At 37.8% G+C, this 70,325-nt stretch overlaps 7 protein-coding genes across 9 annotated transcripts; 2 read left to right on the forward strand and 5 right to left on the reverse strand.

Moving 5' to 3' along the window:
• Positions 1–2,054: 2,054 nt before the first annotated feature.
• Positions 2,055–4,566, forward strand: LOC112179768 (annexin D1). The gene is made up of 5 exons (XM_024318247.2): positions 2,055–2,177; positions 2,498–2,643; positions 2,874–3,092; positions 3,649–3,861; positions 4,105–4,566. Exons 1-5 carry the CDS (start codon positions 2,102–2,104, stop codon positions 4,399–4,401), a joined length of 951 nt encoding a protein of 316 aa, XP_024174015.1. The 5' UTR covers positions 2,055–2,101; the 3' UTR covers positions 4,402–4,566.
• A 387-nt stretch (positions 4,567–4,953) lies between these two features.
• On the reverse strand, positions 4,954–9,874 carry LOC112180547 (putative pumilio homolog 7, chloroplastic). Its single transcript, XM_024319104.2, has 5 exons — positions 7,846–9,874; positions 7,594–7,756; positions 6,158–6,321; positions 5,495–5,750; positions 4,954–5,414 (listed from the first exon to the last, which is right to left on the reverse strand). The coding sequence occupies exons 1-5, from the start codon at positions 9,390–9,392 to the stop codon at positions 5,310–5,312; spliced, it is 2,235 nt and encodes a 744-aa protein (XP_024174872.1). The 5' UTR covers positions 9,393–9,874; the 3' UTR covers positions 4,954–5,309.
• A 1,979-nt stretch (positions 9,875–11,853) lies between these two features.
• On the reverse strand, positions 11,854–14,450 carry LOC112179459. The gene is made up of 5 exons (XM_024317877.2): positions 14,085–14,450; positions 13,914–13,987; positions 12,991–13,126; positions 12,522–12,839; positions 11,854–12,428 (listed from the first exon to the last, which is right to left on the reverse strand). The coding sequence occupies exons 1-5, from the start codon at positions 14,208–14,210 to the stop codon at positions 12,156–12,158; spliced, it is 927 nt and encodes a 308-aa protein (XP_024173645.1). The 5' UTR covers positions 14,211–14,450; the 3' UTR covers positions 11,854–12,155.
• Positions 14,451–22,299: 7,849 nt separating this feature from the next.
• Positions 22,300–25,253, reverse strand: LOC112180030 (G2/mitotic-specific cyclin S13-7). Its single transcript, XM_024318524.2, has 8 exons — positions 25,016–25,253; positions 24,323–24,435; positions 23,882–24,232; positions 23,654–23,782; positions 23,328–23,576; positions 23,074–23,235; positions 22,786–22,967; positions 22,300–22,676 (listed from the first exon to the last, which is right to left on the reverse strand). Exons 1-8 carry the CDS (start codon positions 25,026–25,028, stop codon positions 22,547–22,549), a joined length of 1,329 nt encoding a protein of 442 aa, XP_024174292.1. The 5' UTR covers positions 25,029–25,253; the 3' UTR covers positions 22,300–22,546.
• Positions 25,254–26,264: 1,011 nt separating this feature from the next.
• On the forward strand, positions 26,265–30,911 carry LOC112177234 (uncharacterized methyltransferase At1g78140, chloroplastic). Its single transcript, XM_024315523.2, has 8 exons — positions 26,265–26,481; positions 26,787–26,875; positions 27,008–27,148; positions 28,192–28,276; positions 28,854–29,047; positions 29,170–29,281; positions 30,041–30,148; positions 30,494–30,911. The coding sequence occupies exons 1-8, from the start codon at positions 26,317–26,319 to the stop codon at positions 30,632–30,634; spliced, it is 1,035 nt and encodes a 344-aa protein (XP_024171291.1). The 5' UTR covers positions 26,265–26,316; the 3' UTR covers positions 30,635–30,911.
• A 24-nt stretch (positions 30,912–30,935) lies between these two features.
• On the reverse strand, positions 30,936–34,161 carry LOC112177233. Of its 2 annotated transcripts, none has more exons than XM_024315520.2 (3): positions 33,736–34,161; positions 32,279–33,030; positions 30,936–31,938 (listed from the first exon to the last, which is right to left on the reverse strand). In XM_024315520.2, exons 1-3 carry the CDS (start codon positions 34,039–34,041, stop codon positions 31,404–31,406), a joined length of 1,593 nt encoding a protein of 530 aa, XP_024171288.1. In that variant the 5' UTR covers positions 34,042–34,161; the 3' UTR covers positions 30,936–31,403. The 2 variants fall into 2 exon arrangements, with proteins under 2 accessions (XP_024171288.1, XP_024171289.1); XM_024315521.2 differs by having other exon boundaries at positions 32,279–33,016; positions 33,736–33,868.
• Positions 34,162–57,332: 23,171 nt separating this feature from the next.
• On the reverse strand, positions 57,333–59,398 carry LOC112178539 (myb-like protein A). 2 transcript variants are annotated; one of them, XM_024316683.2, is made up of 2 exons: positions 58,207–59,398; positions 57,333–58,050 (listed from the first exon to the last, which is right to left on the reverse strand). In XM_024316683.2, the coding sequence occupies exons 1-2, from the start codon at positions 58,861–58,863 to the stop codon at positions 57,595–57,597; spliced, it is 1,113 nt and encodes a 370-aa protein (XP_024172451.1). In that variant the 5' UTR covers positions 58,864–59,398; the 3' UTR covers positions 57,333–57,594. The 2 variants fall into 2 exon arrangements, with proteins under 2 accessions (XP_024172451.1, XP_024172450.1); XM_024316682.2 differs by having other exon boundaries at positions 57,333–59,397.
• Between the last annotated feature and the right edge of the window lie 10,927 nt (positions 59,399–70,325).

Here is a 70,325-nt window from a genome sequence, read left to right on the forward strand (position 1 = left end):
CTGCCACCGCGAGGGCGTGCCATCGGACCAGGCATGCTCTCTTCGACGGAAGATGGCTTCTAGGGTTTTGAGAGAAAAGTTTTCGGGAAAAAGCGAATATTATGTCCTTTGATTGGTTATAGAAAATCGATAACCAAGAAGACTGAGCTCAACAAATAATATGAAATTTGAATACAATGAATTTTTTGCCTAGCTAATTCAATCACATCCATGGGCGAACGCTTCTGTAAATGGGAACAAATATCAAGTCAAACCGTCACCAATCAAATATTCTTCCTTCCTCTTCGCTGAGGCAATTGAATATTGGAGTTTGAACTGGGTTCACATTCGTTGAATGGGTTCACCTCGATGTGAAAAAGAAGAAACATAATTAGAAATTATCATATTAATATGCTGAAATTATAGATATTTATAATACATAGTCATTCTTTTCTTCATTTTTCCTCATTTATTTATTTAGAAAGCATGGGCATATATGAAAGTTTGATGAAAAGATTGAGACAAACAAATATAATATAGAAAATAGTGTCCTTGATCCAAAGCACCAAAATGAGGGAAAATTATCCCACTTACCCCAGCAAGAAATTTTCATTCCCTCTTACCCCATTTAAAGTCAAATGACAACTTTATCCTTGACTTAATTACTGAATTACTTCCATGCCATCAATCTCTCTCTCTCTCTCTCTCTCTCTCTCTCTCTCTCTCTCTCTCTCTCTCAACGCCGCCGTCAGATTCAGATTCCTCCGCCGCTCTCACCAAGCTCACCACGTCGCCAAAAGCTGTAGAAGTCCAAGTTCGGGTCATCGTGCAGAAGATGAAGAAATGGTGGAGGCCAAGAGGTTTTGTCAGAGCTGGTTTTAAACAGAAGTGACGCCGGTTATGGACATCGTCTCCGAGCGCCTCCGACGCTAAGGTTGAGTTTCAGGTTAAAGATAACGACCTCTTTGGCGTTGAGATTATCGGCATCGCCTCGATCCCCGCCGCCGAAATCATTTCTGAAAAATTCATTTAAGGCTGGTATGAGATTATTGGACCCACCAAAAAACCTCCGAATCCTAATTGAGCTACTAAGATCGAGTTGAAGTTCACGCCCTCCGAGAAAAACCAGGTCTACAAGCACGGCATCGTCGGCGATCCTCACCCGGTACAGAATTGAGAAATTTAGGCGTCCATCTCTTCAAGTTTCCCAGTCCAGGTCTGCAACCGGGGAAAAGGAGAAGAGGGAGAAGACTTGGGTGCCCAGAGCATTTTCTGGGTGCCCAAATCAATTTTTTTTTTTTAAATGGAAAGAAAAAAGGAAAAAAAATAAATTATCAGGGGCAATACAGGACTGTTAAAGGTCTATTAGGGGGCAATAAACTTATTGAATTGATGTAATCTCCTTGTTTTTTTTTTTCTTTAATCAAAGTTTTATTTGTCTAATTTTAGGAAGATTAGTTCCAATTTCGATGATCGAAACATCTATTGGGGTGCAATAGACTTCTATTGGGAGGCAATAAACCTTTCCAGCGACCTATGATATCTCTGACAACCTCTTTGGGGACATCCGACGAGGTTTTTAGAAAATTCAGGTGGGCGGCAGACGGTGACTGAAATCCTGCGAAAATTGGCCGAAATCCGACGACCGGTGACCAGGCTTCGGCAAAGTCTCCTATGATTTTTCTCTCTCCCTCTCTCTCTCTCTCTCTAAGTAACAAAGGGGTGAGGGTAAAATGGTCTAAAGACAAAAAACAAAGCAATAAAAAAAATTAAACAAAAACTTAATGGGGTATTAGAGAAAACTTCCTTAGAGTGTTTTGGGTAAGCGGAGATTAAAAAAAACTTAACGAGGTAAGTGAAAAAATAAAATCCCTAAATAAAATCCCTCAAAAATATGCATTAATTAATTAACTAATTAAGTAATTAGTGCGGTGTATATGAAATTTCTCCTCTATCAAAATTTAAATAATTCTTGACCTGAATAGAAACAAATGTAGGAATATTTGACGTGGCGATGGTATCAATGGCCCTATATAGGAAAGACCATATATAGAAACAAAGGGTCACAACGTCACACTTATATTAAGGACAAACATCGAGTTTCTTACACAGAATACTGAAGATGTCGACCCTTACAGTCCCAGCACAAGTTCCTTCTCCGGCCGAAGACTCCGAGCAGCTCAAAAAAGCCTTCAAAGGTTTCTCCTTTTTATTTTAAATATCTGACATATCAATTTCATTTCCTGTTAAACTCATGCTTATTGACCAAATCACCGATCCCGTTGTTAGTGATGAACATGACGCGAATGATCTGATAATGTTTTGTGAACGATCATATCTACATCGATCGCTGTATGATTTGATGAGGATGTTTCTGTGTGTCCTGTATGATGTGATGTGATGATAATAAGTCGTTATATATCTTGCTTTTTTCTGGTATTATCACATCGATCACTTCATGTTCTGGTTGTTTCATTTTATCTAGACTTTGAATGTTCGATCAATTTGATTTTTGAAGGATGGGGAACCAATGAGGACTTGATCATATCCATCTTGGGGCATAGAAATGCTGCTCAAAGAAAAGCTATCCGAAAAACTTATGCCGAAAGTTATGGAGAAGATCTCCTTAAGGAACTGGACAAAGAACTTACAAGGGACTTTGAGGTTTGTTCTGTTGTGTGCATAATTTCTTTTAGCAATGTGCAGACGATTTGACTGAATATTTTACACAAACCATACCAATGAGATTGTTTATTCTGAAAAGACAAGGCAGTACATTAAGCTCGTCATTTTAATCTTCTTTTCTTCATCATTGGATGAGAACTCACTAGCTTTTAGAAGCTGATTGTTTAGGATTGTAAGAGCTGACATATTTTTGTTTCTTAAATTCTCAGAGGATTGTTATGCTTTGGACGCTTGATCCTGCTGAGCGCGATGCATTTTTAGCCAATGAGGCGACAAAGAAGTGGACTTCAAGCAATCAGGTTCTTGCGGAAATAGCCTGCTCTAGGTCATCACATGGCCTACTTTTGGCAAGGCAGGAATATCATTCGCGCTACAAGAAGTCCCTTGAAGAGGATGTTGCACATCACACAACTGGGGACTTCCGCAAGGTGCATCTTCTGGAATAAATTTCTTTCAGCCTAGCTAGAAGTCAAATGGCTTATTTTTCAATTAACAAGACTCCCCTTGAGTTATTTAGTTATGAGTTGAATTGTAGCTTTTGCATTGTTTTGGCAAAAGATTACAGTCACGTCTGTCATTTGATGCATTATTTTCCTACTCTAGGAGGCTGACTTTCACTTTTCAATTCATGAAAATGCCTTCACAAAGTAATAGATTCCTTGACTGGTTGATTATAATAGGCTATAGTCTTCCCACTGACTTGTGACTGAAAATTATCACTGGCATAATGGCTGGTGGCAGCGGAGTAGAATTAGCGCAGCTTCAGGCAATAACTAAATTATATTCCTAGGAAACCATTGCCTGAAGTCATCCATTGTCCCCTGATATGCTTTTCTTCTACCTGTTTGTTCATGTTACTATGTATATTCGTGCTGCCTTGCTGGGCAAGTTAATATGAAGTTATCATATCAGAATTTTAGTTCTCTGAGATTTTAGTTTCTTTAAACCAACTATAGAAATACTGCCTACCTTTGCTCCTTTCAGCTTTTGGTGCCCCTTGTCAGCTCATATAGATATGAGGGAGATGAGGTGAACATGACTCTGGCAAAATCAGAGGCTAAGCTACTCCATGAAAAGATCTCCGACAAAGAATACAATCATGAGGAGATCATCAGGATTTTGGCTACACGTAGCAAAGCGCAGATCAATGCAACTCTCAATCACTACAAGAATGAATTTGGTAATGATATCAATAAGGTATGCAATTCAGTTTTATAACTATTTTCAGCCAGGTGCCATCAGATATCTTTTCCTGCGCTTTATATGGTTCCTACATCAGCTTAGCGAAATGCCTCTGATAGTATACATGAAAGGCTTTATATTTCTTCTCCAGAACTTTTAGTAGTGTGCTTCATATGATTGAGATCATAATGGTTAGCCAATATCATGACCTTTCTTATATTTTAGTGGATTGGATTTGATGAGTGTTCTGTTATGCAGGATTTGAAAGCTGACCCCAAGGACGAGTACCTCGCAATTCTAAGGTCCACAATCAAGTGCTTGATCTGCCCTGAGAAGTATTTCGAGAAGTCTCTTCGTCTGGCAATCAACAGACTAGGAACGGATGAAGGTGCTCTCACCAGAGTTGTTGCTACAAGGGCTGAGGTTGACCTGAAGATTATAAAGGAGGAGTACCACAAGAGGAATAGTGTCACTCTGGATCAGGCCATTAAGAAAGACACTCATGGGGATTATGAGTCAGTGCTACTGGCCCTGGTTGGACATGAGAATGCTTAAACCTATATGGTCTTTTGAGGACACATTATACTTGATGTGTTATGTGGTTTCTTACGTTTTGAGGTTATGCCTCTTTGAATAAAACTATCTGCGGCAATATGACATTACAGATTCATATTTGAAATAAATAGTTGCCTCAAGTAAAGTTGAAGTTGTTAAAGTTAAGGGAGTCTTTGGTTAGCCATCTATCTGACTATCTATGAAGTGTTATCGGAAAGTCAAAAGAAATATTGCAACTCATTCGCATTTCTACTAATATTAGAAGATCTTGTTTTCTTCTTACATTTGAAGAGCATCTTGTTTTCAGTCCTTCAGTGTATCTTTCTTGCAGCTCAAGTTAAGGACTTTTTTAATTTCATTTTTTGAGTGAAAGTTAAAGACTTTTAACCATCATTGAATTGATGCTGAAGATCTTTGCTACTCTTGCTTTAACTTTTCTAGGTGAATTTGGAGTCTTTCCTTTTCTTGGAAATCCATGGGTTATATGACATTCTCACAACAGAATGGAAAAAGGAAATGGAAAAAGGAAACTATATAATAACGCACTAGAGCTGATGCCTATAAACTATCTCAACTTCAGCAAAACAAATCCAGGCATCACATTTATACAACATCTACTCAGATATCCACAATTCTAGTAGTGGAATATCATACATCAAAAGTTGTGATTAAGATTAAGACACAAAACAACAGAATGATGTATTACATCATGAGTAACTGGAAGCAGAACTCTGTTTTAACTGCTTCAGACTTCTTAATGCCTTCCAGAAAGCCAAAAATTGCACCCTTCACCTGGTGATAATAAGACATGTAAACCAACATATCTCATATCTAAGCTAAAGAGCCAAGACAGAGGAGTTATTAGTAATTAACATAGAGAACAACAACACTTCTTTCACTAAAACACATCACTTCTTCAGGAGGTCCTTTGTGAAAATCCTCTTGCAGTATGGGCTGTGGCGCAAGATTGTATGAGGCTTGACAGCTTCAACCAGTGCAGAGTGAAGAGGGCCCTGGAAACGAAGCAAAAGTATTAGGACATATGAGAAAGAGTTCATTTATAAATCACTTGGAGAGATGTTAGTTTCTAAACCTTGGTAACTGAAAGAGCAGATTGAATGACATAGTTAGCATAAGGGTCTTGCAACAGCTGTTCAAAGTGAGAAACTGAGAGCAATTCCTGGATGACTTTTGCTCGGCTCTCTTCATAGTGCTTGAGGCATTTTTCAACAACATGACTACTGCATTTCTGCATGGAGAGGAGTACAAAGTGTCCCTTCAACTGAGAGATCAATCTGGCCATGACTGATGGGATTTTCAGCTCTATGACATACTGAACAACATAGTTTCTGTGGCAAATGGAACAAAATAAAACCATACTTCAGTCCGAGAAACAAACAAATTGTACCATAGAACAAAACAATCATGAACTAGAACAGGCATGTGTAGGATTATTTTATAAGAGGCATATCTAGGATTACTATCATGTCATAATAAGGAAAAAATAGAAGTAGCAGAGTGATTCGGGTTCTTACAAACTTTTAGAATCATGTCAGAATAAGCATGAAATATCAATTTATAAGAGATCAGCCTTGTTTGCTTCTGAACCAAAGAAATTGCTGGTAAACAAAACTTTAACTTCCTCAAGAAACAGAATAAAATACCAATGCAGCCAGTTTGGGTTATCATATCATATTAGGGGTTTACCAATGCAAAGTAAAGACTAGACAGTTTAGTGAAAACTCCAGATCAATACCCATACGGATCTTGGGAAAGGAGAAGCCCATTCCTAGAAACTTCAGTGACCAGCTTATCTCGATGTCTCCCACTGGCATGTGCAATGCATTTTTGTAGCACACAGCATCCATGACGCTGAGTTGCAATCTCAACACAGAATCTTGCAGCAGCATCAAATATAAACTGCAAGATATGATTAACAAACAAATGGACTTTAAGTTCCGATTCTTTTATACAAATCAAGTAGGTAGCAGAAAGTGCTCAATCAACGTTAAACACTGTTTGGACTTGAGTAATTTCGTCTTGGTTAAGTTCATGCTTGTTTATATTTGATCTGAACCCCAGGCATAAACTCACCTCCGGGTAAACTTTTCCACTTTCCTAATCTAAAACAAACACAACAGAGATGATCTATTTGAATTGATCAAGTATTTTTTATACTTGTTTCCTTTCCGTGCAATGTCTAGAGTTTTTATGTGTCAGTCAAGCTCTGTTCTGCTCTAAGCTAAAAAACTCTTCTGTGTATGCAGGCCTAAAAAGTATATTTACCAATCAGTTATTCATAAGGAACTGTACAAGTATATATGACTTTTCTTGAAAAAAAATAACTAGGAACTATCTATGACAAATCATGGCATTTAGTCTACCAACAAGAGATAAATTAGTTGAAGTGATCAACAACATCTAGGAACTAACAGAGAACTAAATGAATTGGAAGGAAAGATAAAAACTAAAATTATCCAACAATTAGACATGATAATGTGTCTAATGATTCCTGATAATCAAGTACTTGTGATTTAGTCCATAGATTGTTAAGCAGGGTTCACAGTTGGACCGAAACCTTCCCCCAACAGTTAAACAATCATCAGACTCAGTTTCAACTATCTAAATAGTTGGCAAAACAGTAAAAAACAAAATCAGATTTTCAAAAGTTGTGGGGTGAGGAAAATGAAATGCATTAATCAGGAAAGAGGTACTGAGATTGTTTATTAAATAGATTGGGTTTCTTCCAAGAAAATGATCGAAGATAGGTGAGAGCGCAAGGTTGACAAAGAACATAACTAGAGTAGCTGGCCCAAATTGCCAGGGGAGTGAGATCAAACCACCAATTATTTGGTTTAGCAATTTGATTTTTTTTTTTTTTTAGGCATGCCAAGCTTTTGAGTATGCATTGACGTTACTGGTTACATTTGCATTAGACAACATCATTAGCATTTGGAAAACATGCCAAGCTTGAGATTAACTTTGCACAGCACATCCACTGCCTAGAGCAAATAAATGACTTGACAGACTAGCATTTGCAAATCAATCATCCTCAAGAGAATTGTTGTTGAATAGAATCGACCTCAGAAAACACACTCACACAAGGTTAATTACCACATAAAAAATAATTATCACAGAAGCTATTCAACCTTAACTTTGATATTTGAACAATCAAGTAACAAGAAAACATACCCTGTTCTCTTCAGTGCTGAAGCAGTCCAAGCAACGCTGTACCACATGATTGCCATTTGGATCCTTAATAAGATCAAGAAAACCACATTCAAGGGATGATATGATCAAAGAGACCTGCTTCCCATTTTCCACAGTCTCGATCAACTTCTGCACCACACGAGTGCTGAAAACCACAACACCAATCATATTCAGGGACAAGGAAGCAGTAATAAGATATATTACAGATGAATAAGTAGAGTACAAAGTGTATACCCATGTGTGTCCAAGGAAACTCTCGCAAGCTGTCCCGGTTCTTTGGTCACCTTAAGTACAAACTGCATTCTTTGCTGTTCATTACACATGTCCAAGAACTTCTGCATTAGGTAATTGCCAAACGGGTCCGTCATAAGTTCAAGAACATGATTGATTATCCTATCAAATATTAATTGCACATCTTGACGGGTTCCTTCATCGAGCATTCTCTGTAAGAACCGGCAACCATGCTGATCCTTTGCTAGGAAGTATATGTATCCCTGGACCTCAGTCAATGAACCCAAAGTAAGCAGCGACTTCATTGAGTCATTACTGCTCTGACTACATTCATTTCCACTACTTCCTCCATTATATGAATCCAAATCTAATCTAGAGCTTTGCTCTCCTTCTGTCCTCATTGGCATCTTAGTGCAAGAGTTCTTCTTGTTAGCCTTTGAAGACTTGCTACCCCTAGTGACACCATGGTTCAAATGTTTTCCTTGTACATCAAGACTATCCTCACCTCTAAAACCCTCTAAGTGCCCTGCACATTTCCTAGTCGGATTTCCTCTAGTCCTTTGTTTTATCACTGGATGATTATGTGCACCATTGTCCACACACAGCTGAGCAACTGAGGGGAACTGAGGAGAGCTCATAGGATACATAAGACCCTTTCCGGCACTAGAATCTGTTCCACATAGCTGTGAATAAACAAATTCATCATCAAGGTAAGGTCTGGCAACATATGGGTTCTCTACTTGAACATTTCTGTAATACCAATCATCTCTCAGTTCCTTTCTTTGCTCTACCATGTAACCCATTTGGTTCTTAGCACCACTAGGACCACAACACAAAGCACTAGGCTGCTGCATATGATTTAGAACAGCCCCCATTGAATCACCAACAACATATTCTGGCCCCAACCCAAGAAACTCAGGCTCCACATAACCATTAAAACCACCTCTAACACCAAAATGAGAGGACTGAAAAGCTTCAACATCAGACATATTGTTCCTAGAAGTTTCAAACAAGCCATAGTTCTCAACATTCCAAGGAAAATTACCCCCTAAGAAACCACCACCAAGCCCAAACCCATCTGGGTCTCTCTCAAACCCCCTCCTTTTACCACCACCCTCATGTCCATCCCCAATATTCATTCTGTAAAAACTCTCAGCCAACCCCAGATCATCCCCCAAAATCTCATTATAATGAGACTCATGGTGTGGTGCTGGCTTGGAGTCCAACCACAACCCTCCTCCATTCATGTAATGCTTAAGAGGTGTTTGATACTTTGCCTCCTCAAATGGGGTTGGAGAATAAGGAGAGCTATCCTCAGAGGAATAAAACCCATTTGAGAAAGAACTCGAAGGAGAAAACTCAGACTGCAGAGAAGCTCTGCTAATAGGTGAACCACTCACATGGTGATGGTTGTTAGACTGAAGCAGAAGCTGAAAAAGATTGGAATCACAATAAGGTGGAGGGATTCTTGGGTTGTTGTTGTTGTTGTTGTTGTTATCATTCTTCATGTTCATCAAAACCCTCTGGTCTTGCTCAGCTATTCTCAACATCACAACACACACCACAACAACAACAACAAACACACACAACAATGTGACACAGTAATATACAAAACAATCAACTACGTGGCCCAAAAAAACAGAGGAACAAAGATCACATATTTATGGCAACCCAGATTCAGAATCCGAAAACCCACGTCAGGAAAACGATTCCACAACGACGGGTACTAGTATCAACCCCAAAAAAACACAAAAACCAAAGCACTGGTTTTTTAAGGTGATTTTCAATGCACACACACTATCAGTGTCCTTAGATGGATTTTGGCGATGGGGTTTTTGTGAGACGAAAGGAAAAGGAATCAAAACAGGGTTTTGAGGGCGTCTCAGAGTGAGTACAATGCTCTCTGTCACCGCTCACACGCCATTCAGATGAAGAGTCGCCACTACAGCACAGAACAAAAGCAGAGAGAAGAGAGAGAGAGAGAGAGGGGGAGGTATGACTTGGCCTATTTGGTACCAATTTCTTTATTTTTACTTTTGGAATTTTGTAATGGTAAATTTCCATAATTATATTAGTAAAAAAAAGTTTAGACGCTGAGGTTCAGAACTTTTTAGTTATGATAGTATCTACTTCGTAAACAGAGTTAACTAACCGGCTTGATTTTCTCTTCTCGCCTTGAATAACTCGGGTTGGTTATTTTACTATTTACAATTTACCTTTCTGACCCCGTGTGGACTATATACTATTCTTTGTTGATAAGTCTTTTACCGGAATTAGAGGGAGGTAAGTTTTGGGTCCAGACCCATTGGATTGAAGCTATTATTAGCAAGTGATATGGCTTCTTCTGGGGCGCTAACTAAAAAGAGGATCAAGAAGAAAAATTGATTTTTCTTTTCTCAGAAGTCTCGAGGAAAAATACCATCTGTGGGTGGGACCCGCTTTTGAAAATGAAGGCTTCTGATTGGGCTGAAGATTTTTTTTGGCTTCTAGCCCAACAATTTCTGTATGCCCTGGCCATTGGTAAGTAAGAATGTAAGATAGAATAGAAGGTTTGTCTCAAATGAAAAAGGTTCAAGAGGTTTTGAGTTTAACATTGGGGAAATTGGAATTTTGGCTATGATCAATTTAGGAGAGGCTACATTGATGGGGACTATAACTTATTAGCAACTTCGTAAGTAGAGTGATTCGATATAGTTGGCTTCACATATGAAAAAATTGTCCATGTAACTTTTGGGTTTGCTTTTAACCCAATTAACCAATTCGATTCATGGCTTTTTTGGTTACCTTTGTGTTCCTCTTTAGCTAATTTTCGCTCTTTCTTTTACTGTTTTATGTCATTATCCGATTTCCTCATGTGTTCTATTTAAAATATTGTTAGCCAATATCTCTATGTGTTTTGCTTTGAATTGATAGATGGGACTACACTAGTTAACAAAGGTAACTCTTGGAACGAAATGACTAAACTAAAACCACAAACCTAAGTAGCTACAAAAGTAAATAGACTGAAAGAGTATTTAATCCGAAATTAATCTGTAATGTATGCTGAAATCCGGAAATTTTTCTATCTGCCTAATCCTGAAGTGCCAATTTATATATAGTGAGGTTGCAACTTGCAAGTAGCTGATGTGTTCTTCTCCTTCTGAATTGGTCAGTCTTCAACAAGAACATTATCAGCAGCAGAGACTTAGCCTACCTTCCACTCTTGTTTTATGCCTACAAGTAGGTCATATCACTCCTCCAGCCAGAGTTTTCCACATAATGTCTTTTCCCTACCATTGAGCTTGACCCAACTCTGAGCATTTAGTTTTTTATGCCATTAGAGCTTTGAGATTTTTACCCGGTTCTAATTTCAACTGCAGAAGAACTTCTCTAAGGTAAATTTTATGATTGCATTTTGGGTAAAGAACTTGGGTTTGTCTCCATTTTTCTGCTCTGCCCTAGCATGGAATTAAGGCAACAAAAGAGTCAACCAGTCTGAGCTCTGACATTGCTTCTGTGACCATGTCCCCTACATAGCAGCCTATGTAGCAGATTGGCAGCCTCTACAACTCCATTTTTCTTTATTGGTTGTACAAATTCTTCAACTCTTGCATCAAGTAAATCCAAAACATTTTGAATCTCAAAGAAAGATTCTAGAGCATTCTTGGTGATGCTTGGTTGTCACAATTACTTCCTCTAACCCTTCTGTGAAAATGGATGTTATATGGTTGTAGAGCATGGCCTATGGCATTGGTGCTCTTCTATAATCTGCATTGGTACTCAATACTCTCTTGTGCAATCTACCCGTAAACCAGTTATACTGTTTTACCTCCCATCAAACGGTTATACTGTTTTACCTCCCATCAAACGGTTATACTGTTTTACCTCCCATCAAACGGTTATACTCTTTTACCCGTCAACCAGATCCAACGGTTGATTGTTTAAGAGCAACAATGCTCTTGAGCACTACAGAATTGTCTCCAAGGAGAGGGAGACTGTCCTTTAAGGATTGGAATGTGAAACACAAACAAATGGTGCAAATTTATGATCAAGGGCTGAACAAATGATGGTTTAAATTAAACCCAGGGAAACAGCCCAAGCACTTCATTAAGACAAGCACTGACAGAACACATAAATATGGACATACACAACCCAATTAGCAGAGATAGTCCATAGCTATGAGCAGACCCCATTATAACCTAAAACATGACTCCAAGAAAAACCCGCAATAAAAATGTCAAATTATATAATAACAATCCTCCACCACTAGAAGAGAACAAGAACAAAACCAGACACCATGTGATAAAAATAACCAAGTTAGACCGCCTAGCAAGTTATACCAAAGCAATGCTGCTCTCGCCGCCAGGGGGTTTGCGTACGCCACCCAAATATTCTCGAGGCTCTGCCTTCCCGTCGGCAAAGATGTTGCTGCCACTCATCTCCCGCAATTTTGCCACACTCAGTGGTTTCTCAGCAGAGGACGGAGGAACATCGCCCTTGAATATGTCATTTCCTGACAGCTCGGAAAATTTCTTGTCATAAATCTTCTTCGCCGTCTTGGACACAGGGTCCTCACCTGGTATAACATTGTTCTGACCTCCAGCAGTCTACATACAGAAACCAAATTAAGAATCAGTTAGATGCACACAGAAATTTGTAATGATATGCATTATGTGCAAGCAGTCATACAATACACTCACTTTAGACACCTTAACAGGTTCATGTACTGGTGAAGTAGGTTCCCCTATTTGAATGCTTCCTTTCAAAGCCAGCGCTCGTGGAGCAGTAGTTTCCCTAGGTAAAATTTCGGGAGGGGGTGCAAATATGTCATGCCCACTGAGCTCCTTAAATTTAGAGTCTGAAAGCTGCTTCTTCAGCCTTGCCTCTGCCTCTGCCTCAGTTTCCAAGGTTCCACTCAGCTCGCGCAGCTTTGCAACTTCAGCAATTGTAGTAGGCTTTTTGGGAGCAACACCCTCTTCCTCACCAAATGAGATATGACTGATTCCAGCAACCGCTTGCTGGCATTTCATACCATCAAAAGACAAAGTCACATAGGGGTTTTTGTGCCATAATTACATGCCATACTATAAGATCTCTGTACTTTCATTTATTCCTATATGACCTAAGATTTAGTAAAGAATCTTAAATGTAGCACATATCGATTGGTACCTGGTACAGTCGGATTCCGCTTTTGCTATTTGGGGTAGGATTAGCACTACCAGGTTCTGATGCTTCATCATCCGCTCCCCCGGTAAAAATGCCACTCCCAGTCATCTCCTTCATCTTGTACCCCGAACAAGGTTTTCTGGACATTGCAAAGTGAACACTATTAGAAATCTCTGATAATTTTATTCTGGATACTGATTATCCTGGTCAACAAGCCAATTCCACAAAAGACTTCTGCTTTGAAACAAAATGTGTTTTAAAATGTCAAAAACCCAATTCTTCATCTTATAACTGCTAATTTAAAATGTAAACACATTTATTAAAAGTCTAAAACATTAACAACAAAAAAATCTGATCAGAGTTGGAAAATCATTAATAGAAAATCTTAACGGAATCAGAATAATAAAAATCCATCAACTGACAAATACCCAATTCTTCAACGGTCAAAACATACAATTATATTTCCAATGCTAATTAAACTTGTCTAGAAGACCAAAAAATTTAAATTTAAATTGAAGCAAAATGACAAATTACCCAATTTACAAACCATAATTTGAAAACTCACTGATTCATTAACAAATTAAAATTCCTCGGAAAAAAAAATTACATCATGGATTAATAAGGCCAAATAAGTAGATCGATCACAGATCATTGAACCAAAAAAAAAAAAATCAATCTTCAAGTTCCAATCACAAATTTTACAGAACAAAAGAACACTATCCAACAAGGAAATGAAAAGATTGAAGAAGATGGAATTAATTTCTGATTCCAAAAGAAAAAGAAAAAATCAATCCCACTTTGTGGTCCAAAAGAAGAAGATTTCGTTAAATCAATAGCAGGTCCACTTATAAGTCTACTGATAATCCTAAAAGGCAAAATGTGATGAACAAGAGAAAAGAAGCCGAATCAGAAGAAGCAGATCTGACCGTTTGTTTAAGCTCTCGACCTCCTCATCCGTCACCTGACCTCCAAACACCACTTTTTTGATCCCATCCGACGGCTAACACCAACCAAACATTAAATCAATCAAACCCAATCATCATCAAAAACCAAAAACCCTAACTCTCCCCTAAAAAACCACCCCCCAATTTAAATACCTGGTGAGGCCGAGAACCGGAGCGGGCGGCGGAGGAGGAGAGCGCCGGAGAGTCGGCAATCGGAGTCTCGGACCAGGTGAGCAGATCCGCGGTGGATGTGTGGGGCTTCCTCACCGGAGTGCTCATTTCGGGCCGGGTCAGAAAGGTCTTCACCACCACCCACCACCAATAATGCGCCGGAGTTTTGAGTGAAATGACGGGACTGACCTCGGGCTCCGGGGGCGTTGATGGGGTGTAATGGTGGGTTTTGTGGGTATTTTAAAGCCTCCTGTTGAGGGGAAAGGGTGGAGTTGAAGGGAGGATAATAGTAGAGAAACTTGGAGTAGAGAGTAGAGTTGAGCCAAGTTTCTTTTTCTCCTCCTTTGGAGTTTTAAAACAAAAGGAAGAAGATTAGGGAAACGGGTCGGGTTCGGGTTTTATAGAGGAAAAAATAATTTAAAAAAAAAGGACCCTGTTGGAGATTTTTGAATCTTTGTACCGCGTACGAGATAGGCCGGGCATGTGAGAACGGAGGTACAGCCACGTGGAGGGTGGATTTACGGAAATGGGCCTGGTGAGAGGAGTGGGGTTGACTGTTTGACTTGGGTTGGGGGGGGTTACGTGTGGTCCTGGGATTGGGTGGGGGTTGGGAGAGAGAGTTAAGGGGCGGTTTTGAAATTTAAATTTGTGGAAGATTTATTGCGCGTGGGTTTAGGCGTTTAGCGACGATTTTAAGGAGATAATGTGTTTTTTTTCCAACGGCCTTTCGATCAATTTGTAATGTTTTGTTTTTGTTTTCATGTGAGAGGATGATGGTGGAGGGTTTTTTAATTTGTTCATTAGCTTGAAACAAAAATTTGGATTTTGAATTTTGTTTAGACCAATATAGAATTCAGTGAGTGGTTTTCAATATTAAGAAAATATGTATTAATTATAAAATCTAACAAGATCTATATTACCCTCTATACAAGTCGTGAGTTGTATATGGATGCCCTATTTAGCTAATTCAATGAATTTTTTCTTTTCTACGGCGTGAGTGTTCACATATTTTCTATGTAGATGGATTTTTTTTATTTTTAAGTTATATGTATTAAACATTAAAATACATGTCCACACTATCTTTTTGGATGCAAAATTTACATCGAATTTATGATAGCGGAGTGGGTCAATTTTATGAGTAGGACATATGCGGTGGAGAATTGGAGTTCCATATATGAGTATGCCGAAATTTGGTTTGGATGAAGCTGCACGTAGGTTGGTGGAGCACTTCTTTAAAATTGGGTCTTCCGTGTTCCAACTTTTCTATCTTTTCTTTCGTTTAGAACTTGGTGGCTATGGTCGGGTAGGGCTTGAAAAACTCAGTTTTTTGTTTGGTAAAAACTTTATAATCTCCGAAATTGTCTACGCTGACAAAAACAAATGACTTTTATACAGAAGTACCTATATGAAACAAGCCTCAAGTGGAGAAATTATTTAGTCTCAGTCTTTATTTTTGTATATATTTCGATCACTTGGTGATCACGTTATATATTGGAAACTAGAAGGCTCTAGTACGTACTAGGGCTGTCAATTCCGACACGACCCGATAACACGACTCGAAACCCGCACGAAATAAAGCGGGTTGAACCCGCACGATTAAAAAGCGGGTCAGCCATGGGTCAACCCGCCATGACCCATTTAATAAATGGGTCGGCCACGGGTCAACCCGCCAACATGAAGTGAACCCGTATAACCCGATTATGCTATACTTCATCCTGAAATTTTAGACGTTGGGAGTATTTGATCATAGGATTAGACAATTTGAAATATTTTGCTTTATAATTACTGGATTTAATTATTTATGAATAATATATAATTATTTACATTCTTCGTCTTATGGAGTTTTTAGTGAATTTAATCAATTTATGCATTTTTTTAGTTAAATGGGTCGCATTGTTGACCCTTAAATGAGTCATTTTATCAAAAACGACACAACCTATTTATTAAATGGGTTAAGCGGGTTGGAAACGGGTAACCCGTTTAATAAATAGGTTGGGTTTGGGTTTAAATTTTTGACACGATTATTAAATGGGTTGGGTTTGGGTTTGTATCTTGCGACACGACAAAAACCTTGACCCGACACGAACCCAACCCGACACGACCCATTGACAGCCCTAGTACGTACGCTTCTACATTTCGCTCATATTAGCAAAGATCCTCGTGATAGATCAAGCTCTTAAATACGCACGTAGCAAAGTCAAAAGGCTTGCCGGGCAAAGCTGCGACTTTGTTGCATAAGATCGTATCAGAGACCACATGCACCAACTCATTTTTTTCCCTCCACAGGATAACATATGCTCCCCCTTTAATCTTTATCCCCAGAAGAAATGAATCATAATTTTCAGGTCGATCTCCTCCATGTGAAAGAAAGTGAGACATCACTCTCTCTCTCTCTCTCTCTATCGTAGGTCGTACCCTTCATTCGTGGGGCACTTCCTGCCAGATTTTCACGTGTAAATCTTGCGTAAAGCTCTCTCTCTCTCTCTCTCTCTCTCTCATATTCTTACCACCCCCACCTCGTTGTGTTTCATGGCAGGGGTATATTCGTCATATTTTTTCGTGAGTGGATTATACGGTGTTTCAACGCAACGATAAAGTATCCGTTATATACCTTATACGGTACTCATTTTAAAATTTGAGTTTGGCGGAATTACTGAAATGGCCTTGCTCCATGACCTTACAAAGGAGAAAGTGCGATCATGAATTCATGATAAAGGGCAGCTCTTTGAAGTCATCACTCATAACCCACATGCCCAAAGCCCGGTTAACTTGATATACATTTTTCTCATCATCATCATATCTATGGTTCTCTTCTTTTCAAATTTTCATAACCAACTATGAGGTTAGAAGATGAGGTCGTAAAATCCCAATACGAAAGAAGACGCAAAATATTAAAATAGAATACCTTATTCAGTTTGGGTTTAGATCAAATCAATTTAGTTGCATTCAACTAATACAAAAAATGTTACATATTATCACTTTATATTATATATAAAAAACATGGCTCGCATGACCATGTAAGAATTCCTTTCTTGCGGTTGCATTATTCTCTAGTGGAGCTTTTTTTGTAAGAATTCCTTTTCTTAATGTTACATTATTCTCTTACCTAAGCAATATTTATAGTTCCTAGGTTTAGATGATAATGAGATTGCACTTCTAGACATGTTTAGATCCACTAGACATGTAACAAGTGGTATTTGATCATTTCTCAAAACATTATAACAAAGGCAAATACATGTTGCATAGCTTTGCTTCTTAGGTTGGTGACCCATGTATTGCATATTCATCATTACCAAGCTAGAAATTTAGGTGAACAAAAATTTTAAAATGGGAATGAAAGATATGGACCCAAACCCTAAATGACGAACATAATGATATGTCCCACAGTGCCATATCTATAACCTATTACTTGGAACATACCCAATGCGGTGCTTTAGGTATCTTTCCTAGGTTAAGACTTTTATAGATTATCTTATTTTCATTTAAATAATATTATGTGTGACTATCATCATGATTATTATTAGTAATAAGAAACAATGAAACATACAAAAAATGACAATTATTAGGGGTTGACAAATAGTACAAGGAGAAGGGGCAGGGCTCCGAGATTACAGGGAAGCATTTTAGGGTTTTGGTAATCGCAAAAAAAAAAAAAAAGAGAGCTTGCTGCCTGTCCGGCGGCGCCTCCACGTCGACTGTGGGTTCCGGCCTCATCGACGAATGGGTGTTGCCGGACGGGATCGTGGGGGATCGGGACTCCGTATCTGGTTTCGGCTTCATCCTTCTGGGTCGTATACTACGTTTCTTTCTTCTTGGATGGCAGCGCAGGCGTGCAGGATGGGTGGCTGGGTTTTGACGCAGGCTTGGAGCAGGTGGCCTGAGGCCAGATCGTGGCGGCGGTATGCCATGGATTGTATGGCGCTGGCTATCTCTCTGAGATGGGTTGATAGGCGGATCAAGCGGACGGACAAGGTCGTGCGGCAAGGCATGGCGAGTTTCGCACTGGATTTTGGTGTGGATTCGTCTGGATCTGGGATTAATTCTGGTTTCGACCGACAACAGTTGAGGTCGGCGTGGCTTGCTGTGTGGACTGTGTGTTTCCGGCGATGTGAGTTTGACGGGGCAGTGTTATGGAGGTGGATTGTCGGCGGGTCACCTAAGGCGAAGGAAGACGGTAGGTGGGGCTGTTTCATGTTTTTAATTAGAGTAATTGTTTTGGTTAGGTTTTTGATTAGGATTTTGGTTAGGTCTTTCTGGTCATTCGCATGTCCCTACTCTGATGAGCTAGGGTTGGGTCAATTTGAGGTGCCATGGATGTGGTGTCATTCCTGGGGACGAATTGGTTTAATTTCGATGTTATCTTATGTTCAATGTGCTGACGAGCGATCCTTGCACGTGGTCTGGTATGTTTGGGACACGGTGTGGAAGAGGGCGTTGGTTTTTCTGGCGATTGTCTATGAGGTGGTATCAGGATTCTCGGGATTTCTTGTAGCCCGAGTGGTTGGGCGGTATAGGTGGTTAGGGGTTGGGCCCTTTCGGCTCATGGAAGTCATTCTTGATGACGGACCCATAACTGGTTTAGGTTTTAGGGAAGAGAGTGGGGAGTTCATGTCCACCACCGGTCATTCCCGTATGGTGTAATTTGGTTATTATCAATAAAGGTTTCTTTTTCTCAAAAAAAAAAATGAAACATACAATATCCATCATAAGCACTTTTAGCAGTAGAGCTGTCGATCACTCGTAGGGGTACTACTTGATTCATTAATGCTATTAATTGCTAATGAAAAGAAACCCAGGTGAAATATATTTGCTTCACTAATATTTTTTAAGAGGTGAATATAGTTACAGATGTTTTTGCATCAAATCGGCTAAAAGATTGATTAAAATTATACTCTAATTTCAGAGCAAGGTCTCGTTTTGGATAAGATCTATATATATATATATATATATATATATATATACACACACACATATATACACCTTTAAAATTCGGTATGAATATTGTTTATGAAGCATTTCAGCATTCAAAAAAAAAAAAAACAGCTGACATAATATACACATGCTACTCGATTGTACGTGGTTTTTACCTCTATCTTTTGTTATGATTCTGATTTTGTTTGAGATGGTATTGCATAAAGTACTGATGACCCCCTCGTGCAATTTGTGTTTGGATCATGGGGTTGGAGAATCAGAAACCATAATTAGATTCCAGTGAAGAGTTTTGTAGGTGTGGCAAACAGTGGATTGGAAATATATCCCCCCTCTTAAACAATCTTATTGTTTTTTTTTTGTTTTTTTTATCAAATACAACAATGAGTCTAATGTGAGTTAAACTCCGAACCTCCCTTTTATAAAAGAGAGACTTATGTTACTAGACTAATTGATACTGGTCCCTTTTAAACAATTCTAATTTTATAGACTACTGCTAGGGACCATTTTTAATGGGTCAATTATGTTTCTTTGGAAATGAAATTCACATTTTCTAATTTGAAATCCACAATCCTTTTTTTTTATTATTCAAATTCTTATAAAAAGACAAAGTTTAAATTAAAAAAAGAAAATATAAGTTCCTACAGAAAGAATTATACGTTCCTAAAGAAAGAATTATGAGGTGTAGATTGTAAAACAAAGAGTGTGAATTTCACTCCTCTTTTTTAATAGACATGTCAATTTCATTAAACAACTGAGAAATTTAAAAATTAAAATAAAAAGTAAGAACGTACAACAATTAGTCTGTAAATCGAACTCAAAAGTTAAAACCTTACGCGAACTATGCACAGGTGAGGTAATGCACTTGCCTTACCTGGGTTTTTCAACTTGTTTTAGCACATATATGTAATATGTATATTACGTCCAAATCAAAGTTTGCCCATAAACATGTTTATTTAATTGCTTTGATAATTGAGCATGTTTATTTAATTGTCCTGACAATTGAGGAAAAATAACTTTGTTATTTTGTTTAATATTGATAATGTGTGTGATTCTTATGGAGAATATATGTTGACACAAAATAAACATAGAAACACATCATAGCATGAGATAAAAACAAATAATATGTTTGTAACAGGCTAAGTTAATTAGCATTTTTTATTATGCTTTATAATTACATTATGTCTTTGAGTTATCGTTAGAGAAAATTTTCGAAATTTACCATATCTGCTTAGAAATTCTAGTTCCGCCACTGCTTACATGTACAAAAGAACGACTACTATAACTAAACAAACCAGGACCGTACAAAAGAAGGCAAATGCAAAAGAAGGCGAACACACCATCTTCTATCTAATTTTCCTCGTAGTCTTATATCAATGGCCTAAATTGTCCTCCCAGAAAAGATGTTAATTAATTTTAATACTCAGGAAACTGAAGAAAATTAGCAAATAGTCATATTGTCATTGAGTTGTGGCTATGAAAAGGAAGCAATAGTTATCGTTAATCATTCGAAGAGAAGAAAATCAATTGATTCGATTATAATACTTTAATAACTAAACATCACTTGTCAATCAACTAACTCTGGGCCAAGTTAGATCTGTCGGCAGGGAATGAAGAGCGACACTTCACATGCATTTCAATTACTTAATTAGCGCCATTATCGTTTTGAATTTTACCAAGGGGAATAATTGACTTCATTAAGTCACGGCTAAGAAAATGATGTATATATAATATCCTAGATTTAGAAAGCAATACACTGCCATGTTTATTGGCCTAAACGGGGAGAAAATCTTTAATAAGATCGGAGTGCACTCGTTACAATGATCAAGAAGAAAAACATGAATACAAATCTAAGAAAACAAACCTCCTACAAGACACACAATTGTGGTATGAGATATTAAAGTAGAATCTAAGAATCATCGTACGATTTTCAGGTCACTTGATTGGTGAACTAGTACGTGACAACTTTTAATGTGAGATTGATCCAAAGTAATAAAAGTGAGTCAAAAGCCCCAAATTGAGTGACTAATGTGATATTTTTCAAAAGAAAGTGAGCTAAGTGTCGTATAAGTGAAAGTTCGATAATCATTTGTTATTTCCCCAAAAAGGATGTTTCCATCAGATGGTATATATTGACTCTCTTGATAAACTTTTGTGTCTTTGGCTCTCTATATGCGAGAATCACCAACAAATTTCGAGCTTCAATATTTTTTTGTTATGCTTAAATCATAAAATGGCACCACCAAAAGCTTCCAGGAGTCGATTCACTGTCATGAGTCATCCATTGGACAAAAGAGTCTAAAGGGACGTCGACTCTGTCAAGAAGAAGCTAAAAAGCTACTGCCACGACAAAGGTAGTCGTTGTTTCAGATAGATTGAGTGGTCCGGTGGTAACAATAGGCCGAAAATTACATTGCCAGTTTTCCCTTTAAAGTGACGGAAAGATGGACGAAAGCTCCTGTGTGGTCCAGAAGTATAGTTACAGGTACCTAAGTGTCCTCAAGTCTTCTTCAAGTACCAAATTATCCCAATCGTAGTACTAATCACATTCTCCTGCCAAACGTATACTGATCGCCGAACGCTTTTTCAGAGCAACTGATATCAAGCCAACTGTAAGTTACTTCAAATGCAAGGCATCTTTCGATTGAGCTCAAGCCGTCAGTTCTTGCTTCGTACTTGAATGCAATTGCTTGAATCAATCAAGACAAGAGAAGTTGGTGGTGTGGTGTTGAGTTCTACTTCTTATTGATTTTCAGCAATATAATGAAAAATTCTGTACTGACATTATCATGTTGTGGACTTGTGGGGTTGTAGCTTGTTGAAATAAACACAGGATTAATTGAAAACTAGTAACCAAACTGAAGGAACAATATGTAAAAAAACGGAGGTAGATGAGATTCTTCTTTAGCACGATTGAAACAATCTGTATTACTTAGAAATGAGGATAGAGTATAGACAGCTGAACAGTGCCAACCTCAATTTCCAAAAGAGTATTTAGAGACCACCCTAGACACCAATCTATAATTCCAGATAGAGACACTGAAAACCTTCTTGATTCTTGAACTAATCTATATTACAGAGAAACCACCACTAGCAGATATTGTGGGTATGTGTTGTCTACAAAAAGTAGATTTATACTCAGAATGACATCTTCATGAAGTGGACCACTTAAAAGCTTTTTGCCGGATTGAGATGAGCTACAGCACCAAATTCAGGTTTTGAGTATTTCCGGTAGACAGCTTTAAAATTACTTTCTGCAGCATTCGAATGAAAAACAACCAAGACCTTAGCACATTCCCTGTTGAATGACAAACAACACAACTGAAATTAAGTACAACTGTTTCCTCTATCACCCTAGACACCAATCTATAATTCCAGATAGAGACACTGAAAACCTTCTTGATTCTTGAACTAATCTATATTACAGAGAAACCACCACTAGCAGATATTGTGGGTGTGTATTGTCTACAAAAAGTAGATTTATACTCAGACTGTGACATCTTCATGAAGTGGACTTAAAAGCTTTTTGCCGGATTGAGATGAGCTACAGCTCCAAATTCAGGTTTTGAGTATTTCCGGTAGACAGCTTTAAGATTACTTTCTGCAGCATTCGAGTGAAAGCCAACCAAGACCTTAGCACATTCCCTGTTGAATGACAAACAACACAACTGAAAATAAGTACAACTGTTTCCTCTATCACAGCAAAGTATGCATAGACTGCAGACATAGTAGCCTAGTAGGAAGGCATTTTTACCTTAACTGTTCTTCCAAGTAGCCAGTGTGGTGCTTCAGAGTTGCAGTCCAGAAAGGGGTTTTGTTGAGGGTACAACGGGCAGCATAGACGGCTGCAGCAGCTATCATGGATGGAGAGTACGAGATGATTGTTTGATAATGCATGACTCCAAGCTCGGCTAGGAAGAAAACCATATTCTTCATCTGCATTTTGCAAGGGTAAGAAAAGCATATTGGTATTCATTGCTTCACCAAAAGAAGAGTTTAAAAGCATGCTTATACTTTCTCTAAAACCATAGAATATCGATACCTCATCATCAGGTGAAACAGAAGCTTTGATGTATCTAGCAAGAAACACATAAGGTGTTGGAACTGTCAAATACCACTCCAGCTTCCCCAAGATTTCTTTCTCCATTTTTCGAATCTCATCTTCCATATATGCATCGTCTGATATGCAAACAAAGTCATTGACCTGCATATTGAAACCCCATTTCAGTATAGGTAGTGTTTGATTTGAAATTAGTATGAACAGTGTTTACATTTTTTCAAGTGAAAAAGCACTACCTGTGGAGCCCAAACTTCCTCATATTTTGATGCTATCACCATAGAACTAATCCCAAGTAGCTGAAGTTCCCTCCTAGGAACAATCCTCACTGAAAGATATCTGTCAATTATATTCACAGTGAGGTAGAATGTTTCTGGCATCAGTTCAAATTTCCTGTGAACTTCTATAATCCAGTCTATGAGGATTGATCTCATCTTTGAATTGACTTCTGGCTGTGAGTCCAAGTAATCTCCGACTCGGTTCCCATCCTGCATTAGTAATATTCATGTGTAAGAGCGGGTAAAATAGGAGAAACCTAAAAGCCTAAAAGAGGAGAAAAGATTACCTCTTCAAGTTTGTAGAACTTGTACATATCATCAACATACTCAACAACTGCTAATTCATCATTAAAATCAGCTGAATCAAAGTCCACAACTTGTTCCTTTGGCTTGTTGGTGGCTCCACCAGCCATAGCCTGGAGTAAACAAAATTCAGTACCCCAACAACGAAAAAAACAAGCGATTCTCTGAAACATAATGTTTAAGATTAAATGCAAATGACCATCCAAACTGACCTCGCTTCGAGCAGTTAGAATCGAAGTGAGAGTCTTCACTTCCTTCCTTGAACCTTGTGATGGCTTGCTTCTATTACTGACAGGTTTCTCCTCTTCTTCATCAGAACTTACACCAACCACATCTTCATCTATGGGTTTCTTCTTGGTACCCTTCTTTTCAGGGGCATATTTTCTATTGAGAGCTACCTTGTCTTGAAGACAAGGAAGTAGCACAGGTTTCTCCTCTTCTTCATCAGAACTTATAACAACCACATCTTCATCTATGGGTTTCTTCTTGGTACCCTTATTTGCAGGGGCACATTTTCTATTAACAGCTACCTTGTCTTGAAGACTAGGCACTAGCACTGGGTTCTACAAAGTTACAAATTCCAAATGCATTTAATTCCAAGTTTCAAACACTAGAACTTCCCATTGAAAAAAGTAATGAAAAGAAGTTATTACCACATTGTTCTTCTGTGCATTTGCTAACAGCTGGGCTGCCTCGACATTGGTCCTATCTTGAAGAGCTACTCTTTGGTTCCTTCTTGGTACTTCTCCATTCACTTCACCATCACCTTCAAGATAAACAAGAATGTACAAATACATCAAAATACGAGTTTCTGTGAGAAACCAATTCATGAAACATAACAATATCCTGTGCCCCAAGAACAATAAGAAAAACCCAGTTAGCACTAAACCCACAAAGAATCGCAGAAGCAAGCATGATAGTCCTAGAAAAGGGTCAACTAAAAAGTAAAACCCAGAACCCCAAAAATCTAAATCTATGAAAAAAAAAAAAAGGCAGATCAACATGCACAAAAACTTGGAATGCTGATAAAGATTCTATCTTGTGCTAATATATCACCCTAACAATTCAATCATGACCCAATTCAAACTAAAATTAAAGTAGCAAGAAGTACCAACACCCAGAATCAAATTTAAATTGTTCTATTCAATAATCAGAGGTAGCTTATTTACATCATCCTAAAACCCCATTAGTCCAAAAAGATAAGAATACCCAATAGTCCAAAGATGATAAGGATGGAAAATACTTAAAAGAAATTCATACAGAACCCAAAATCACAAAATCCACAAAAAAATTATCAAACAGAAAAGAAAAACAGCTGCTTCAATGAGATTAAAATCAGTGACTACCTCTGGTGTCCATGACCAAAATCTTGACGATCAGGGCCTTCTGGGTTTGCCTTCAAGACCTTCCTCGATCAAAGTCTAGTTCTTTTTTCACTATTCTCTCTCTCTGATTTGTCTGTGCTTTGTTTTTACGAGGAACAACAATGAGCAGAGGGGGAGTGTATATTTGAAGCTGTGAACCGAAGTTAGTGCAACGGTCAAATTTTTTGAGTTGCAATGTGGACCGTTAGATTGTGGGGACGGCTGTGGTTCGTTGCTAATCGTGGTGTAATTGGCAAGTAATCCTACTTTTTTACGCTTTTCTTACCATGTATGCTTGATCATTAAATTGGTAATAAAGAAAAATGAATATCATTTGAAATTTGGAGTTCAAAGTTTAATTTACACAAAAATGAGTTTAAGTTTTGCTTGTTTATACATTGCATTTTGAATGTGTAAATTTTAGAGGAAATCAAAGGAAAATATTCTCCATAACCCTTTATTTGATCCTTGCTACTAAATACAAGTTTACGGAGGATCCACTGTGATGAATAATGCCAGTTTGGGAAACCAAATTTGTGTTTGGCCTTACCCACTAATGATTCCATGTCATAATTTGTCTACGATTCCCTCTAATTGACGACCAAATTCAAGTTCTACCGTACTCCCTATACCCAATTTTATGCAATTGAAGACCATGAAGAAATTCGAGAGTGAGTGAGTGCTAAAATAACACAACGCTCATTACCAAAGAGCTACATAGTGACCAATCTTGGAACCAATAATCCTAATATACCATCATCGAAGATCTAGATTATGACACCAAAGATTGTCTAGTTGTGCCGAAGCCCACATCCAACATGCTGATATTCCACCCACTTTAGCCATCCGAGTAGAAACAAGTATAAAATTTCTACATAAAAAAACATTTTCACTAGTGCGTGTGGTATCATTCCTCACAACAAAATATATAACTCTTCACATTTTTAACGTAAAAATCCAAAAACTCTAATCCAATCCGCAATTTTCCAATACATCATAAGAAAAACACAGAGTCAAACACACGTAAGGCGACACAGTTCATCGGTTTTCGATTCCAAAACACCCGTTTCCCAAGCCCCGTTACAAAATATTGAGTCCAAACAGATCCGTACCCATACTCTCGTCACTATGCAATATTCCAGTTGCATCGTCCACCATGTTAAACCCAAACCAAGTCACCCAATATGGACCGCAGGCCCTTCTTTTAAAATATCCCTCCTAATTTGTCGGAATACGCTAACCATCTTCTTCACTTAAACTCCATTAACAACTCCAGAGAGCTCATGGCGACGACGACCCTCGTCAGCAACCTCTCTCTCCCGAGTCAACTCGGCAACTCGAGGCCCGACTCGCTCAAGCCCAACCCTTTCGCCGTTAATTTCAAACGCTCTTTCGCGGCAATCACTGTTCGAGCTTCTTCCACCGCCTTCGTCGAGGCCACTCCAACTGTAAGTTTTGGCTTCTTTTCAAGCTTGGATTTCAATGCAATCAGTCGAAAACTGGAAAACCCAGTTTCAGTTTCTACTGGGAGTTCGAAAGTTTTGAGCTTTTTGGTTTTGGATATTGATAAGTTTCTTGGGTTTTTGTGGTTGTGTAAGTTTTGGCTTCTTTTCAAGCTTGGATTTCAATGCAGTCAGTCGAGATTGGAAATCCCAGTTTCAGTCAATGCCTCAGAAATTCGAAAGTTTTGAGCTTTTTTTATTTTGGATATTGATAAATTTCTTGGGTTTTTGTTGTTGTGTGTCAATGATAGGACCCAGTTGAGGTTCAGGATAATGAGGCCACCACCTGCAACGACTTGTTTGCTTGTCCTATATGCTTTGATCCATTTTCATCAAATGGGTATGAGTCACTTGAATCAAGTGTTTAATTCGAATTACCAGTGATTGGACTCTGTTAATTGCTGTTTGCATTTTGTTGTTTCCTTGTTTTCGTTTCGATAATGGTTGTGTTTGTTGTGGTTTGGATTTACAGTGAGTCTGGTTCTGGGTCAGGTTTTGAATGTAGCACTTGTAAGAAGACTTACTTTGGCAATGAGATACATTTGGACCTGACAGTGGCGAGCGGTGCCAAGAACTATGGTGAATCGATGCCGGCTGCCACAGAGATTTTCAGGTATTGAGTTTGTATAGGTTTGAATTTGGGAAGCTTATGTGTTATGCATGAACTTTCATAATGAAATTTTAAATGAGGATGGTGAAACAATAGGGTTGAAGCAGAGTTGGATGCAAATCCTTTTGGTTTATCCATCTCTTGCAGTGTATCTTTGCACAAGAATTAGAAAGTAGGCTCTATGCTAAGGGCTTATGATTGAGAATAGCGTCTGATGTTTGCTATATTGATTTTTAGTTGCCTGATTTGGTACATAGGTGACGCAGAACAGAGCAACAGTTGGTGAGAGTATGATTAGGGTGGGTTGGGGGATGTTGAGAGATTAAGAAAGCAGAATGGTTTTAGAAGAAACAGAGGGTTTTTAGTGGTAGAAGGGAAAGATAGAGCGAGGGAGGTTAGGGGAGAGAACTCAGGCACCAAGCCTTTCAATAAAACTTGAGTTTATTTCATTCTAATCTGATTTGGGTTTACAATTGGTAGCCATATTTATAGGCTTAAAATGCATAACCTTTAGACTCCTAGAACACCAGAAGACTCTTAAAAAACTTATTAGTAACAAGAACCTTGAGTACTCACCGTAAGACTTAAATAGACTCTTGAAAGCACTAGACTCATAATTACTCATCATAAATCTGAAAAATGACTCTTGCAAGACCCTTAAACCACCCCGGAGACTTTAGTTTGGACCAAAAAGGGCTGGGCTTAGTCTTAGGCTTCCAAAGAGGAAATTTCTTTTCCAACCAAGTTGTGGCTGCTGCATTAATAGGTCCTGTGGTCATGTATCATCCTCTAACGGCCATAGTATAATCAAACTGTGTAGCTTTTGATTGGAACTTTGGAAGAAAGTTGAAGATAACAAACTAATTTCTCATGAAGAATTTTGTAAAGGGTATTCATAATCTGAACAAAAAAGTTTTCCTGCGTACATAACCCCCTATGTTGGTCAACTTTGTTACTTTTGATCTGTATATCATGGACAGAGCATGCTTAATTCAATTGATTTCACCTGCCATGTTATAATGTCTAGAAACGTTTTGTTGGATCAGGACTCCGTTGGTATCTTTCCTCTATGAGAGGGGCTGGCGACAAAGCTTTTCGGTATGGGGCGGTTTTCCTGGCCCAGAGAAAGAGGTGAAGTGTTTTGTTTCTTTTTTCACAATTTTCCTTTTCAAAGACTTGTTATTTCTTTTCCAAACGTCAATCATGTATTTCATGGTTAGAATGTAACTCATACCATCTTTAGACAGTGGGAAGTGTGCAGACATATATATATTCATAGACACACACACACACACACACACACACACATATATATATTATCGAAAGGTTCATTGGATAACCCTTGTTAATTTTGTTTGTAGTTTATATCAAGTGAAGATCAGCCTTCTAGTATGATTTTTTTTTTCTGCTGTCAGTGTATTTATATGAATAAGAAATCCCACTACCAATAGGAGTTGGATGACTTATAAGAGAAAGGAAGGGGAAAAAAAAAACCGAAGAAGGGTAGCTATTTCTGATCAGTGCATGGAAAACAGATAGATTGATCCCGTTTCTGCCTAATTGTGACTGGCTTTTTATGGCCAATAATTTTGAGTTTGTGACTGATTGAACTTCTGAAAATATAAATCATCCCTTTTTCATTGTGTACTTGATTTGTCTTGCCAACCAAGTTGTTGAGTTGCTAACAGTGTTATGGTTTTGTCTGCAGTTTGAGTTGATTAAGGATTACTTAAAACCAGTCTTGGGTGGTAGCATCATTGATGCTAGTTGTGGGAGTGGGTTATTTTCTAGACTTTTCGCCAAGAGTGGATTGTTTTCTCATGTTGTTGCTCTTGACTACTCAGAAAATATGTTGAAGCAGTGCTATGAGTTCATTGAAAAGGAAGAGAACTTCCCCAAAGAGTATAGAATTTTAATTTTGCATTAAAATTAGATTCCTGAAATATCAAATGCTATTAATACTTCCAAACTTGTTGTTACTATTGTTGATAACTTATACATGATCATTTTATTGTTTCCCTCAGGAACATAACTTTGGTCAGAGCTGATATTTCTAGGCTTCCCTTTGCTACAAGTTCTGTTGATGCTGTGCATGCTGGTGCTGCGATACACTGTTGGCCTTCACCATCAGGAGCTGTAAGTATTTCTCTCTATATGGTTTTGGCCAATTGTTTCTGCTTACTGTTGCACTTGTAAGGCATACATCTGCATGAATCAGGCAGCAGTGAAGTAATCACATGTACTTGTTGATAATTGGTTTGTCTATCAAAGTTAATGGAACATTTTGAAAGAGGAGCACAATTAACAAGATAATTTATAGTATTTAAATGACCTTGTTTGTATAGATCCTTTTCGTAGTAGTTTAGCCTTGTCCTGAAGGGGGACAAAGCTTCCAATTCCTTTAAAGTTTTAATACTGTGATAAAGAAATTAATTTGTTAGTGATTTGACATTTCCTCCATCATTCCTGTTGTTTTTCTTACATATTCATATTTTTGTCTTTGAATAGAAATGCATGATCAATGTGTAAAATTGACGATGTAAAGATGGTGATGGAAACATGAGAGGAGATGAGCTCTAGTGCAAACAATTAGTGCAATTCTGAGTGCATATGTAACTTATAGTTACTTCTATCTCCAGATTAAGGTGCAAATTGCACAGATTTCATTTTAAGGGCGACTATGGATGTCCTGTGTGTTAGATATAGAAGTATTGTTTCCAGTATAATCTATGAGAAGGAAAGTTGGCTATATGGAATGATGGAATATCCATCTCGACCATCTAATTTCTCTTCATTCTTATTAATGTCAATGCGCCCCACCCCCTCTCTTTTCTTTTTTTGGTTCTTAGGTTAATCAGTACTTTCCCTGACTAATTGGCAGCTGTGGTTTTGAAGGTTGCTGAAATTAGCAGAATACTGCGACCTGGTGGGGTGTTTGTTGCGACAACTTACATACTTGATGGTCCTTTTTCCTTTGTCCCATTTTTGAGGGAAGGAACCAAGGTATATCCTTTAGACTCAGAACCTGTACTGTTCCATTGTTTGGGATTCTTCTCAGTTTGCCTCGTGGTTTGGGATTATATTTATAGTTGATACTGTTTTTTCTTTTATTCTTTTCCCTCACAAAATCATTGTTCTTTTATGAGTGTTGAACTTGTTCCAATGTCTATGGATTTAATATGTCTGAGACTATATAAGAAGAAGAATAACTTTCCAAACCTTGTAAGCCCTTCAGTTTATACACGATGTTCTGATGTATTGAATGTGATACATCATGATATATTTGTCTGAAAAGCATGTGATTAATCTTATCTTGATCTGCAGCTAATGATTTTGTTTTTGTTGCAGAGAACAAGGCAAATATCGGGCAGCCAAATCTTCCTATCTGAAGGTGAATTAGAAGACATCTGTACGGCATGTGGGCTAGTAGGTTTTACAGCCGTGAGGAATCGGTTATTTGTGATGATCTCTGCCACAAAACCAAGTTAAATAGCATTCTTTGCCACGAGGATCTCCCCAGTTTGTATAGGGTTGTATACGGAGTAGGCATTTGATGTGAGATGTGTTTCTCTGAAAGTTCTCTTGAATTGTAGTAAAGAAACAATAATCCTATAGTTACCAACTTACCATACCAGAAGGATGATATGACACCTCAAGTTGTTGCAAGTAAATGAGGTTTCCATGTGGAACCGTTTGTATAAATATACTCAAGTATATCAAGTTTTATACCAAGTCATAGTTACCTTGCCACAAGGCAGTAATGAAAGCAAGCATTTGTTCAACAATTTGTTCTGTAAAATTGTTTCTTTTCATAGAACATAATGAACCATCCCAGGGATGGGTCAGGCGCAAATTGTATTTTGAAGGTAACTATGACGAGAAAGCTCATTACACATTGGAACTGTGCAACTTGTAAGATGTTCCCGCATTAAAAGAAGAAAGAAAGAAAAGAAGTCACAAGCAAGCTCTTACGAAAAACCAAGACGTATTAAACTCTTAAAACGCTCGTTTCAAAAAAAAAAAAAAACTCTTAAAACGCTTGAAAAAACCATAAAAACGATGCCTTTGTGCAGGGTTACTTTTGGTAGAAGGTCAAAACAGGATGGACATTTTGCCTCTGTACATGTATGATCTCTGGATGTGCTTGAATGGAGTTGTATGTTCAGTCTATTGTTGAAGTGTGTTGTAATCGGTACCCATCAAAAGCTATGAGCTAGCTAATACTTCTGTGTATGAAAGCCATTGTCTGCTTGCTAGATTACTCCCGGCTCATATTGGCGAAGGTCAACTGGCGGTAAAGCAACACCTGTTCATCATCCTCAGCATCACCAACAAGGTCTTTCTCACCCTCATACTCCAAGTCAATGACAGTTCTATCATTCACAAATAATTCTTCCGACTCAGGAAAGTGCATCTCTGAATGTTCTCCTCCTCTAGGTGAATTTTCTAGTTCTATTTGTTGCATCTCTGACTCTATTAAAACCTCCATTCGAGCACGCTCCCTGTCTCTTGGGTAGGTGCAGTATAGGAACGAGTATATAACACAACACAGAGCCATTGGAATTCCGATTGCTGTGTACAGTGCTTTTGCCAAAGATGATGCATTCCCTCTATCTGTGGCGATCTCTTCAGATGTGCTGGACCCTGCAGCAACTGGTTTATAACCATAAACATGCTGTGCCAAAATCCCAACTATTGGAGGAGCAAATGACGAGAGTATGGACTCAAAAGATCTGTCCAGAGCATATACATTTGTTCGGGATCTCTCAGGAACTATCTCAGCAAAAATTGGACTGCACAGAAAATATCATCAAATGTAACATATCAGTAGTCTTTTGCTTTCCAGGAAAATGGAGGGGACATTAAACACCAGAAACCCCTCTTTTCCTGTATCTCAGAAAATAGGTGCCTTATTTTATTTTTCTTAAAATGGATATGCAAAATTATTCAGATTTCTAACAATAACTTCTTTTTTTAATTTCATTTTGGTTACTCGTGATAACAGTATTATATTTCAGTTATCATGTTTTTCAGATATTGATGTGATTGTATTTATTACGAAACTAAAAGCCTAACCATATTAGCGGACGATTCATGCATAATTTAGATGAAAAAGAGGTTTGAGAAACGTACTTGTTTGCAGCTGGAGCATTCCAAGATATTAAGAATCCCATGATGAACAAAACTAAACCATGGATGACAGCTGTGGATGGATCATCAGGCAAAACAAGCAGCAGAATTGCTGCAAGAGGTATTGCAGACGCTGAGCTTATCTGTGCTAGAATTATCCTTCCAGCATTTGGAAAACGCACCGATAAGATATCCCCCATTTTACCTCCAAATACACCCCCAAGAGAACTACCAATCACAAACAAGGCAATGAGGAAAGCGGATTTCCCATGAGAAAAGCCAGTAAGTTCCAGCCACATTGGCGCAAATGACAATGCTGACCAAGGAAACGAGCCGGTAACACCCTGTGCCACAACAATCTGGAAAGAAGGGATTTTAATAACCGACTTAGCTTCTTTAGCCAGCTCCTTAACTTCTGACAAAAACGATTTACTAGGAGTCTGACTGCTTTCTTTTGTTGCACCCTCTGGAAAATGTGGATCAGTGGCATATATACGGACTAAAATACCTACTACAACACTAATCAGTCCAACAAGATGAAAGGAAATCCTCCAACCAGGGATCCCCATGATCGTCAATGGAGCTATCAGTATTGAGCAAAGGCCACCAATTATCGAACCAATGTTGCCAGTTAGCTGAAGCCACCCAAAAGCCGTACCCCGGCTGCTATCATCAGTTGAGTCGGCCACAAGGGACTGCATAGCAGGAGCAACTAGAGCAAGACCAATCCCATTCAAAGCTCTGGATATAGCCACCTGATCAGTAAAAACTCAATAAACCAAGCCGCAATGCTAAACACAATGATAGTACATCAATGTAAATCAACTCTCTAACATCATAGACTAACTCAAGATCAGACTAAGCTAGTCTACCGATATATGAAGCCGGTTTACTTCATGTATTGATACATTAATATACCGCATAAGAAACCTTATAATAAATCAACTTCTCAAGACTCTATTGTACGAGGCTTGATAAACAAAATTAACTTATTCAGCATAAATACAATGATAGTACATCAATGTAAACCAACTCTCTATGATCAAAGACTAACTCGATATCAGACTAAACTAGCCTACCAATAAATAGAGTCTGTCTACTTGATGTATTGATATATTTATGCACAGCATAAATACAATGATAGTACATCAATGTAAACCAACTCTCTCCGATCATAGACTCACTCGAGATCAGACTAAACTAGCCTACCAATAAATAGAACGTGTCTACTTGATGTATTGATATATTAATGTACCACCCACGAACCCATACAATAAATCCACTTATCAATGCTAAATTGCACAAAGCTCGATAAACAACACAAATCATATCAAATTACTGTATTGGGCAACCCACAAAGTGAAATTACAATGAGGAATTTACCAAAGTCTAAGATCAATCAAGACAGTAAACCTTTGCTTTCTTATTGGGAAACCAAGGAAATGTGGTAACAATATTACCTGATAGAAAGTGGAGGAAAACGCGACGAGAAAAGTGGCGGCGGCCCAGAGAAAGGCGCCGAGGGCGATGACGTGGGCCCGGTTGTGACGCACGGCCAGGTAAGCCGCGATGGGGTAACAGAGGGACTGGACCATGGACCGGAAAAGAGTGAGCGACCCGAGCCCAGTCGGGTCGGTGTGAAGAGCCGCACCGACCTCCTTGTACACACCAGGAAGTAACGACTCGTCGGCTCGCTCCATGATCCCGGCGAGGTTGACCAGCACCAGGGTCAACGTCTCGGGCTCCATTCTGAATCTCAGTTTCATCTTCTTCTTCTTCTTCTGGGTCTGGGAAATGGGCGTCTGGGTTGGGCAAAGACTGGGTTTTTGGGGGAGGAGCGTGCGTGACACGCGGCTGGGTTTAAGGGGGTGGGCTTTGACAGATGGAAGGGTGTGCAGCGCTTTGGCGGGCTTGACCGTTATGTGCCCTATTATGCTTATCTTCTATTTGCTTTGCTTTGCTCTTTTGTCTTTGTGAAACTTTGGACCTGTGGTAACAAGGGGTTTTGGTTAACTTTCTCAAGGCACACCCTAATATTTGTTGACGGCACCCAACTCTTTAGGCCCCAGTTCATATATTTGATAGAATTTGAAACGAGTTACTTATTCAGTTATTTGAACGTAATAGTGTGTCGTAATTTGGTAATGGTGTTCAAGTTGGTGAGATTTATAAGAGATGATCGAGCATATACTAACACAAACTTTTTGTCAGACTTTAGATTCATTATCTTCCAATTTAAGGAGTTATGGCACTTAGACTTCAAATGGAGCGGGCCTAGTAGTTTAGGAAAAAAGTTTGAGTAAGTTTGGGTTCATTCCATTTCAATTCAAAGAGTCATGGCCCTTAATTTCAAGCAAAATGGATGTACTCTGGTGGCATAAAATTTTATATTTTTTCAATTGAGTTACATAACTTAGTTCATTTGTGCACCATAATAAATGTGATTCATACGTTGGACAAATTAAGGATGAAGTTTAATTCGCTTTAGATCCAAGTAATTTAGAAGAATAACTAGCGGGGTTAGCTTGTTTTTACGAGGTTCTCGGATTTAAAGATAAATATGTTATCATCATTGCATGCATCGAGGTTTTCAAATGATGAACACGTGAAAAAGTATTAAAACTTTACTTCATTTAAATTATCTTGTTTATTTATTTTTGTCCACTTACGCTAACGTGTTTTTTAATTTTTTTTCTCCTGGGCCCTTCAGTTTCAAAATGCCCAGTGTGCAGGCTAGATTAGTTGAGGTCAGGCGTACATGGAGTTGAGGCATAGTTATCACTGCTTCTGCATTGTAGGTTTTACCGATCTTTTACTTTTTTACTTTATATTCTTGTATACTTTTTTGTTTTAGAATTGCTCTGATAACTTGTGTGATTAATATTGTTAAGCTGAGACTTGTATAAGGTGAAATAGGAGATGTTGTGATTTAGGGAGCAAGGTGGCTCCAGGAGTTGAGGATGGTGTTTGATATTAGAAGTATAAATGTCTTTCTACAAGTTTTTGGTAATCCATCTTTAGGGGAAGTTTTGCCAAATTTTTAGTAGAATTTCTTCTAAAGTGGGCCCCGTAGGGCTATTTTGGATTTTAAGGTGAAATCCAGAGCAGGTCCTATCAAACTTCTTCTTCATCCTCTATGTCATTCTCATATTCTTTTGCCAGTTTTTGATTCGATTTTGCACTCAGGCATTTGTTAACCAAATAGCCACCCTCAAGTATAAGGGCCAAGTTATCGTGTAGGGGATATCGTACCCAAGGGATTGGACCCACTATAGCTAAGGAAAACCTAAAGTATGCTAGATGAATATGCAAATGTACAAGTCATAAACAAGGGCTCACAAGTGAACCAAAGTTCATGGTGAATATGTGCAAGATGGTGAATATATGGTTTGATTTTTTCGGCTTTGGAAATGGTTTCGAATCAAATTAACACACAATAAAAACTTGAAATGTAAACTAGGCTATGCTAAACTAGATGTGATAGATTGGATGGAAGTTAGAGCTTTAGATTGTTTACCATAGCCTCCCTTGCATGCATTGATGTTCAAATTATAAGTAAAACAATCCCAAGTATTCAATTACCCTCTTAGCATTCGGATAAGACTACTAAGACCTAAACTCCTTTGATTTTATCAATTCCCATCGGATAAGTGCGAAACTAACTACCCAAGAATAAGTTGTATTACCGGATAAGTATCAATTCCTTGCTCATAGATGCATAAAGGTTTGAGTTTAGATAATCAAGCAAGCAAACCAATCCTAGGTTTAGGTGATTTTAACTCACTACCCTCACATACACACCTAGTGTGCTATCATGCTATTAATGTTCAAAGCCAGCTACTCTATAAACATTGTTCATGTAATGACAAATGCAAAGTATTCAAATTAGCTAGATTCAAATACAAGCATTCACTTCTTGAATTAGCATGTGAAGATGATCATGGAAAATGCATCAAATAAGACTCAAACATCAATTCATTACAAGTTTGGCTAGGGCTTTCAACCCTAGCCCCAACAAATTAACTACTCACTCATAATCAAATACATAAGCTTCAACATGTTTATGAACATCAAACTAAAAAGTAGGGATAGAGAGAGTACTAGTGATAATCAAGTTGAGGATGGTGTAGATGAACTCATAAAGGCATTGACATGGTGAAAATGGTAATGGTGATGATAATTTCTCAAGTAATACTAGACTCCTCTCCTTCTTCTTCAAAAGTTGATGATGAAATATGAGATGTAGAGATGATCAAGTGGTGAAATGGTGAAGCTTTTTGTCTATGAAATGAAATGAGTAGATGGAAAAGATGATGAAGGTTGTGGTGGTGATAATGGAGGTTATGAATTGATGGTAGTGGTGATGGAGGTTTTGTGGAGGAGATGATAGTGGAAGAAGATCATATGGGGTGGAATGGGTGATGGTTTATATAGAGAAGAAAAAGAGGGAAGTAATGATGAATAAAAACAAAGCATGAAGGTGGAGTATGAGAGTAATGATGAATAAAAATAAAGCATGAAGGTGGAGTTTGAGAGTAATGATGATCTATTAAAGAGATTGGAGTAGAAAAATATATCCAAGGAAAAAGAGAAAAGCATCTAGCTTTCTTTATGTGGGTGGGAAACTTGAACATGATGAATGTTGAGCTGGTTTTAGGTCACTTTCTGCCCCTTAATTTCTTCAATTAATTCTCCACTAAGACTTCTGAATGGGCCTCTAACTTCTTCATATCAAATGTTCCTCCATCAGTGTAAATCATCCTGGTAAAATTTCAGAGTTAAATTCACTGTTGTTTGGCCTTAAATGTTTCTGAAATACATACAGGTCAGGTTTTCCAGTTTTCATCTATCAGAAAATTGGACTGACTGTTTGAAAGCTTTCCACTCAAAACTAGCTCTGGTACTCTTCATAACAAATGATCATTGGGATGTCTAGGATGAAACTACAAATTTTTAACTTATTCGGAGTTCGTTTGGTCAAGCGGCTACCCCTCCTTTCTTGTCTAGCTCACTTTCTCTTAGCCGGAGTAGGAAAATGTCTAACTCACTTTCTCTTCTCCATTATTTCCTAACATGATAAGGAAAATAAATATATATATATATATATATATATATATATAAATAAACATAAAGATTAAGTAAAGTACAAGATTAGAAAAATAATGAAATTGGATTAGTCAACATCAAATTGGACTTTAGAACAAGTAATTTTCATGTTTTATGGCACAAATATGTATATGAATTATGATCCAGCAGCACTTTCCAAAGCTGAAACAGGTATTTAAAGATTATGAATTTACAGTAGAAGGATCCAATTCAGATCAAATTGATGCTTGGTTAGTTTCAAAGAAGATAACATCAACAAAATGCCGCAAAGCAAAGGAAAAAAAAAACTCAAAACTTGGACCGTGAAACATGCAGATATGGGGACAATCTCTGTTTTGAAAGCAACATGTATACACTCGGTGCCATAGTTGCAATTCTGTAAAACATAGAAGGGTAAAAATGTATGGCCACTATTCATAAGGAAAACCTTCCTTTAGTATAGTTATAATTTAAGAAATAGCTAAATTGATAAAATAGAATTTTTTTATTTTATTTTTTATAACATAAATAGTACATGTTCAATATGAAAACTAAACTAAAGGAAAAAAAATTTGACACAATTATGAATAGATGGATATGTGATAATTAGACCATGCTTGAGAGTTGCACTTCATTAGTAGGCTTGTCATAAAGGTCTTCATCTTTTGGTGTAGTTTTGTAGTATATTGCATAGATTGAACTGCTCCAGCAATTGCACCAAGACCGTTGCTAACCAAAATAAAGTAATCCATTTTTCCAACAAGAGCATAGGAAGTACGACAACAACCATTCAGAAAGTTGGCAATTGAGAGCGTGAATGGCATATATTTCACACTTTTTGTTTTGATGACTTCACTCATGATGAACAGAGGAGAGCTATACATGAGGACATTGAAAAAAATCATAGATAGAACCAACTATGACAGCCCTCAAATGTCGATTTATCTTCATCTTATGCTTAGGTCTTGCCAACATAGTTGCAGCAACAATAACCCCAAAGAAAACAAACTCGCATACAAAGTATGTAGCAACCCTCTTTCAACCTTTTGATACGCATAATAGAAGAATATGCCAAGATATGATGTGGGGAAAAATTAGTCATCAATCCTATCAAAGGAGAACGCACCTAGGAAAAAAGAAAAAACCAGATGGTGTGTGTTCTCTCCCGGTTGAACACGGCCGGCGTTCCAGCCCGGGAGAGGATTGATGATTTGGAGATGTAGTGGGCTTTCAGGGCGGCGGTGTGGTCCAAGGAGGGTGGATATTTCTCCGATTTCAGGCAGCACAAATTGATCTCGATTTGTCCTTCTCATATCCGGGGCGGAGGCAGTGGTGCAGCAGCTACGAACTTTGGCTTTCCGGTGGTGGTTTCTGGCGTCATCGATCTTACGTGGGTTGTGGCTGTGGATATTCAGATTGGATCGAGGCAGTGGAGATCTAGAAAGGGATCTGTCTCCGTTTTGGTCTGGGATCGTTTTATGGTCGTTTGCCTGGCGTAGGGGCTGGCTCTGGCGTGACAAGGCGGTGCAGCGGTGGAGGGATTCGGCGGGACGACGTATTGTTACGGGGCAGCGACATGGTGGCGAAGGGGTTCGCTGGTGGCGGGAATGTTTGCCTGCTTCGCTTGCTTTTTGTTGGGGGGGGGGGGGTGGTGTTTAGGTCGGGCCTTTGTTCTTGGGTCTCTCTGGTGGTCTTTTGTTTCCGGTTGCTTAGTTTTTCTTTGTTTATTTTTAGTTGTTGTCTTGTTGAAAATAAGTCCCTCCTCTTGTGAGCGAGGGTTTGAGTTTGTGTGTTTCTGTGTAGTGTCGATGCCATTGTTATGGTGTCATGGTCGTTTTGCTGTGTCATGGTCTGGTCTTTTGTCGGTGCTTTCTGGTTATCAACGTGATGGTGAATCACCCTTACACGTGGTCTGGCTGTTTCGGGACGCGGTGTCCGAACGGGTGAAAACAGTTCATTTTAATGTTGGTGGCTGGGTTGTATCAGTACAGGTTTGGTTGTTAATCATTGTAGCTTGCAGGTATGAGCATAAAATTTGGTTAGGGGTTGGCTCCTTGTGGCTCATGGAAGTCATTCATGTTGACGGTCTCGTAACTATGGATCCAATGTTTTGTAATCTATTTGGTTATTAATAGAATTTTCATGTTCTAAAAAAAAAAAAAAAAGATATGCCAAGATATATGAGCTCTATAATTAGCCCAATTCCATTAATGGTGACAACTAAAATGTTGTTAGGATTAACAAATGGCAACCCGTAGTAACACCATAACAAATAGTTCAACAGTGTCGTAAGGTAAGGTTTTGCATCAAAAGATTCCACATCTCTTTTTCTCCATATTTCTACGAATGTAGGAATTGGAGAGAGGAAAAGTCCTACAGAGATGATATTCCCAACAACACCAACCAGAACCTAGCATATGTGTGCACCATCTTCGAGAGGAGAATGAAAGGAAAATATATATGTCTGAAAATAAGAGAGAGATATCAAGTATTGAATGAATAAGATTTAGAAGAAATGAAGGTTGATATTTATAACACAATTATTAGTGCCTAAATGAAACTCTATATTTGTTCCAGTAGTAATGGGATTCTCGTGTTAATGGTAATGAGATTCTTGTTCTAATAGTAATGGGATTCTCGCTCCAGTAGTAATGAAATTCTCGTCCTAGTAGTAATGGAATTCTCGACTCTAGTGGTGAAATACTTGGTCAAGTACTTATTGGAGGCACCATCAACGTAGAAAATAAAGAAGTGTTAGAAATTCCTTAATATGCCTTTCAAGGCAGTGGCATACGATTATGTAGGGCTGCTTAATTTTGGTTCATTACTAAAAGTCTAAAATGATCAATAGGTCCCACAGTAGTAGCTTCGTTACTCTCCAAATTGGATCAGTTAATTAAATCAGTCCCACAGGCCACGCTATGTATGCCTAAACCTCAACTAACAGTGGTCCTTCGTCAATTTTAGCGAAATTTTTTGTTGACTATCGAAGTTTGAGGATTAATCAGCGGCGAATTTCGATCACTCAACCATGATGTTGATTGAGTTATTTGAACACCAAGAACATTCTATGTTTGTTCTATTTGTTCTAATGAAGACTTGCGTGTTTTGGTAATTTCATTCATCATATATATATAGTGCTTACCAATGTTCATTACAATTTTTATCTGTTTTTTTTAAAAGATGATCAAAGGATTTCACTCCTACCTCCATGATGACTCAAACTCAAAACCTTGATCTTAGGTAGTAGGTGCTCTAACCACTGAACTAACACCACATCATCATTCATTACAATTTACGTAAGTCTTACCTCAAATTATTTGAACAATTTCATCACTATATGAATATAATTTTTGCGGATGAAACTCAAAGTATATATGTGCAAGTATAACCATAATAAAGTTAGCTGGTTAGCATTTCTTGCAAAGAAGTAAATATCATTTCCAATCTATCAAAACAGCCAAAAAAAAAAGAAGTATCTAAATTATTAGATATCACCTCAATTAATACGTCATAACTTTCCACTTCAAATATTTATCTTATTTTTCTTTTGTGACCGCATCTTTTCTGTTGATCAAATATTAATAGCTAAGCATGTAAAACAGCTAGCCAGATATTATCTAATTTAGAATTAGATAAATAGAGAATATATATATTTGTAACACAATTATTTTGTAAAAACCAAGAACCAAAAGCGCATATAATGAAGGGTTTTTACTTCAACAGTGTTTGAACTCTTCGAGGACTTTTGAAATGATACCTGAACTTTCAAAGTTATCAATGTGATACTTGGACTCATTTTTTCGTATCAATGTCGTACCTACGGTCAATTTCCGTCACGGAACTGTTAACTATGATCACGTGTCTGGCACGTGAGGCACAAAATAAGGGTAAAAGACTAATTTACCCTCAAATTTTTTTTAATTATTTTTTATTTTTTATTTTTTTTGCTTTCTTTTTTTCTTTCTTGTTTTTCTTTTTCAGCTTCTTCTTCCCTCTGCTTTCTTTCAGCTTCTTCGTCAGCCACCCGAACGTCCGCCAAGTCGGGTTCTTCGCCGCCCAGGAGCCCATCGCCTCCTCCCCTCCTGTCTCCTACATTTCCCCCTCCGGAAACTCTCTGTCTCTCCTGTCATGATCCCCCCGCCACTTCACTACAAGTCCTTAACTCTATCTCTAACACCTCCCTGAAGTCCCAGTTTTGCAATTCAAGCACAGTCTCAACAAAAAAACCTCTGCAATAACAACTCCTGCCAAGTAGCTCACATCCCCATCTCTCACTAAGCCCACCAATCACCTCCTCACTCACTAAAGGTAACAAATTCCTAACATTCTCATCTCTGTTCAACCAAACACAACTTAAACCCGAAAAAGACCAACCCGAACTCGAATCAATCAAAGGTTCCTCCTGACCCGAATCCCTGCTAGAACATCACACATTTATAAACACCAGAATCACTCCCACCAAATTCTTCACCTCCTTCATCACTTTGTTCTCTTTCTTCAACCCAATTCCCTCTTAAACAAATCCAAAACGACATCGTGTGCCAACCGCACCACCAGAGAGAGCAGCGCGACGCTCTTTGAGGAACCGCAGGGATAGAGGTGGCAAACAGGCCAGCCCGGCCCGGCCCGGCCCATTTTAAGCGGGCTTAGTCGTGCTTCGTGCCGTGCTTGGGCCGGCCCATTTATTATCGTGCCGGGCTCGTGCCGGCCCATTTACTTAAACATTAAGCCCGACCCGGCCCATGGCCCGAGCCCATATCATGCCGGGCCGTGCTTGTGCCGGGTCAATAACGGGCCGTGCTCGTGCCTACCCACTATAAAACACGATTTTAAAATCTTAATTTGAACAAATAAAAATTAATTTTATTTAACTATTTAGAAAATTAAAATAAATTAAATTCTACAACGTTTTTCTTAATCTTAGCTTTTTAGGATTAGATTTCTAATAATTTTTTATATTCCACTATAAGAAAGAAAGAAAGAAAAAAACTCAAAATATATTGTTTTTAGTATATTATTGTGAGATTAATCTTTATTAAACTTTCCTTCATTCTATAGTTGTATTATTATGAGATTAGTCTTTATTAATAAACATATATTTAATATTAAGAAAAAATACTTATGTCAAAACAAGGATATAATGTTTTGTTTCATTATTTTGACAATATAAAAGAAAGCATTGGTGGAATTGTCATGAGATTTTAAATAAAAATGTCTCATATTCAAATCTCATCATTGTAGTTTTTTAATATTTTTAAAAACAAAATGAAATTTTGTGTTTGTAACGGGCCGGCCCACAATATGTCGTGCTCGGGCTTTGCCGGGCCCATTACGGGCTCGGGCCGGGCCGGGCCAATGGGCCAATATTCTTAGGCCCAGCCCGACCCATTATTCTAACGTGCTCGGGCCGTGCCGGGCCACTAACGGGCTTGGGCCGTGCCGGGCTGCTTTTAAACGTGCCGGGCCCGTGCCGTGCTCGTGCTTAGTGGCCCGTTTGCCACCTCTACGCAGGGAGCTGAGCAAGAGGAGAGCAGCTGAAACAAGTCCTTTGCGGCGGCGATTCGGTCCAAGATGTCGCCTTTTGGGTGGTTCCGGCTCCGAAGTGTCAATGAGGTGTAGACCCAGATGGATTCGAGAGGCGGGTCGACCCGAGATTGCATTGGTTGGTAGAATTGTTGAATCGAGGGAGAGAGTATGGGGTTTTCCTTGTGGATTTCATCTACAACAGTCTGAATTGATGGGCTTAGCTTAATTTGGGGTTCGGAGTTTGGTGGATTTGAGGAAGTCGTGAACTTGATTAGAGATGGAACCATGGTGAAACTGTTTGATTTGCAGTGAGAGCTAGTATGAGCTGAGCTCAAGTAAAACCCTAACCTTTTTGAGCTTATAGGAAACCCTAACCTTCCATGTTGCATGAAGAAATTCTTCAGATTTGCTTAACGTCCTTAATTAGCATTTGGACCAGAGACTCTGCTTCAAATCGGAGGGACAAAGCAAAGGGAAGAAGAAGCTGAAAAAGAAAAACAAGAAAGAAAAAAAGAAAGAAAGAAAGCAAAAAAAATAAAGAATAAAAAATAATAAAAAAATATTTTTGAGGGTAAATTAGTCTTTTACCCTTATTTTGTGCCTCACGTGCCGGACACGTGGTCATAGTTAACGGTTCCGTGACAGAAATTGACCGTAGATACGACGTTGATACAAAAAAATGAGTCCAGGTATCACATTGATAACTTTGAAAGTTCAGGTATCATTTCAAAAGTCCTCGAAGAGGTCAGACACTGTTGAAATAAAAAACCCTATAATGAATTGTTAAACTTATAGATTTTTTTTTTTTGGTGAAGTGAGGATCAATAAAGCTGCCTCAAGCTAGCCTAATGGGCTGTGAAAGGAAAACACTGAAATAGTCTGATGGACATGCCCATACAGACAAATACATAAGGTACTTAAAACAAAAATCAATTTTCTCCTGGGCTCGAAGAGATCCAGTATCAGAAAATTAATCCATAAAACAATAAAAACTACAACATAGGCCTGATAAGAGGCCCAGCAAGAGGCCCAACTTACAGAAATTATAGTAACACTGCAATGATAGCTTGATTTACGTGCATTTGGGAAGACTTTAACCAATTTTGTTACTCATGGTATACAGTGTAGAGAACATGTGTGTCTATATATATGTGTATATAAATGTGTGTGTGTGTGTGTGTGTGTGTGTGTGTGTGTATACACGGAGGCGTTCCAAAGAGAACGTCTGCACTTTCGCTAAAGTGCGGACGTTGATGCTGCAGCTCTGCTCAGGCCACGACGGAGCAGCGCCGCTTGCCGGATGGAGGCCAGGGGTCTAACAGACCAGTCTGAAGTCGGGTGGAGTCGTCGACGACGAGGTTGCAGCGTTGCCCAGAAACTTGTAGTTGCAGGTCAGGTCGCTGCCCAGAACCTGCAACCTCGATCTCCTCCGACCTCGATCGTTGCCCAGAACGGTCTGGGATGCCTCTGGCCTTCGTCTGGCAAGCCCCGAGCCGCCATCGCCGCCTGAAACGCCGCAGAACAGTCGATGTCTGAACTTTAGCGAAGTACGGACGTCCGTTTCAGAATATATATATATATATAGGGATCCGACATTAGACCAACTTTTCGATCATATTTTAATATTTTAACCGTTCAGATTTTAGGTCCAAATGTGTAGATCACTTATGCAAATTTTCAGTCAAATTGATTATCGTTAAGGCATTTAAAACGACGACTTAAGATTATAAGTATGAACGGTTCAAGTTTGACAGATTTGGTTCGTTCATTGATTTATTCTAGTTTGATACCTTAACAATCACTGATTTGGTTGAAAATTTTGCAGAAATGATCTACACATTATAACCTAAAAACTGAATAGTTGAGATGTCGAAATGTGATCGAAAAGTTGGGCTAATGCCCTATCCTATACAAGACCAAAAAAGAGATCTCTTAATGGAAGGGCCATATATATAAGTTTGACAAATTTGGTTCGTTCATTGATTTATTCTAGTTTGATACCTAAACGATCACTGATTTGGCTGAAAATTTTGCAGAAATGATCTACACATTATAACTTAAAAACTGAACAGTTGAGATGTCGAAATGTAATCGAAAAGTTGGGCTAATGCCCTATCCCTATACAAGACCAAAAAAAAGATCTCTTAATGGAAGGGCTATATATATATGTCTGTGTGTGTGTGTATATCCCTGATTCTGAGTTCCTCGATTCTCAGATTGTGTGTGAAATTTACAACCACTACGAAGCTGCACTTTGCTGCAGAGAGGGACCTCTCACCTGTATCCAAGGCTCGAGAGTTTGAGGGTTACAGAATTGACAGAAGAATCATGATCTTTCGGAAAACATAATCTCCAGGGGAACTAGTGAAAGCAACTTAAAAAAAAATCTGATATGATTGCCACTTCGTACAACTTGATATTTACATCATCATCATCATCACAGCCAGCTCCCTATTGGCCATGTGGAAGCCATGCCTCACCGTACACGTGGACATCCACACCTTGATTCGCGCCTCCTTGCCGGTCGCAGTCTCTCTCAGGCGCGCGCGCACAACGCCTCTAATTGCGTTTTCAGTACCCTTTGCACGCTGCCTGGTTTGCATAAGAATGAAGATGAAGTGGCTCTGACGTCTACTTGTGCGTCACATGGCTGGGAGTTATGGCCCAGTCATTCTACCTAGCTAAAAATCTATAATGGTTATTTTCTTTATAACAGTTTTTAAGTTTCTTTTTTAAGTATCGGAATCAGTGGGGGATCGTTTAAGTGAATCTACGGTTTTGGGAGCCCAAATGGTGCTGACTCCCATTTTGCGCTCGATGAAAAACCCACAAGCCCTCCCGTGATTTTCTACTGTGGAAGAACAGTACTGTTGCAAAGACCTTTTGCCGATGATGGTGCTCGTGTGTTTTTTTTTGGAATAAAGTGCTAGTGCGACTGCGCTCAAGCCTTGATTAATGAAACTGTCGAGAATACAAGGGAGGACATTAGGCCTATACAAAGAGTTCTCTATTGGCTACTCTATTTGCTTTGACATAACGGTAACATGTGTGTTTTTTAGCACATAATGATGGCCATGTTTCGTGTTTGAGGTCTAGAGTGTCTTGGCCAATGTTTACAGGGGAAAAAAATGGACGTGATGTCCAACTTTGATTCCCCCTCACTGTGCGCCCGCGCGCGCGTAGTATGAGATATGACAAAAAGAAAAATAACTTATAATTATGTTATTTATACCTATGACTTGATTGGATATTTGAGCTTTTATTGGGTTTAACCAAGTGGCGAGGGTTACTCAAACATTTTATTAATACTAGCCTACTTTATACATGCTCTGCATGTGTAATAGTTTTTTTTTTTGGTTAAATACTGTTTAGTCCCTTTACTTTGCCTCTCTCATCGTTTCAGTCCCTGACATTCAAATTTAATCTAAAAACTTTCTGACCTCACAATTTCCCTCCAATAGGTCTCTTCCGCGTCAAATTAGGAGTTGACCTTGAGTGAAATGTCCAATATCCCCCTCTGTTATTTCTTTTTCCTTTTTAATTTCTTTTTTCCTTTTTTTTCCTTTTTAATTTCTTTTTTTTTCTTTTTTCTTTTTTCTTTTTCCTTTTTAATTTCTTTTTTTCTTGTTCCTTTTTAATTTCTTTTTTCCTTTTTTTTTTCTTTTCGTTCTGCTACTTTCTCCTTCCTCAACCCACCAATCTCATTCCGATCAAACTCCACAACCCATCTGTTTCTCTCCCCAAATTGAAAACAAACCCAACAAAAACCTAGCTTGGCTTTGTATAGATGGACATCGAGCAAAAGCAAGAGGTTAGGAGCTGATCGATCACTTCTTCACCTTCTCTGAAGCCATCTCCCTCCGTTATCTCTTAGCGGATCCGCCCTCGTCTCCATCGTCGCCGACGCCATCTCTCAAACATAAACAGATCCCAATCAGCTCGGAAATTCGCCGCTCAACCACTCCCCTCTTGTTTTCACAGCCTACTTCTCTCTCTCCCACTCAAATCCCACTTTCTCTCTCCACATCAGGCCTCAATTTGGAAACTTTTAACTGAAAACTACCATTTTTTCAGACTCTGAGGTTTTTGGGTCTTGCTCAAAATGGTGATTTGGATTTTGGGTCTAGTTGAAATGGTGGTTTTTGATGGCCAAGTTGACCAAAACCAGAAGTGAAGAAGAAGAATAGTGATGGAAAAGAAAAATGGCCGCCGGCGTGGAGAACAATAATTGGGGTTTCGGGTCAATCTGGATTGGTTCGCCGACGTGGCGCTACTGATGCAGCAGGATATGATGGTCATTAAAAAGGAAAAAGGAAAAAGAAAAAAGAAAAAAGGAAAAAAAGAAAAAAAGGAAAAAAGGAAAAAAAATAAAAAAAAGGAAAAAGAAATTAAAAAGGAAAAAGAAAAAAAAAATTAAAAAGGAAAAATAAAAAGAAAAAAAAGAAATTAAATTGGAAAAAAAGAAATTAAAAAGGAAAAAGAAAAAAAAGAAAAAAAAGAAAAAAGAAATAACAGAGGGGTATATTGGACATTTCACCCAATGTCAACTCCTAATTTGACGCGGAAGGGACATATTATAGGGAAATTGTGAGATCAGAGAGTTTTTAGTTTAAATTAGAATGTCAGGGACTGAAACGATGAGAGAGGCAAAGTACAAGGACTAAACAGTATTTAAACCTTTTTTTTTTATGAAAATAAAAAAATAATGTAAAACAGTTATTGCAGACAGAAAAGTGGGGATTGTGGGATCATTTCTTTTTAATTTTCTTAATAAAAATCTATTTTGTAATTGTCATATTTACCCTTGTGATGTAATTGATCATCAAAGTTATTTAATCTTTTAGGATTAAATTTGTCAAAATTTTCAATTTTGGCTAACAAAGTCTCTTCTCTTAATAATAGTATAGATAGATTATAAAAGAACTTATAAGGATTTTGGCCTCTTGTCGATTAGGTTGGAATAAAGTAATTTGGGCTTCACAACTAAAGTTAATTGGCAATGGATAAAGTTGACCAAAATTCTTATGAAAACCTATAAGCAAGGTCCCTATTTTTCCATGTAAAATTCATCTTCTTAATAGATTATTTTGTCATATTGTTCTCCAACAATATAACAATGTCGATCAGAATGAACTTTAACGGGGTTATGAATGAAAAAAAAATGTTCGATCCGTGTTTTGAATTAACAGTATATCATGATGAAATAAGTTGAGAAACTGGAATAGAGTTCTTGATTTTCTGTTCTTTTAATTTAGATTTTATGCTTATACATGTGTCTAAACTGAAATTGTTTTTAGCTTAGTTAATTTAAGTAGAGACCCCAAAATATGATATGTTACTCTACCTTGTAGAATGGAGTAGTATTTGCTCATTAAACAGAGAGACCTATGCTGCTCAATCGTTTGCCGGTCTGGGGGCAAATCAATGGATTATCACTCGTTTTCTCTACACCTTTTTGGGCTTGGAAAGTGGCCTCATGCTTAGGTTAGGTGGTGCATGTGGATGAGCGTTGTCTGTGGAATGATGAGATTGTTCGGGTCCTGGTGGTGATGGATTTGGCAAAGCCGTTTTCGATGTCTATAGGTATCACTTTTCAAATTCTTTTTCGAAAAGGGAAAATTTTTCAAACAGTACATGAACTAAAGGTCACTGACAATTAAGGTTCCTTACTTTACACTAATTACACTTTGGTATCTGGACTAACAAACCTGACCCAATTATTGTACCTGCCGTTAATAACACTGTTAACCTCATGTCATTTTTTATTTTTCAAATGGTAATTTGGTATTTTCTCTCTCTCTCTCTCTCTCTCTCTCTCTCTCTCTCTCTCTCCATCCATCCATGCCCTACCAGCAACCTTGAAAAAAAACACAGGAATTCAAACCAAAGAAACATAAAATTAACACCTATTTGATCATATGTCTCAAGTCAATCTCCTCAATAGAACTACATATTAAGTTATATATATTTCATGAATTCGACAAACAAGATTTAAATGCAAAATCTCATATTTCATGAATTCAAATTGGAAAAAAATTGAATTGCAATCAACAAACCAAAGATCCAATGAGAATTAAGAATGAAAGAGAGAAATGGAGAACCCAGAATACTCGGTCTCTCTTAATCTTAGCTCCAATCTCCTTTCCTTGCTTTTTGCAATCCAAGCAGAAATAGCTTGGGCTCATCCTACGTCCATGGAACTCTTGATCAAGGAAATTCACACCAAAATTTTTGCAACAAATCACTAATTCAAGACTCTTACTTAATGATCTGATCAGGATCGATCAACAGTTACATGAATTTGGCACATGTAAAGCATTGTTCATAGAAAAATGCAAATTCTAAGCAATTGACTAATTGATTAGAGGAGATCATTTCTCTCTCTCTCCCCTTAATCCATCGTTGTTCCTCCTTTCTCCACTCTACCTTCACCTACTGCCCAGAATCCCAAACAAACTGTAGCTGCCATTTCTCCAAGCCAAGTCGCAACCACGCCCCAGTCTCCAAGCCGTCAGCCGCCCCGAATATCAGCACATCTGGACCCCATTTTTCTCTCTTATTCCTTCATTTCTCTTCCACTCTCTCAAAGCTTTAACCTTCGATCCATGGTTTCCCGACCCAGAAAACCAAACTGATAGCTGGGCTGAAATTGGAGATAATTTCAGGGAAAAGGGGATGAGAAACAAAGATAAGGTTGAGTCTTTGAATCTCCAATACGGTCTCTGAAAAGACCCAGAAGAAGATCGAAGCAGAGATTCGAGTCGTGGAACTAGCCTCCAAAGGTCGAGGATGTGCCTCTGGATGACAAGTGCTTCTGTCGTTCGTGCAGTGGAATAACCCTAAGAAATTTTCTTTTCTTCTTTTAAAAGAAAAAAAAGACTTTCCAAGGGTGGATCTACGATCAAGATTGCACCACCAATCTTCTTTTTCTTTTTATTAAAAAAAATTGACTTTGTAAAGGTGGAGTAAGGAGACAACTTTACCCTTGAAAATATGTCAGGTGGCATGCCAACTAACTAAATTATTGACGGCGTGTACCAAAAGTGTGTCAGGTTTGTTAGTCCAAGTATTGAAGTGTAATTAGTGTAAAGTGAGGAACCTTAATTATCAGTGACCTTTAGTTTATCTACTGTTTGAAAAAAAATTTCCCTTCAAAAAAGTTGGATATTGAATATGTGAACATGCGTGGACTTTGTTGTGTTTGTGGATTATTTGTGCATTGTTGGGGTCCTCCCCCATGAGAAGCAGCGGAAGCTAATAGTCGGGTTCCCCCACCAGTGATGTCGGTGGTTACAAGCCAGCTTCCTCCTCCGTGCTTTGAGGGGTGCTATACTGTGATTACTGGCTAGCGCTAAAGATAGGACACCTTGCCCCTATCACTACTCGATCCCTGTAGGTGGAGGCGATTTGATTAGGCACTTCTCCTATTGACTCTATTGCTACAGGCTCCCAGCTACTTCCCTTGTGTCTTCTGCACTTGGCGAGCATGTGGGCTCTACTCCTCTATCTTCCCCACAAAAATAGGGTAGGTTGGGGTTCCCAGATGCCCAATTTTCTGCGGTAGAAGGGGATCGTCTCCCTGATTTGGATGGTATACCAGAGGGTGTTATTACCCCAACTATTGTCATGATAGAGTCTGCTGAGTCTTCGTCTAGGAAAAAGCGGCACAATTGCAATGTTTGTGGTTAGGTTCAACTTATGGATACTTCAAACTCCAAGTTCTTATCTCGGGTCTTCGGTGCGGGGAAGGAATAATCCCCATTGAAAAGAAATCATCACATGTGGGGAATAAATTATTCCCCCACAAGGAAAAAATCATCTTCTACAGGGGAGACATCATTGCCTATAGGGTTACACACCTACTCAGGAAAGAAGCCCAAGCCAAAGATCCTTAATGCCACTATGAGGCGAGTTTTGCTTTCTAGGCTGAATGAGGATACTCCTCTAGAGTCCAGATTAAATGTAGTTTTGCTTTTTTGTTTTTCATTTTCAAAAAAAAAAAAACAAAAACAAAAAAACAAAACTTTTTTTTTTTGAAAGGAACAAAACAAAACTTTATTTTAATGATATTGTTGAATTTTTCAACATAGGAGCAGGGAATATGATTTAGGGCTAGTTTGGGATTGCTGTGACTTTAAAAAAAAACTACTGTTGGTGTGTTGTGAGAATAATCAGCTGTGAATTAAAACAGTTTTGTGTTTGGTAAATAATATTTTTGAAAGCGCTATCAGTACATAAAACAACTGCAGAGCGTGTTTTGATCCACAACAGCTTCTAAAAGCAACCTCTGGACTGCTTCTATAATCTGCTGTCAGTGACCTATAACTTTCAATTAAAGTTGTTTTTTATTTGTTTATCAAACACGGTAAAATTTAAAATTTTAAACAAAAGCTGATTTTTTAAAAGCAAAGCAATCTCAAGCGGGGCCTTAATGAAACTGTTTTTAAATCTTCCATGTACCCTTTGCTTCTTGTATTTGGGCGGCCAAGCATTGGTAATGTAGATTTTCTCAGGACCACTTTGTGGCAGGTTTTTTTGTAATGCCAACAGTTTTAGTATGAATGAAGTGTTCTTATTTTTCCTCATAAAAATATAAATAAAATAGAAACTCCATAATATAATAAGTTTATTGATAATAGATTCGAGCACAAAAAATTAATAAAAGAAGCAACAAACTTATAGAAGTGAGAAATTCAACCAGCAGAGCTAGGTATCAGCTAATGTAATATGTTTTATTTTTCATACATACGTAGGATTTGTTTGGGGTCATTGTCTGTAAATCTTAATTATTCTATAGTAATTTCAATTTCGTAATCCAAATACGACAGGAAGATCGAAATAAAGGCTTGCATATATATGTTGTGGCTTTAGAAGAGACATTACATCTCAACTCGATCTGAGTGGCTTTTGCTGGCTACCAATAATCACCTACATACATCTTCTACAATTCAGAAGAGATGAGGAAATATATATAGTGGGGAACATGTAGGGTTCAGGAGAACTACTGGAGACCCGTTGAGGCAGACATGGATAATGTCTCCATGTCTAGTTCTGCAGTGAAATTGAAATCCCCAATATCGCAAACAACAATGGTACCTATTATATTGGACCTCGAAAATCCACATAAGCAGTATTGAGTGATACCAAACAACAGTACTGGAAACATTGAGTTCCAAACCACATGGAATATTAGTAACCTATATGCCTCTTAGTTATCTAGACACTTAAAAATAGAATTTGTCAACATATACGTTGTCGGAAAATGGCCCTCGTCAAAGACTAATTACAACCATTGGGTTGAAATGTTACTTCTCCATCCTCACTTCCAAAATGGAGTGGAACTTTTTAAACATTGGGATGCAAAAGAAAAAATTCTTAAACTAAGGGGATTTATCAACATAAATGGAGTTAGTACGTATTTAAGTCGATTTTTTACGAGATAAATCATCAACGACAAAATTTTCCTTTTAACACCCTAAAATATTTAATAACCTTGTGGCTAACACCCTAAAATATTTATTAACCTCTTGTGGCTAATAAGTATCAGATATAATTTAAGAAAAGGCCTGCTCACCTAAGGGACAGTTTTTAAGGGATTGTGAGGGACAAGTGAATCTGACGGCTGAAAATAAATGCACAGTTTTAAGTTGTTATAATTTCTGCTTTTATATTTAATACATGTGGTTTAGATGCATTTGTCCCTCACAGTCCCTTAAAACTGTCCCTTAGGTGAGCAAATCTGATTTAAGAAAGTACAGGAGACTTTATTTCCCTTGAATATATTAAACAAAAACTTTGAGAAAAATCACCATTTAAGATCATTTCTCCTAGGTGGAATGGTATTAGTTGGCTGTTTTCATGTTTTTGTTTTAATTTCATTCCACTTTGCCCAGAGGCAGTGCATCTGTTGGCATGGTAGATAAGGCTGTCAATTCTGACACGACCCGATAACACGACTCGAAATCCGCACGATTAAAAAGCGGGTAGGTCGTGGGTCAACCCGCCACGACCCATTTAATAAATGGATCGGCTACGGGTCTACCCGCCAACACGAAGTGAACCCGTATAACCCGATTATGCTATACTTAATCTTGAAATTTTGGATGTTGGGAGTATATATTTGATCATAGGATTAGATAATTTGAAATATTTTGCTCTATAATTATTGGATTTAATTATTTATGAATATATAAAATTATTTATATTCTTCGTCTTGTGGAGTTTACTGTGAATTTAATCATTTTATGCATTTTTTTAGTTAAATGGGTCCTATTTTTAACCCTTAAATGGATCATTTTGTCTAACACGACACGACCTATTTGTTAAATGGGTTAAGTGGGTTGGAGATGGGTAATTCGTTTAATAAATAGGTTGTATTTGGGTTTAAATTTTTGACACGATTATTAAATGGGTTGGGTTTGAGTTTGTATCTTGCGACACGACAAATACCTTAACCCGACACAAACCCAACCCGACATGACCCATTGACAACCCTAATGGTAGATTGGTAGACTAAGAAAAGCTATTCATCCATACGTAGTTTACAAGTTGAAACCTTCTAGAGTGCCCAAGATTATCATATTTTATCTCATAGTCATCAAAGAAACTTTGATATGACTAATCTGTATCATAGTCATCAAAGAAAATTTTATATGACTAATCTGAAGAATAATCTAAAGGTAACTAGAGGTCATTGTATTATTACTTGGTCAAAAATTGGACCTCGAATTTTCAACCATAATTCTATATATATGAGCAATAATGCAATATTATGTGGCTTTATAACTAGTTTAAATGTTGTTGCTTCCAAACAACTGACTTTTCTATAGTGGGCTACCTAACCGAAATTGGACGTACGAGGACAGAGACTTGACTAAGAATCTAAGATGCCAGTTACCATTCATTCGTTTTATACATATAAAATGTGAAGCATGATCTTCTTAATTATTGGGTTTATAGGATGCTTAGCCCCTCCTCTAAAGCCTAATATCTGTATACGGTCCAAACCCTAAGTTCTAACCATTCCCTATATATAGCTAGCATGCCTTCTATACCATTGTACTACGTATACGTTAACAACGGTCTAACCGTCTAACATTTCAGCTAACATTTCAGGCTAGCTTCAATGTCAGCAGTCTAAGCCACGAGTTTCTTCGATGGAGTACTCAGTCTTCAATGACTCACTTACGTCACGTTAGGGTTTTCACCCGTCATGGATTGCGTATTAGCCAAAACATGAATCGCAACGAATAAATAAAGAAATTTGGTTTAATTAACTAAAGAATAATAATAACTAAGAAGGAAAAGAGATTCTTTTAAGAGAATAAGTTGAAAAAGGAGGCACCTTAAAACAATAAAATTTTCGTAAGAATGATCGACTCTCGGATAGTAAAAGAAAGAAAAAACATGATCATTCGTAATTCATATGTAGTCTCTTTATTGGCGTGCAAAGGCACACAAATCCCAATAATGAGCTAATTAACATTGACGTCTTTAATTCATTGGAAATCAAACCTTAGGCCTTTTGGGCATCTCTAGCTAGTAAGTTGTCAACCTAATTTGAGCGCTATTATAGCCACTAAAGCAGCTACTCCCGCAACACATTTTATGATTTTCATCTGGTGAATTAGAATTATTTGCAAGCACTCAAAAATAGTAGTATGACATTAATTAGTTAAAACAGTAAAAGTGACGTTGTTTGTGTACCGGATACATATCCAATCTACTCGGTGTATTCGATTTTTTTTTATTCGACATGCAAAAATGTTAAGACTTTAGGACCTTTTTAGGTATAAACTTCTTATTTGCAATAATTCAAAAATAGTAATATTTGATATTAGTTAACAATAAAGTGCATGTAATTGTTTGTGTAACGGATACATCCCCATTTTAATTGGTGTATTGACTGTATTCAATTTATTTTTATTCGACATATGATCAAATGTTAAGACTTTAGGATGTTTTTAGGTATAAAGTTCTTATGGAGAATTTGCACTTTTTAAGTTTCCAACTTTGAGCGAAGTAGAAACTTTGAAAAATAAACTCTAAAGTCTAAACCCTAGATCTTAAATCATAATCAATCATATATGTGGTTGGGAACTCTTGTCCCTTTAATATTGTTAGTTTGAGCATATATGGAATTAGATTTGAGGAGCAATATTATTGAATTTGGTGGTGTTGTAGGGTGAAGTGAATTTTATTTATTTATTTATTTATTTTAATAAAAGAGTGAAATGAGACTGTGAGTGATAGTTTACGGCAGGGTTTGTGTCTTACGTAAGGCTGGGGACTGATGAGGGAGAGAAGTAAGGACAAGTGAGGGAAAAGGTATTTAGAGGTGAAGCACATCATTGCTAATTGCTAGAATACCGTGTTATTCTCTGGCATGGGCCATGAGTCACCATAATTCCAAAACATACGAGTCAGTTGTCACCACATCAATCTATCCACATGATCATAACCAAGATTCATGTTTCTAATTTGATTTTCTTGGAGAATTATTGTTAATTTTATCGTCCTTTTTCATTAATTGTACCACTTATGATTGTTATTACATCTCGGTAAATGCGGAAATTATATGCAAGAGTTGGGCGTCATTTATTCATATTATTAGTTAAGAAAACACTCTTTGTAGACCAAAAATAAAATGATTGAATTAGTTTGGTGGTGTTGTAGGGTGAAGTGAATTTTATTTATTTATTTAATTATTTTAATAAAAGAGTGAAATGAGACTGTGAGTGATAATAGTTTACGGCAGGGTTTGTGTCTTACGTAAGGCTGGGGACTGATGAGGGAGAGAAAGTTCTCAAACCCTAGCTTTTTCAATCCTCAATCCCCGGTTAATTTTCTTGCGATTAAAGGAAATCATTCAAAGAGAAAGTCACCATAATTTTACAAACGGGAGATCCTCGTTTTCAAGTGGTTGCGCAGCGGTAATCTAATTACCCTATGGCTGGCCGTTGCCATTATTCTCTTGAAAGAAAAAGGGGAAAAAAAAAATCTAAGAAAGAAATGTAATTAACAATGTTGTATTGCGTGTAAATATGATGCTTGTGCAACATTACGTGTATAAAAAGTAATTTCAAATACCTGATTAATAAGCGTCTGCGGTGCAATGGATTGGCTTTGCCTGGCTTTCGCCGCAATGTCAGTGCAGGTGTCCTGGCGATGGGATACCACTGCATGGGTGTGTGAGTTACTAACAGCTAACTACCCGATCAAAAAAAAAAAAAAACATTACGTGTATAAAAAGTAATCGAGTCACTTTCTCTAAAAGAAACTAACGGAAGAGTCTAGTGCTACATATAGTAAAAAGTTTGATGCATATCTTTCCTTTATCCCTTTTATTTGATACAATTCTTAATTATGATAATTAATGGAAGTCTTAAAAAATTTAGCTTTTCAGGATCTTAATTATAAACCTAGTGAGAAGCTAATAGTACCTAATAGCTTATTAACTAGCTTGGTAAGTAGAAAGTATTTACCTGAAAAGGGAAAAAGTTAGAGTAATTCATGAGCATAAAGACTTGTGAGAAGTCTTTCATTATCTACTTTATGATTGCGGCAGGTAAGGATTTCCTAAATCTTGCCACCAACACCACCATCATATCAAAATCATCTATGCTTCAAAAGTGAAAGGTAATTAAGGGATCCTCAAGTAGCTAGAGATGAACGATGGAATCGATCAACTAGCTACCATAATCCTTAAGAGTTTGTAGATTTTAACAGCTACACATTAAGGTAAAAAACACGAGCTACCTAATCAAATACTGGAAAGCCAATATATACTCGGTTCAATTATAATCTATCAATTAGAGATCATTCCAGTTAAGAAGACTGTGGGCACAACGCTAATGGCTTTTTGGCCTATAAAGTCCAAGGACCTTAAGGTCTACACAGTCCCTCTCAACTACTTCCTTTTCCTATGGATAAAGACCTTTGGGTGTATGTATTAGCTAGGTTCAAAAGCAAAATTAATATCTTTTACTAAAAAAGTAAAAAGCTTATATCATATATAATAGCTATGATGTATATGTAAGGTCTTATATATTAATTACTATATATGTTGAAAACATATCAGGTAAAGATTATGTGATAAGAAAAATACAAAGTCGAATATTGGAAGAGCTAGCACTGGCTTTGTTTTTCTTCTGGAAGGGAATGTGGTTATATTCTGATTCTGTATTTTCTACATACACTAACAAGCACATCATAAAGGCTTGAAAGTTGAATAAAAAGTATAAATTGTTAAGAACGAACAATACGAATATGGGGATATATACCTGTAGTATATAAAAACAATAACTGAAAAATTAATATTGCGCGCGTTAATGATCATAGTACTCTCTATTATATGTATATATACATATATGATAATTGGCATATATGCAATTATGCATGCCTACATTCTACCGTAGACAGAGAATATTAAGCTACTAAGATATGCGTCAGAATATATTCTTTGCTTGATTAATTATTCAATAATTTCATAACCTGTAGAAAACTTAATTAACTTATATTAATCATTTACAACAAAATTATAATGAGAGGTGCACGGTGACTGATTAATAAGGTTAAGAACAAAATTAGCTAAGCTACAGCTACCTAGCTTCTCCATCAATTATCACCACCGCCATGACCATAACCATGCCTTCTCCTTTAAGCTGTATACCCCATCTTCATTATCTACTTAGCTAGCTAGAGGTCTAGTCTGAAGGGCAAATCCATGAATCAACCGAAGCTTCACCTCTAGTGTTTGATCTCGATGAATTAACTATTCCATGATCCAAATTCGGCCTCAAATGCTGGTTTTGATCTAGTACCCCTCTCCCATCGCTGACTGCGCCCAATCCAAGTCCATAATCTCTCCATCTAACAGTATGATTATCATCACTCCTCAATGGCAGCATTGTTGAACCATCTGAAGCACCAAGGTTTGTGTTATTTAAATATCCATGGCTCATAGTCATACCCAATTGATCTTCAAGAGGATGTAAGGGCAAAGTAGTACTGTCCCTATTAGGCTTTGCCCCAAAGTTAATTGAGGAAGAGAGGAATGGAGGTGGCTGCTGCTGCTGGTCATGATGATGGGGAAGGGATGACTGGAATGCACTGAGAGCTGGGTTTTGCATGTTTACCATCATATTATGATGATGAGGCAGCTGTTTCCCAAGTAGGCCTTGATGAGTGAAATTGAAGTTGTTCATATCATGACTAGTACTACTAGTGGCAATATTAGAAGCATCAACCATACTAACACTATTGCTCATCAACAATGAAGAAGAAGAAGAAGAAGATAGAAATGGGGTTTGGTGGACCTTTTGAGCCGAAGGACGTAAAGGGTAGACAGATCCGGAGCCAAATATACTATCGAGCCTTCGAGAGTAGGATGACGAGCCTGCAGAGAACGGCGGTGCTGGGATCCCAGTGAATTCCTGCACCATTGCTCTGAAATTCGAGGTGTCGGTGGTCAGAACGGTCGTCGGCGCCCTCCTAGAAGCTCTCGTCCTCTTCTTCGAGTTTCGAACCAAATTATTGGGCTTGGCAGACGAATAGCTACCCCGTGGTGTACCCGATATCGGTGGAGCTTGATGAGCTGATGATGATGAACCTGGTAGGTTTGCAATCGAGTTGGTGTAGTTGGCTTGTTGATGATCGGATCCAGTATTGGTGGTGGAGTTTGGTTCATGATCGGATCTTTGATTGAGCAGGAAATTGGGATTTGAAGAGTTTGGTGACTGAGATTGAGACAATGCCTGGAGATAATTGGATGAAAGATCAAAAAGTGTACTGGGTTGGTGGTGGTTCTGGTATTGGGAAAACAGATTCGGGTTGTTGTCGGAGGAGCCACCAAATTGCATAGTGGGATGAGACGAATTCAGAAACCCGGAAACGGATTCAGGCTGTGAAACAATATCAAGGTCTTGATCATCACCACCACTTGAAGACATGCTTCCACTATTACCAGAATCCATAGCTAGCTTATTAGCTTGAAAGCTTGAAAAGGAAGAAGAAGAAGAAGAAGGGGTAGATGAAGCTAGAGAAGCCAATAATTATGATGGGAACACTGAAAAATTAAGAACCCGTGAAGAGGATGTGTATGTCATGATGAAGCCTGGATCTGCAAAATGGAAGCAAATCTTTTCCTTGTCTTTCACTTGGAGATACCCAAAGATTTTTCTATTAAAAGAAGAGAGAATATCAGAGATCTTCACTATGATTGCTATATATGTGAAAGCCAGAAAGGAATAGATAGGAGAGGAGGAGGTTCTCTTTTCTTCTTTTTCCTTTTCTGCTCTGAGTAGTAGCTGCTAGGGTTTCAGAGAAGCAAAAGGGAAATGAAAGAGGAGGAAAGGTTATTTATTTAAGCTTTTCTTCTGGGGATCAGACAAATAGAACTTTAAAAAAAATGGAAAAGAAAAGGTTAGAAGGATCGTCTAGATGAGAGAGTGCAGGGTGGGGTCGCCATTGGAGTAGGAAAGAAAGAGGTGCCGGTGGCTGGCAACGGGTCAAACTCAAAGTGAAGGTGAGAGAAAGAAGGAGAGAGAGAGAGAGGGTTATGAATATAAAAGGAAGAAAGCGATATTATGATATTATGAAAGGTAAAGGTTGGAATTGTACAGTATTATTACCCAAAAAAATGAAAAATAATATATAAATTAGTGAATTAAAAGTGAAATTGATGAAACAACGAGAAAATGGAAATGGAAGTACAGAAAGGAAAGTGGTGGGCTAACAACTAAATAGGAAAAACTAGAAGTGAACGAAACGCTGCCTCCTCTAGGTTCTAGTGCATGTTCTACCACTAATTACTAGGTTGAAGTTTCTCCATTTGGGTTTGGGTATTGAACTTTCTCTTTCATGTTTACACTGAAAATGAAATACGTTTATGAATATTTTGTACATAGATATTGTCTTTATTGATGTAAAGAGGATGATGATAAGGATTGAAGAGAAGTTTGATCGTGAAAAAAAAGAACCCGATTTGCTGCAAATTTAGCGTTCGGTGTCAGAATTATGATTGCTATACCTTTTCGGAAAGGGAATGATGCCAGGAACAAAACTCATCGCTTTGCCACGACGTTCGGCTTTTTCGGGCTTTCGGGATCATTTCAGGCTTCAAAACTGCAATTTACAACCTTAAACGGTTGCAGAACCTATCTTTTATCATATTATCAATCAAATTGAGAGTTTTCTCATCTATCTCTGGTGGACTCCAAAATTCTTGTTTTAAGTTTATTGCTTGTAAACCTAGGGTTACTTTCCGACTGTGTCATTTAAAGGCTTCTGGTTTAATATTCATAAGATTTGCATAAAATTCGCGATAATAGTAAATACTATTAACTATCAAATAATAGCAAACACTATTAACTATCAAAAAAGTTAATGGTCTGTACATCGACACAGCGCCGCTCTCCATAAACCTTAGTCATCTTTGCTTGGCTCTCAGCATTGATGGATCCCATCGACTCTAGCTCTGGCCTTCAATGGTCGATCACCACACCAGGTTTGTGCATGGTGGCCTCAAGGACAGTTTTCGCTGAGGAATTATGGGGTGCTTCTCGGACACCACATATCTGCAGATGGAGGATGTAGCCCTGCAGGGGTTCGGGTTTTCTATCCTTCGGCTTTGACTTGGAAAGGGCCTCTATCTCTTGCTGCCAGCAGTGGTTAATTTGGTTCCGATTAGATCTGATCAGGTTTTGTAGGTTGATGATGATCACCTTTTGTTCTAGGTGATGGCTATATCAAGGCGACTCCTATGTCGTCTTCCTACTAGGGTGTAGTTTGGGCATGGTGGTTGTGATGGCGCTGTTCGGTTCGAGCAAGAGACTTGATGTGATGGCGGTGGGTAATCGTTGTAATCAAGCTTGCCTATTGGGCTGGCTTGCTCTCTCTCTGGGTCTGGGATAGGGCCTTTGGGTTTCGTCTTGGGCTTCTTAGAGAGTGAGTTGGCCCTTTTGGGCTTGTTTTATTTAAGTTTTTTACTTTGCCTATTTACTATGTCTTTGTGTTTCATAGTTTATAGGCTTTCTTTAATAACTGAGCATGGAAACATTAAGTGAGTGGACCTAATCTATGTATCATTGTAGTGTTACCACAAACTCTTTATCTATCCTTGGTTGGTAGAGGGAGGATATGTAATAACCAATTCTGGTTCAAGCTTATTAATATATCGACATGATATTCATTAAAAAAAAAAACTATTAGCTATCAAAAAAGTAAACAATATTTAAAAATATAAAAGTAAAAATAAGAGGAAGACTTGTGTATATACGACCTCAGCTTTGACCAAGTCCAAACTTTTTTGATGAAGATCACACTGTTCCTCAAAGGCTTCTTAGGCCCAGAGACTTATCTGCATGTACTGAGGGATCATGTCAGAATGCTTCCTCCCCCTGGCCACCAAGAACAAATTGAGATTTAACTACAAACAACATCGGTGAGATTCGAACTTGGCTGTAGGGGTTCCACATTTGGAGACTCTTACCAACTCGACCACCTATGGTGGTTACCAAGTCCAAACTTACAAAAGAAAAATCCAAGATAATGGAAATTGTGCCATCTAGTAATGTTTAACAAGAAATATTTCATTCTAAAAAAAAAAAAATGATATATGCATTTGTGTTTGTTTTTTGTTTTTGTAGTAGAAACATTGATATCATATGTGCATTACGGACTGATCAGTTGTTGTCAGTCTGATCTGTTGAGTGTTACGGTGATGGACGGATTTTGCTTGGGTACAGAAGGGAGGCGGCACAAATAAGACCTCTTTATGGCCTTCTGGAGAAGATGGCCGCTGGAACTTGCAGCGGCGGTGGTGTTGCTTAGAGCAGTTTCCTGGGCTTGGAAGGGGTCTGGGATTCTGGTTCTGATTCTGAGTTTGGGCCAGCTGGGCCTAGTTGATGGGCTATCAAGGAGGATGCTTTGCCACCCTCACTTGTTACTTAGTGAAATAGGTTTTGGGCTAGCTATGGTCTTCAAGTGCCAATCTATTTGGATCATGATTTCTTCTAGAGTTGGTAATTATCTTGGATGTGATTGGTGTATTTCAAGCAGCTTATGGATAAGGAGGTGCTCCTATTTGTTGGCTAGGAAGTGGTTTTCTATTGGTACTATAATTGCGTGATTTTCTAATGGGAGGCTAGTGAATGATTTTGCCTTAGAAGACATGGAGTTTCTTTGTTTATAAGTTCACTAAATTTAGCGAGTTTATCATCGACTTGTAATGAGTTTGCTTAGCTTAGATTAGGGTTTCCGTATTTTTTTTGCTAGCTATGTTTTTGTAAGTGCAGCTAGATTCTAGTCATTAGCTATTTGCCGGCTATTGATTTTAATGATATCAATTTCTATTAATTCAAAAAAGAATTATATGCATATGTGTTTTGATTCCAATAAGCTATGTATTTGAATTTTACCCACATGTAGATTGTTTTCATTCAGTTAGTTCGTACAAAATAAGTATGCATGTAAGTGAAGAGGAGGATGCTAGTAGGTTAATAATTTTAGCTCAATACAAAAAGGAAAGTAACGATGAAATATGTGGCATAAATGAGAAAAAAGGTGAAAATACAGTACTAAAAAAAACCTCATTTGCGAAGTCTATTTTGTGACGGCAAAAACTTTTCGCGACGGCAAATTAAGCTTTTTGCAACAGAAATGTTAGCGTTGCAATAGGTGGCGTCACAAGATCCATTTGCGACAGTAAATTTCCGTTGCAAATACTTTTTGCGAAGGAAAACAATGACTAACTATTTGCGACGGATACTTTGCCGTCGCAAAAAGATATTTCATTTAAAAAAAAAAGTGGGGTGAATTGGTTGCGACAGATACTTTGCCGTCGCAAAAGAATATTTCATTTATAAAAAAAAAATGGTGTACGACGTTGCACACCAAAGCTAGTACCATCTGCAGCAAATATCATAAATTGAAAAATATTATGAAACCCATCATTTATAACCAACCAAAATTCACAATTCTAAGACCAACCAAAGGTTCACTACTAGAAAAAATGGATTTAAGGACACTGGAAGTAAGTCCTCTGTTACATGATATAAGCATCAACTTATATATATATATATATATATATATATATATATATATATATCTTCTAAATTAGTTGCAGATTTAAGATCTTCAAGATCAGGAATACTTCCTTTCAATTTGTTGAAGCTGAGATCTCTGTAAAACAATATGAGAGGATGTTATAAGAACCCAAAGCTTACTATTTGGAGGCTTAACTGAGCAGATGGACCTCGTTAATCAAACTGCTATTGAGAAAGTATTAATTGACTGTGCCTTGTGTAGTTTTAAAAATATAGTAGAATGAAAGATAGAAAGTAATGAAATAGCAGTATTACAAGATATTCAATGCTATCATTGCTGATAAATCAGGAATAGGTCCAGATAAATTACAGCTCCCCAGCATTCTGCAACATGACTCCATATTAGCATTCTTGAGGATAAGCAAGGATTAGTCTAAAAATATGATGAACAAAAATACATCATCTTTTGGACTTACAATCTTAGCAAGCTTGTCATATTACTTAAGTTTGGAAACTAAAGATCCTAGAAGGAGCCTGGGGGGGGGGGCGGTGTAAATAGGCTCACAATTAATTTTTTTTCGTTCAAAAACTTTCTCAGGGATTGCAACTAGGTGAACAATCCTGAGTACTGATATGAACAGAATGTAATGTAAATTCAACAAACCAACTAAAACAATAAAGAACAGATGTTTTGTTGACGCAGTAAAACCCTATCAAGGGAAAACATCTGCGTGGCCTTTACTCTTGAAAGACCAAAACCAAATCACTAATGAAACAGATTACAAGTTTACAAGACTGGGATTGCACTGACGCGGCAATCCTTCTAGACTAACTCACTAGACTGTTGTAATCACTCCTTGCTAATTGTTTACATAAGTGAACAACTCAGAAATTTCAACTATGAAACAAGCTATGAACGCAGCAAGTTCGACTTGGAGATTTCACCTTTGAAGCTTACAATTCCCAACTGAACTCATGGGATGCAAGAGATGAATATGCATGAATGGTTTTGTGTTTTTCAAATTGTTTTCAACATGGAACAAGACATTTTGAAAAACAGAAAACCAATGAGATAAACTCTTGATAAACAAAGGGACTGAAACACAAAAGTATTTTCAATGCCCGAATAGGAACAGAGAACCAATATATATATAGAGGAGGAAGAGGAATGATAGTTCACTCAAAGAACCCTTAAACTCAATCGGAGTAGGTAAACCCATACCCATAATTTCAGATTGCACATGTAAACCCATGCTCCTAATTTCAATTGGGAATACCAATTCTATAAGCCAAACACTCCAATTCCTTAATCAAAACTGACACAAGAAGGGAACCCATGAAAAACCATTGACTTTGTGAAAGAGATGCCATGTATGAGCTTACTTGAGCCATGATGAAGAGGAGTCTTCTTTTGATCTTCAAGTTTGAAGCTTGATCTTGGACAAGACAAAAAGATGAGATGGGATGGGGAAGCACGACAACAAGGCAGCAAACTGAGCTGAGGTAGCAAGTTGCAATTGAACTATTCTTCAAAGATGGTGTTTGGCTTTCGAGAGCAAGGCAGCCACACAAGAGAGACAATTGCAATTAAACAATTATGCTGAGATGGGGAAGCTGACAGCAAATTGATCTTATCTTCCAGTCTTCACGTGGGTCTTTGATAGCAAGACAACCACAATTGCAGCAATGGTAATTAAACAAAGCAATTATGGTCTTGGGCTGCAAACAAGGGCTTCTAACTCTTGGGCTTAGTGGGTAGAGTGGTTTGTTAAAGTGAGGAATGCCAATACATGTTATACTAACAGAAACACTGAACCCCCTCCATTTGAGTCGCTGATCCTTATGCATAAATGACATCAGAAATTTAAAAAAAAATCCATGTGATATAAAGCTATAATGTAAATTGTTAACTGTAGATTACAGTTTTTAGTGTCAATACAACTGAGAGTTGGATGCGGAACTCATAGTTATGTTAAATTACAGATAGAAATGCTAGAAGAAATGGGGCCTTCTAAACAACTAGCTTGGATCTCTCTGTCAAAAACATAATTCAATGAACAAAGGTTAGACCATAATGTTGTAAATATCAGAGCCAACTTATCAGTTGGTACTTGCTTATTCAACTATTTAATACTTATAACAAAAAAAAAAGTAAAACAAACTGGGGTTGAAAAGAAGGAGCTTACAGATTCAAATTAACCAACTTCCCAAGCTCAGGAGGAACAGTTCCAGAAAACATGTTAGTTTCAAGGTTCCTGAAAACATATTCTCTTTTTCATTAAAGCAGGCTAAATCAAACGAAAATTAAACTTGATTTAACAAACACAATGAAGAATTAAATGGAGATAGACGCAGAGCATACAAGTATTTTTAGAGTGGTGATATTTCCCAAGAAGGCAGGGATTGGTCCAGTTAAGTTGTTCACATTAAAGGACCTGCAGTTTACTCAAAGTCTTAGTTCAATCATTATAAGCCAATTAAATAGGGGTGTTACCTGTCCATATACAACATCAACTCCATAAACAAAAGTTGCACCATACTGAAATAAACAGTTGATAAATCCACCGGTTGATAACCCTGAGTCAAGAGCTACTTTGCTAGAAACATTGATACCTAGTTGTTCAATGGCAGCTTCAAACTTGTGTCCTGCTCTGGATATACAAAATAGAAGAACAAATTAGCATAATAGGTCTTACCAAAGTTCGAGCATAAAAAGATTCTCGTTTAATGAAGTGTAGATTGGTTTGTTAAAGTGAAGTAATCACCTACGTACGTACATATTTGGGGATTTCAGCCATAATCTTTACAAAAGATTTATTAAATTTGGAGTATCAGCTTTGTTGACCACCTTCGCATCCACTACTACTTCACCTACACCACCAAACATGAATAACTAAGTTAACTCCTATCACTAGTCTACATTGTATAATAGCTTTTGTACAAGACAATGTATGGGAGTATCACATTTGAAGGAGGTTTCTGTAATTCAATTGTAAAACTCACCTTGTAAGAACAATGACTGTACATAAGTTTGGCTATATTGTTCATACCTTTCAAGGCACACTTCATCCAGCCCCTTCTTCCTAAACATTTTCATTTGCCAAATACAATAGTGAATATGTATAAATAGGGTTCTAGGACAAACACTAAACACTAGCCGTAAATGCATGGGTAAATCAATTGGTTCTGAGGGGCACAAAAGCTCACTTCTTTGGTGCTTGATCCTTTGATAACTTCACAGCAGCAAAGCTTCTACAGGGACTATGCATTGGCACTCCGACTCATCTTGCTGAACATAGCACGACATTTAAAAGAATATAGCTTTGAACTATTAGAACCAAAACAAAGGTTTGCCTAGTTAAATTCAAATTTAAACAACCACTTGTTCCCTTGAATTCAACACCCTTGCAAACTCAAGCACACCATTCTGCATCAAAAGGTCAAAAGTAAAAATCACCAAAAATCAGGTAAAACACAAACAAACAAATATAATAGGGACGAGTATGAACCTGTCGCTTGTTGTGTTCTTGGACAGCAAAGAGAGCGATACTTTCCACGTCCATCAGTCAATTTACTTCTCATTGTACAAAGGCTCTAGGTGCTGGTAAACATCAGTATCGCTACCTGTAGTACACAAGTAAATGCACCAAGCACCTGGACATATCTGAAATCCAAGTAAGAGCCTAATTAAAACTTTCCTAAACTAAAATCACACCAATTCCTCTTTCTAAAGCATAAGACCAGTACATTAGTAAGCAAGACTAGTACTTTTGTACTCCATTATATCCAAACATTTCCAATCCTCTCATTTCAACTTGTTTATGTAATGTTCTACTTAAATCACTGAGCTTTATCCATACAAGATACTAACCTCTAGACCACACTATTATCAGCAAAACCACATAATCCCAAATTTCCAATCCTTTTCCTCAACTCAATTTCTACCCAACAAATTGGCAAACCAGATAAGCAAGTAAATACACAAATTACAATAGTTAACCAATAAATTAGACATAAAAACTCAATCGTAGTCGTCGTTCTTAATGAACTCGATGACGATTTCCTTCTTCGGTTGCATCTGAAGCATCTTCATAAATGAACGGTGTGGGTTTTCGATTACCTCCAAAGGTCTCGCCGATGTGGTCGAGCTCCATGGCCTTGTCCACCAGAGTCTCCGCCACAAACTGAAGCACTGCTCTTTCCAATAGGTGCTGTTGTATATCTTCATCCATACGATCTTCTCGATCAGGTTTGTTGTGTATCTGGGGTTGGGTTGGGTGTGAGAGATTTGTTGTTATAGTTTGGTGAAGGAGGAGCTATCGGTCTCAGCGGTAAGGAGGAACTATCGATCTCGGCGGTAAGTTCCTGTGCAGACCTCGTCGATGTCAGAGGTAAGTTCAAGGTTCCGGTTCGAGGCGCTGTAGAGCTTGGGCGAGAGAGAGAGGGAGAGAGAGAGAGAGAGAGAGAGAGAGAGAGAGAGAGAGAGAGAGAGAGAGAGAGAGAGAGAGAGAGAGAGAGAGAGAGAGAGAGAGAGAGAGAGAGAGAGAGAGAGAGAGAGAGAGAGAGAGAGAGAGAGAGAGTAAATTGGGGCTGTAGATTAGGGCTACAGATTGATGTTAGTGGGGAATAAGGCACAGAAACAAAAAGAAAAATCAAGGGAAAAAGAATTCTTACCACGGCATGACGAGATTGAGTCGCAATTGATAAAAAATTTACTACAATAAACATTTGCCGTCGCAAATGATAAAGTTTAATCGCAACAGAGCATTTTCCGTAGCAATAGGGTCTCAATTGCTACGGCAATTGATGCCGAAGTAAAAAGGCGAAGCAATTGAGATTTTTCTTAGTAGTGAACTTTTGTACAAACTCAATATATATGACTAATGTTTGCAACTTGTAAGCTATGACATGTTGATTATTTATCCAAGTAATATCATAGAGGTGATGAGTTTTAATCTCCCTAACATACCAAACTAGGAGTCATCATGGGCCGGGCTAGGGCCGGCCCTACCCTAAATTTTAGGGCTAAGGGTCGGGCCGGGCCGGGCCAGTCAAAGTCAACAAAATTTAGGGTCGGGCCGGGGCTTAAATATACTAACCCTTACCCGCCTGAAAGGCCTGAGCCACTAGGGCCAGCCTTCCAAATAGGGCCAAAATGGGCCTTAATTTGTTTAACAAAAAGAAATATATTATTATTATTTTTTATCTCAAAATGTGGCTCAATGATTATATAGGTAACACAAGACTCATTGTTTTTTGTTGATCATATTTAATATAAATATATATATTGGAATTAACTTATGTTATTTATAAATATTAGTTAAGATGGTTATATTCAATTAACTATCTCTCTAAATCTCCCAAAATTAATTGTTGTTTAACAAAGGAAACAAAAATTAAAGAAAATAAAACTTAGGAAATCAATTACAAAAAAGAGATAAGTTGTATGTTATAGACTAAAGAGAAACATATTTTAAAAATAGAAAAAATAGAAAATTATTAGGGCTTAATTGGGCGGGCTTAAAGGGCCGGGCCGGGCTTCATTTGCATGACCCTTACCCTACCCTATTTGAGAAAGGGTAAGGCCAGCCAGCCCTAATGCAAGGGCCGGGTAGGAATTCGGCCCTACGGGCAGGGCGAGCTTAGGGCCAAAGGGCTAAATGTTGAGGCCTATATCAAACTAGTGTTCGAATGAGGCAAAAAAGAAAATACTGCTTTATGTTTTCTGTACATGACAAACTAGCTACCTTGATTAAAATTCTATCCATAAACGCAATAATGTGGTAGAGGACCTCCTTGTCATTATACACATTACTTTTGTTTCTTTAATGGCTATTGGCCCGCTGTATTTACAAAATGAAATCCTATACTTTTTGCAACCTTCCATGCCCCTACTAATTATGTCTACATTTTTATTTATTTTTGTAAAAATTGCAATCTCCCTTGTACGATTCCAATTGCTACCGTTCTGGATTCATTCATTCTCCCCTTGTTCAGATACAGAAATGACATCGGATTGAATATGGCTTGTTTTTTAGAAGCAAATAATCGGGTGATTCTAATTGGACTTCCAAATTGAATATTTGGACCTCTAATTTTTTTCAATTATTAATTGACTTTGTCAACTTATATGAAAAGACAAATAAGGACAAAGAGAGAAAATTTTTTCATTAAGTAAATAAATAAATACTCTTCTTCCCTTGTTCAATGGCGTTTTGGTAAAAATAAGAAAGTCTACTTAGCTTTTCAAGTATTCTAAAAAGTAAATTAGAGGTGTATTAAGTATGGGAGGTCCAAATAGCAAATTTGGAGGTCTAACTAGAACCACCCCATCAACTAATGGCACGTTTACTTACTTGAAATGAAAAATAATCATGAATCGGAGACAAGTGGAATGGGAGAAGAAAGGAACCGGTATTGATTTCGGAGGAATGATTCCTAAACCCATCTCCCCCCTTCATAATCGAATTCCTGAGTATTCAGGAATCGATTCCTGATAAATAGGTGGGACCTACACCAATTCCGATTCCTTCATGTGTTAGTAAACACAGGAATTCTTTTATCTGGAATCATTCGGATTCCTTTATGTGTTAGTAAACACAGGGGTGTTTTTACTCCGTAATCATTCCATTACATTCCATTCCATTCCAAGTAAGTAAACGTGCCCTAATTGTATTGACATTTATATGTAGCTGTTGAGGAGTTAATATCGCTTAATCATCTAATTTATTTTTAAAAAAATATGTGTAGAATTACAACTTCAACAAATTCTCTAAAATTTCATCTTATACGATTTTCTAAAGCTTCATTTTAGCCGATTAAAATATAGCAAGGACATAAATTAGATACCAATTTAGACGCAGATGTTCGCCATGCGAATTGTCATTTTTAATCTCTACAAATACAAAATACTTAAGTCATCACATTTTCTCATTTATATGGTGTAGTATATAAAAGTGAACTTAATAATGGGTATTAGAGCATCTTTAGCAATGTTAGCTATTTTTTAATCAAATTTTATCTAAATCTAAAAAGTCATTTTGGCTAGCCATTTTAGAAATATGTCTGTACCAGTGTTCTCTATTTTAGCTAATTTTGAATTTATATTATTTTTAAATAAAGATTAAATAGTTTAGATGTATTTATAAATTACATAAAGTAACTTAAAATGAATGTTTTAAATTATAGAGAGTCTCATCTCGCTCTCTATATTTAGAATCGAAATAGCTGAAAGTTAAAATGGAGAGCCACTTATGAGTCTGGTGCAGCTGCTAAAATAGATAAAAAGCTAAGCTTGCTCTATAAAATAGCAAAGAAGCAAAAATAGAGTCTGCTAAAGATGCTCTTAATGCTAGCAATTTTTGAGTCAAATTTTAGCCAAAATAGCTAAA

The sequence above is a fragment of the Rosa chinensis genome, chromosome 7 (assembly GCF_002994745.2).
Source record: "Rosa chinensis cultivar Old Blush chromosome 7, RchiOBHm-V2, whole genome shotgun sequence".
Classification (NCBI taxonomy): domain Eukaryota; kingdom Viridiplantae; phylum Streptophyta; class Magnoliopsida; order Rosales; family Rosaceae; genus Rosa; species Rosa chinensis.

Excerpts from the sequence above, each read along its gene's own strand:
- LOC112180547 (XM_024319104.2), bottom strand. The coding sequence starts at position 9,392 with ATGTTGAGAATAGCTGAGCAAGACCAGAGGGTTTTGATGAACATGAAG. Across the intron at positions 6,322-7,593 it reads TCAGCACTGAAGAGAACAGG|TTTATATTTGATGCTGCTGC; the intron begins GTATGTTTTCTT and ends CATATCTTGCAG. Across the intron at positions 5,415-5,494 it reads CTGCTCTTTCAGTTACCAAG|GGCCCTCTTCACTCTGCACT; the intron begins GTTTAGAAACTA and ends CTTCGTTTCCAG.
- LOC112179459 (XM_024317877.2), bottom strand. The coding sequence starts at position 14,210 with ATGAGCACTCCGGTGAGGAAGCCCCACACATCCACCGCGGATCTGCTC. Across the intron at positions 13,127-13,913 it reads GTCGAGAGCTTAAACAAACG|AAAACCTTGTTCGGGGTACA; the intron begins GTCAGATCTGCT and ends TGCAATGTCCAG. Across the intron at positions 12,429-12,521 it reads AACCTGTTAAGGTGTCTAAA|ACTGCTGGAGGTCAGAACAA; the intron begins GTGAGTGTATTG and ends TTCTGTATGTAG.
- LOC112178539 (XM_024316682.2), bottom strand. The coding sequence starts at position 58,863 with ATGGATTCTGGTAATAGTGGAAGCATGTCTTCAAGTGGTGGTGATGAT.
- LOC112179768 (XM_024318247.2), top strand. The coding sequence starts at position 2,102 with ATGTCGACCCTTACAGTCCCAGCACAAGTTCCTTCTCCGGCCGAAGAC. Across the intron at positions 2,644-2,873 it reads AACTTACAAGGGACTTTGAG|AGGATTGTTATGCTTTGGAC; the intron begins GTTTGTTCTGTT and ends TTAAATTCTCAG. Across the intron at positions 3,862-4,104 it reads TTGGTAATGATATCAATAAG|GATTTGAAAGCTGACCCCAA; the intron begins GTATGCAATTCA and ends TCTGTTATGCAG.
- LOC112177233 (XM_024315520.2), bottom strand. The coding sequence starts at position 34,041 with ATGAAACTGAGATTCAGAATGGAGCCCGAGACGTTGACCCTGGTGCTG. Across the intron at positions 33,031-33,735 it reads TTTCCTCCACTTTCTATCAG|GTGGCTATATCCAGAGCTTT; the intron begins GTAATATTGTTA and ends TTTACTGATCAG. Across the intron at positions 31,939-32,278 it reads AATGCTCCAGCTGCAAACAA|TCCAATTTTTGCTGAGATAG; the intron begins GTACGTTTCTCA and ends TTTTCTGTGCAG.
- LOC112177234 (XM_024315523.2), top strand. The coding sequence starts at position 26,317 with ATGGCGACGACGACCCTCGTCAGCAACCTCTCTCTCCCGAGTCAACTC. Across the intron at positions 28,277-28,853 it reads TTCCTGGCCCAGAGAAAGAG|TTTGAGTTGATTAAGGATTA; the intron begins GTGAAGTGTTTT and ends TTTTGTCTGCAG. Across the intron at positions 29,282-30,040 it reads GGCCTTCACCATCAGGAGCT|GTTGCTGAAATTAGCAGAAT; the intron begins GTAAGTATTTCT and ends GTGGTTTTGAAG.
- LOC112180030 (XM_024318524.2), bottom strand. Across the intron at positions 24,233-24,322 it reads ATGCACAGAAGAACAATGTG|AACCCAGTGCTAGTGCCTAG; the intron begins GTAATAACTTCT and ends GTAACTTTGTAG. Across the intron at positions 23,236-23,327 it reads AGGAAGTTTGGGCTCCACAG|GTCAATGACTTTGTTTGCAT; the intron begins GTAGTGCTTTTT and ends TTCAATATGCAG.